The 72,089-nt window shown below is 36.7% G+C and overlaps 2 protein-coding genes across 2 annotated transcripts; one reads left to right on the top strand and one right to left on the bottom strand.

Annotated features, from left to right (window-relative positions):
- The first annotated feature begins 26,506 nt into the window (after positions 1 to 26,506).
- LOC132791931 (uncharacterized) lies at positions 26,507 to 27,341 on the top strand. Its single transcript, XM_060801063.1, has one exon. The coding sequence runs from the start codon at positions 26,535 to 26,537 to the stop codon at positions 27,324 to 27,326; it is 792 nt and encodes a 263-aa protein (XP_060657046.1). The 5' UTR covers positions 26,507 to 26,534; the 3' UTR covers positions 27,327 to 27,341.
- A 3,086-nt stretch (positions 27,342 to 30,427) lies between these two features.
- LOC132791932 (uncharacterized) lies at positions 30,428 to 67,838 on the bottom strand. The gene is made up of 3 exons (XM_060801064.1): positions 67,788 to 67,838; positions 30,804 to 31,611; positions 30,428 to 30,744 (listed from the first exon to the last, which is right to left on the bottom strand). Exons 2-3 carry the CDS (start codon positions 31,239 to 31,241, stop codon positions 30,442 to 30,444), a joined length of 741 nt encoding a protein of 246 aa, XP_060657047.1. The 5' UTR covers positions 31,242 to 31,611; positions 67,788 to 67,838; the 3' UTR covers positions 30,428 to 30,441.
- Between the last annotated feature and the right edge of the window lie 4,251 nt (positions 67,839 to 72,089).

Genomic DNA, 72,089 nt, shown 5'->3' with positions numbered 1-72,089 from the left:
TTAGTAAATGCTGAAGATCATCTAGTAATAAAAGGAGCTTCTTTTTGAATTGAATAGTGAATAACATTTGGAAAGATTATGAATGAAGTAGAGATAAGGCTTTAGACGATCTGGCTCATTTCATTACAATAATAATGTGTATTCGTTATTTCAATGAAATAATATTATATAAATAAAACACAAACCCATCTTTTACGTTATTTATTCTTAATATAATTGTTTTTAGTTTTTCCTTACTTTGAGTATATCTTTGGAGATGTATTTATTCCTCTTTTTAGTGACATGGTTTGTGCATTCATTGAGGATTTCCTAACTGGCAGCACAATGAACTGGCTCTTATATTCGAAGACGATATTAGGTACACTTCAGTGGCGCCACAGTTGAAGTTTCACTGTACTTTAAACGAAGTTTGAAGCTGCCAAAGTCAGTTGTAAATATTTTCACACTCAATTGCATAATGAGCTGACAATTTGACGACTTGGTACACATAAAAAAAAAAAAATGCAGCTTCGGCTGCAACTTAAACTCCAGCTTGACTTCCATCTTCAGTTGGTGTCCTCTAGTTTTGTGTGTGTGTATTGATTGTTTGATGGGGCAAGGGTGGGCAAGGGAAAGCGAGAGACTGCAATGGGTCGCATAAAATAAGTGAAAGTCAAATTGTATTGACGCATTGAGCACATGAACAAATTAACTGCGCAATGAGCAATCTCATGAGCCAAACGGATAGACAGACAAACTGACACGCACATGTATCTGTAGCAATAGCTGTAGCCATAGCTATAGCTGTTGCCGTAGCTGTATCTGTATCTATATCTGCGCCTTTGTATCTTTGTTTGGCATCTGGGCAAAGCAAAGCAAAGTGGCAACGGCAATGGCTACAATTTTCGTGGGTCTCTCTCTTGCTATTTGGTTTTTTGTTAAGCGAATTAATTTTCGAAAAAATTATTAAATCAAGCTCAACAAAATGGGCAACAAACGGTAAACAAGTTTTCGTTTATTGCAACATTATGCAATGCATTTGACTGCAAGCATTCGAGCAGAATATTCAACTGAAATGCGAATGCTGAGTCACAGAATGAATCTTATCAGCTGTTGCTGCTGCTCACGATAAGCACTTGAATATGTATTTCAATTGAATTTTCGATGAGTAACAAGCAGCCAGATTCGACTTTGGGGATGTAAAGAAATTTAAATTGACATTCAAACATCACACGAGCTGTGATAATGGAAGCGTGAGACGAAACCAATTAGTTTATCAACGTGACAAAATTGTGTTCGCAGCTTGTTTTGAATTTCAAATGTGTGAGAGGCAACAACGTGCAGGTGTCAGACACTAACTTGTAGGAGTTGACGACAGTTAACAAGCAAATATCGCGTAGAACGAATAACAAGAGATTTGCTGAAATAATTTAATTTTTTATTTAGATAAGATGCAGTGCAGATTCTTGCGATTCTTTTACTCCTCGGTTTCGTAAAACCATCATGTTCTAGAACATATCCACCAAGACTTCCAATGACCCGTCCAGGACCTCGCTAAATACGAACATTGAATTTTGTAAGGTGTAATTGAAAGCGTCAATAATAAATAAATGGAAATCAATCTAGGAACATTTAAAAAATCTACAGTGAAACAAAAAGATAGTTCCTCAAAATTAAAGTAATTTTCTAATATTTTCTAATATGCATGTATTTACTGACATGTATTTGCCTTGAACTCTTGAGTAATTTTTATTACAACAAAATAGAATAATTTGACTTATGTATATATACATTTTTATTACAACACTAGACGAAAAATGTGCAATCTAAAGGAGTTTTAATATTTTTTTATCGTATATTATGCAATTATTTGTAGATCAATTGCAAAATCTGTTGTCTCATATCACTACAGAAGGTGGTTATAAGTAAATTGTTTACAATAATAGTTGGTATGTCTAATTATGTCAGCTTATGACATAAGCTTATGTAACATAGTTATGCTCCATGAAAGTAATTAATTCTAAGTCGCTAAAGAAACGTCAACCTCGATTTTCTTTAAAAGAAAAAGATCTAAAATCAAGACTTGATACTTCAAATTTTGTTCTAAAAAAGTACGTCAAGAACATGAAAATCCTAATGTTAGAAAACATCCTTATTTCAAGATTATTTAATATTTAATTATTAATAGGAAAAACAAATAGTCTACTTCTTTTTTTGCTTACGAAATTTTTATCACAGATTAGCGCAGCACTTGAACCTAAGGACGTCCTCTCATAGACTGCAATTAAGAATGGTTCGCGACTGCTCGTCAAACTGAGCTATGAAAAAAAAATATTTAAATCTAGATAAAAAGGAATTTCCATGGATTACAGAATAAATCTAGAATTTTTAGTCGTATTTAAAAAATTTGGTATTTTTAAAACAAGTTTATTGATCTTAAAGTGGTCTCATTTCAAGACCACAATTGATAAGACAAATGTTCTTGATTTTAGAACTTGGTCTTTTTTATTTCCTTTCCTACAAAGAGACATTCTAATGCAAGAGTAGCGGGAGATAGGAATAGTTCATAATAAGTAAATCTGAACATCATTGATTTCGTATTTTAACACACACAAATCGAAAAAAAGAATAATAAGCGATATTCTAAATGATTTCTGATAACTTATTTCCGATCAGCTAAAAGTTTCGATCTTTTGTAACGTAGTTACTTGCAGCTTTTGAAATATGGACTGTTCAAGAGGGTCGAGTGTAAAAACTGCTCTGTAAATAATTAAATATCTGAATAGAAAAAAATTGACATATCTAATTCTGAAATTCAATTATTCCGTCAACTAGAGCTTATGTAATTCCACTGACTATAAAGCCGACCTGCACTGAGGTCCAAGTTTTATTCAGAGAAAATGCAGTTCACCGCCTTGACTCTTCTGGGGGCTTTGAGCCTTCTTCTCTTTTTCTTACAACCTGCAGAATGTCAATCGAAACGGACAGCATCTCCACTATCTCCACATTTACCGCCGAAACGGCCAAGATTAGGCGAGCTTCCTCCTGGAGGTGCCTAAACGTAAGGTGGTCAACAATTCTCAGCGAAGTTGCCGCCACAACATATCTAGATAAATTCAATTTGTTCAACCAATAAGAGTTTTACATACTGAATCTTTTGTTATATTTTGACATTTGTATTAAAAACTAATTTCAAAAATGAATGCACTCAATGTTAGACTTTTAATTTTATTCCAATGAAATTGTGAGGAGTTAGGATAATGGCCTATCGTTGACCATCAGTTATCGACGTTCTTATCGATTGACTATCCATATTAGCTTTGAATATAAATATGTACATTCATGTATAACACTAAAAGAAACGTCAAGGTCTTTGGTTCTTAAAGAGAACGTTTAGAACGTTCGAAAAATATTGAGCGCTTTTTATTATATTACAGGAAAGGAACAACGTTTCATTTTACAACATTTTCTTTGGCTAGATGTTTAATTCTGAATCATATAATTTTTTTATGTTTGTTTTCATAGGTTGCAAAGTAATTATTTTCATTTAAGACTAATGAATGAATCGTACTAACTATTATCGTTCTACACTAAAACTTTTAATAATATAATATTCACTGAAGACGTAGTTCATAGCCCCGACTCTTCTTAAGGTTTTGTGTCGTCTTCTCTTTTTTTCACAACCAGTATAATGTCATCGAAATCGTTCGACAAGAAGACCTTCTTAGCTCCCGACAACTTGGGTAAAATATGATTGTAGAACCAACAACCTGAATTAATAATCAAAGTAAATTAATCTTTGAGCACTTGTAATGTTGGGCTTTAAATTTTATTTCAATGACATCGGTAAAGGACATTAAATTTATATCATTAATTGTTGCTGTAAGATCAAATCAAAAGTCTCAGCTTTTCATTCAGGGGTCAAAGATACTTCCTTCTGCATGTAGAAAAATTGGAAAATTGTCATAGTAGCTAAGTCACAAATTAAATCTTCCTCATGTATATATATTTTATATCACTTAAAAATTCCAATTTTGGGTGACAAAGATAGAAAGTTGGCCGTCGCATCTGAAATATCGACTGTTGTAGAGGGTAGAGTGTAAAATGTACTCTGTAAATAAGCAAATCAGCAAATAGAAAATTGGCATATCAAATTCAAAATTTTAATTTTTCGGTAAATTATATCTTATGTAATTCCACTTACTATAAAATCGACTTGCACTGAGACCCATTATCAAAATTTTTGTTTAGTCAAAATGCAGTTTACCGCCTTGACTCTTCTTGGGGCTTTGAGCCTTCTTCTCTTTTTCTTACAACCTGCAGAATGTCAACCTCCACTACCTCCTCCATCCCGAATTAAACCACCAAGAGATGTACCACTACCGCCTCCACGTAGGATTGGTTAACATCCACAATATAACCAGATGAATTCATTTTGTGCAACCAGCAAGAATTGTAAATAATGAAATTGTTGTAATCTTTGGACACTTGTACAAAAGAATATAAAAATGCTGTTAGGCTTTTGAATTTGATCTAATAAAATTTGGAGAAGTTAGGATAATGGCCTATCGCTTACCATCTGTTATGCCAATGTCTTTCCTTTTAAAGAGACTGAATGTTTTCGATTCAAGTACAACAATTTTAAGAAAGTTTACATAAATTGGATTGCTCTTTATTGCATTATACACTGAAAAAAAAGCCAGTTCTAAAATTAAGAAACATTCCACTTAGAAACGGTATCTTTGAAATAACACTCCATTAAGAAAATTTTCTTAAAACTAACAAAATTAGTCGAAAAAGAGCTAAACTTTCAAAAAAGGACCAAAAATTCTAGATTTGTGTTACAAAATTCCATCAAAATTCCTATAAAGTTTTTATCAATGATTTCGTAAGCAAACAAATTTGTAAAATATTTCCTTCTTACGTATTAATTCTTAATTAGAAATTTGAGTGTTATATTAAAAGTTCTTGACATTGTTTTTTCTGCACTTTTTAGACCAAAATTCTTAGTAGCAAAATCTTGATTTTATAAAAGAAAGAAATTTCAGCATTTGTTTCGCCTAGATTTTTAATTCTGCCAAATTGACCGACTATAATTTTTTCATTACTTTTTTTTTTTATAGATTATAAAGTAATTTAAATTATTTATAAATAAATTATAGTTATTTCATGTCATTTACGTCTATCTTGGTTTAAGATTCGTTCTGAGAACCAGAACATTTACGAATTAGCTGATTTAGAAAAAGTCTAGACTGAGACGGAATTGATTTTGGAATTTTAATTTGTGGAACGCATTTTTCTGTGTTTTTTCAAGACGATTTATATATATGGTTGGCTAGTATAAAAGCAAGTTACACTTAGTCAAAAGAACTACTTCGATTCAGAGATGTATTTGAAAAGCTGTTTTTATTGGATTGCGCTTATTGCTGTTCTTTGCTATTGCCTGGAGCCTGCAGCAGCAGTAAGAACAAGAAACCCAAGCTCAACGAAAAGGCCAAGAAAAACAAAACCAAGAACAACAATTCGCACCCGCACTGGAATACGGGTATAATGAATGCACATCCACTTGTTTATTGTTAAGTCGAAAAACTAATGTTTGCAATATTACTTTCATCAATATTTTATTGAGTCTAAAATGTATTCTAACATATTTAGCTTTTTATAATTTTGAATTTTTAATTTAAAAATTAATTGCTTTAATTTCTTGAACGAAACAGAATTGATTTAAAAATACTATTTTATAAAACAAATCGTGCTGTTTTTCTGATTGTGGTTATACAATATGATCTTAAGTTAAATGGTTCGTTATTTAACTTGGGACATTTTATAATATTATACATTCTATATTGGTAAAGTCACGATAAAAAAAATTCAGAGCAAAAGGCAATATAAATTAGTATCGAAATGTACAAATAGATCAAATCGAATTATTTAAAATAGTGTCAATTGTATCAAATGTAACTCTGTAAATAATCAAAGCTCCAAATTGGAAAAATTGGCATATCTAATTAATCTGTAAATCACATCCTAAGTAATACTGATTAATCTATACTAAAATCCTTATTACAATATTATACAATAATGAGCGAAAATGCAGTTCACTACCGTAAATGTTTTTTTTTTTTTTGGCTTTAGGTATCCTCTTCTTTTTGCACAACCAGAAGAAATTCAACATAATCGTTCGACAAAAAGGCCATCTTATCTCCCGATAACTTGGGCAAAGTAGTGGAACCAACATCACCAATGCAAAAATTACAAGTATTCTCAAAAAAACCTAGATCTAGGAGTTCATACAGACGGACAGACAGAACGATGGAGAGACGGAAGCTTTTGTTGTTGCCTGTTATATATGTATTTCATGCATGCAGAAAGTTATAATATCCTATGGGTTGTGGGTATAAAAATTGGCATATCTAATTCAAAATTTCACTTATTCCGTAAATTATATCTTATATAACCCCACTTACTATAAAATCAACATGTACGTACAATAAAGTTTTTTTAGTGAACATGCAGTTGACCGCCTTGACTCTTCTTGGGGCTTTGAGCCTTCTTCTCTTTTTCTTACAACCTACAGAATGTCAACCTCCAATACCTCCTCCATCCCGAATAAAACCACCAAGAAATCCTCCGGCACCTCCTCGAGCGCCTGGACGACCTCCCAAACGTCAGAATGGTTAACAGGACTCAACGAAATTTCCGCCACAACATAACCAGATTAATTCAATTTGTGCAACCAGCAACAATTGTAATTATTGAAATTGTAGAAATCTCGCATTAAAAAAAATAAGAAAAAATTAATGCATATAACGTTCTGTTCCAATAAAATTGGGAGGAGTTAGGATAATGCACTTATAATCACTTACTATTTGAATCATTGCTGTGATTATGAAGTAATATAGATGAACAGACGTTCGGATTTCGACTGAGCTATTGATACTGATGAAGTTTCTTTCCTTAAGAAACTGAAAACTCTTGATTCAATTAAGAAATTTTTAAACGCGTTTTAGAACTGTTTTAACAACGAGTTGGTACTAAGAGAAGACAATTATGAATTAATTACTTGTGTGCTTAAATTATGCATAAAAATGAATTCTGAAATGATCTTTATTAAATATTTTTTTTATATCAAAGTTTGCTATTTTAAAATTTTACACATCACATGTAGCTTTTAGTAATATGGGTTTTTAATTTTACATTCCATACTTATCAGGAATTCTGCCGCTTGCATAATAAATTTGATTCAAATAGCAAAGGAATTACAACATTTGTTTTACCTTAATTTTAAATGGGTTTAAGAGATTTGATCTCATATAAAAATGTAAAACGTTATTATTTTGAAGAACAATTCGACCTAAGAGTACGAATATTTAGGATTAAACTGCTTTTTGACCGGAGCAGAATTGATTTCATTTTCTAAAATTTTATTTTGTAGATCGAATTATACTGTCTCTTCCTGGTGTAGTTATGTAACATGATTTTATGTCAAATGGTCAGCTATAAAAGCAGCATACGTTCAGTCAAAAGAATAACTTCGATTCAGAGATGTATTTGAAAAATTGTTTTTATTGGATTGCGTTTATAGCTGTTCTTTGCTATTGCCTGGAGCCGGCAGCAGCAATAAAAACACTAACACCGTATAAATATCGCACCCGCACTGGAATACGGGTAAAATGAACGTACATCAACTTATTTCTTGTACACAACGGAAACTAATAAAAATTTTGCAATACTACTTTCATCAATATTTTATTGGGTTTAAAAAATTTTGTAATAAGCTCGAATGTTTCGATTTTGAAATTATACATTTAAAAATGAATCGCTTTAATTTCTAAAAAGAAACAGAATTGATTTAAAAATAATATTTTATAGAATGAATTGTGCGATATGATCTTAAATCAAATGGTTGGCTACAAAAGCAAACTACGTTCACTTCGATTCAGAGATGTATTTGAAAAACTGTTTTTATTTAATTGCAGTCATTTTTATTTTTGGCTATTGCTAGCATCCTTCAGAATATGAAAAGATAATACAAAAAAATGTGGTTACAAACAATAATATGTGTAATAGAAAATGCATTTCAACTTACCTCTTGTACCCAACAAAAACTTATAATTATTTGCAAAATTATTTTTTTTGCTGGGTGGAAGTCTGATTTCAAAGGTCTAACATTTTTGACTCTTTCTTCCCAAGAATTGTCAACAATTCCGCATGTTTTTATATCCCTATCGCTCGCTGTCGAGCCTCTTAACCAATCCGGAACAAATGTAGCATAGATTATTTCATTCAATGCTAAATAAAGTAAATTAACATTCTCTAAATAGAATTAGCAATTAGTTAGAGTAGCGTTTAAGTGATATAACAAAGCATCAATAAACAATTTACAAAAATTTGTTTAAAATAATCCACCAAACAATTTTAGGAAATAAAAGAACTTAAGAAATGTTGTACGTATGCAAATTTAGCGCCAATGAAGTATATTTTCAATCTTACAATTTTATGTAATTCCAAGTAGGTGAAATTATTGAAATTATACTGTACTATGAATATATAACATAACAATATAATGTGTAGCTAATTAATTAAATAATTTGATACGCTAATACAAACTTACATAGTTTACAATTTTGTTAGTGCTATAAAAGCCAAGATCTTAGCCCTCTATCATCCATTCAGAAAAAATGCAGTTGAAAGTCTATTTCTATTTTGTAACTACATTCATTCTCGTAATGTCAAGACAACGAACGAGAATATTCAACCCGGATGATTATTATTGGAAATAAAATGAAATAATTATATAATTGCGTTTTATTATTTATTTAAAAAAACAGAACAGAAAACAATTCTCAGAGAAATGTTAAATATCAGTATTGCTGGAAGAAATCACAAAATTGAGGATTACAACCTTATTACGTATATCCTACTATTTCAATTTGCACCAGTTTGATGAATAATTGAAAGTATTGATTGTAAATTCGAGTAAAATTTTCAATAATCTCTTCTTCTCTGTTGTTCTCTTTCCAATGCCACATAAAGTGAGAAATTTCACTTGTATTCACACATTGTAAGAAATATGCAAAAAACAATTTGGCAACGGAAATTAAAGAATTCAAGTATTATCAAACTTGGTTTAAGAAAATCCGGGATTGTCGAATGAAGATTTCTTTATGTTTCTGTGTATATCATATATAGAAAACTCAGTGATTGAATTATTTAATATATAAGGAAAAAAGATTTCAAATTTACCATTTTCAAAATACTTTTTATTAAGTTGTCAAAGCAAAACTAAAGATAGTTCAATTGAAATCGAACTTCGTTATTTGGTCATTGGCTTTAGTTAGACAAAAATCGCTCCGCATTGAGAAAGAACTCGACTAATTCTGGATTGCTTGTTTTCTGTTCTGTTCTCTTGTTGTTGATGTGTTGTCGGCGTGCGCTGGCAATTTGTAAATTGGTTCATAATTCGGTTTCATCAGCTCTACACGCTCCATTCTTTCGGCGTCACTCTTAATTGTGCTCCCTCCCCTTCGCTTCTCTTCTCTTCATCGAATCGACTCGACTCGACTCGAGTTGAACGGAGATCCAAATATTCTAGCTTAAGTAATTTTATGTGTATTTCTTTTTTGGAGACAGCGTCAATGCGTTCGTTGGCTTCTTTTGTCTTCTTGTTCGTTTTGGGGGAAAACAATCCAAAAAAGCTCACAATGAAATGAAATGGGTACAATCAACTAACTGTAAATAGTCTTTATTTCTGCTCCTCCATCTCCATCTCCTCCTTCTTCTACTTCTTCTTTAGCTTGTTCTTTAACTTCTGGTGAGTATTTGTTGCTTTGGACTTCATTGTTGTGCCAGTTTCAACGCCAGCGATGGCGATATAATTTTCTATTTTCTACAACTTATGATTGTCCATCTCACTCTCAATCTCTCTTTCTATCTCTCTCTCTCTCTTTCTCTATTAGCTCCACTTCGCTCCCTCGCTAGGCGTGTGCAAAATTGTTAATCGAATACCAAATCCCAATCGACACATATTAAATTTGCATATTTGGTCACTTGTTAATTAATAAGCAACTACAAAACGACCGCAAAAAAACATGGCTAAATAAAAACAAGTAGTCGACACTTTGTTCGTTGAACGACTACGAAATACCCTCTAAACAGTTTCAGCTTTATTTCAATTACAATTTCGCTTTAAGATACGCATTGTATCTTTAGCGCTTTTCTCTATGTTTTTAAATATTTCGGCAACAGTCTTTCATTGAATTTCATTAAAATAGAAAAATATAACTTATGAACTTATGGTTCATACAACTTTACTTAATAGAAATTTTTGCTGGATATTCAAAAGTATCTTAAGAGCTTTTCGCTGTGTTCGTGGAATATTCTTTAGTTGAATTTCGTTTAAGAGACAACTTTAACTATCAATTCATGCAACCTTTCTCAATCTGCATTTATGCTGGGTATACAAATGTATCTTTTGAATTGCTCAAATATATCTTTAGTATTGACATTATCGAATCTGTTGAGTTAAGCGCAGTTTTTATTGCATGTTTGGACAGTTTATTGAGTTTTGAAAATGCTAAAAGTCACATCGAAACGGGTGTTAGCCCAAAAACATAATCCGTGGAATATTTTAGCAGGTTGAATGCTATAAATTTCAATAATTACCTCTCTAATGTATCGTATTTATTATGTGTTTTATCGTATTTTTGAGATATGTATATTATAAACAATATTCAAATCAGAGAGTGCTGCTTGTAATTGTTGTGTAGTAATTGAAGTTGACATTTCGTGTGACAGTTAACAGACCTAAATGATATCTTTGTAAGCCACATTGCATCGTACCATATATGGAATGTAGAATGCTGCAAAACAAATTCGCATCGTTGCAGATTGCAGTAACAGCTACTTATTATACATAGTAGGGTGATAGGGGATCGAGAGGTGGATGGGGAAGTGGAAGAGTAGTTGTGGCTCGGCTGAGCAAGGGGGTCAGTGCATGAAGGTTAGCGGCAATTTGTGTCGACAACATCGTCATCCAAAAGCAAAGCAACAACTTGAACCGTTGTTGGTGCACCGACAGATCGATGAAATGGCAATAAGAACAACATCAGCAACAATTGCACTGATAATAATAAATAGAAGAGAAACTGCAGCAAAGAAGAACACATCAAATGCACCACACTCTTTGTTCCCCTCCCCACCCCTCCGGATAAAGTCAGGTCTCCACACACACACGTCCAGTGATCGGCAACAAGCTAAGCAAAACGCTTCCTCATCGCCGCCGTTTGGCCTAGCGGATTTGCAATGGAAAAGTGGTGAAGAGTGAGGGAGGCAGTGGGGTAATAGACAGGGATAACCAGTTAGGCGCTCGAATTGGGCGCGCAAATGTTGTGCGAGAAAGAGACGGCGAGAGAGAGAGAGTGAGAGAGTTCAGTATCAGTTGACGGTCGATGCGTGGCGGAATGCTTAAAGCCAGCCAGCTAGCTTGCTGTTTGGGGTCCAGAAATTGGCAAACAATAAAAGCCGTCAAAAAGTGCAGTCAACAACAGTAACAAATAGAAAAGCTAAAGAGCGAGAAAAAGCGAGAGAGCGAGAGAGAGCGAGAGAGAGAACGATAGAAGAAAAGCGAAGAAAACAAAACGAAGCGCAACAACAAAAAAACAACAGTTTGAAAAGTTGATTGTTTAGTTGAAGCATAAAAAATGTTGGCTTTCAAAAGTGGAGCGAGTCAGAGCGTCAGAGTTAGAGACAGAGACAGAGCCAGAGAAAATGCTTTGGCTGTGTGGCAGGAATTGAGTTGCAGTTGCAAGTTGCAAGTTGCACAAAGTTTTTTTGCTTGCATATTCTGAATGATGTTTGGGCTTTGAACGCAAGTTGCATTTGCAGTCGGAGTTCACATTCATAATAAACTAGAGAGAGAGAGACACCGAGCGAAAGAGAGTGATTGACAGAGAGTTAAAGCGAGAGAAAGAGAGAGGGAGACAGCGAGACTGATCGTCGACTGGTGAAAGATACATTTCAACTCTTGTCAAAAACGAAAATCAACTTCAAACTTGTGTGTGGCAAATAGACAAATGTGTTGGAAGAAAGTGCACAGGCAAAAATGGGTGGAGACGGGGGGTAGGGGGGTGTCAGCAACCAGGGTTGACTGCGACTGCGCAGCTGTTGACTGACATTTTACGGCGCAGCTAAAGGCGCCCCAAGTGTAGCCTGACAAATGCATAAAACTTGACGATGACGCGGCGACTGCAGCAACATCAACTGCAACTGCAACTGCAACTGAGGCAGCAACAGCAACAGCAACAACAAATGCGAATGATGACGACAACAACGACGACGACGACGACGTTGACTTGTAGCAATTGAATTTTTGCACGTCGCCCATGAAGTTGTTTGTTTGCTTGGCATCGTTCCCCATTACCCCGGCTGCCTCCACACTTCCCCCCCCACTCACCATCTCCACCTCCTGCTCATCGCCCTCGCTACATTGAGAGCTCATTGTTGTTGCTGCTGCTGTTGCACTTGGTGGAAAAATAGTGGAAACGGTTAACGAAAAAGAGGAAAATGTTTGTCTGCCTGATTGTTTGTTGCTGTTGCTATTGTTGTTGCTGTTGCGCGCATATTTATGTTTGCTTTGACTTACCGTTAGACGGTTATATGCCGGATTACATTTGGCACTGCTGGCAAATTATCTATCTGTGCCGAGTATCTTTTTCAGGCTCGAAATGAAGCAAAGTGTTTGCCATTGTTGTTGCTGCTGTTGTTGTTGTTGTTGTTGTCGCTATAGTTGCCAAAGTTTCTACTGCTGTCGCTGTTGGTATTACTGTTCTTCTTGTTGTTGTCAGTTGGCCAGTTAGAAGCCGCGAGGTTCTCCCAGGTTCTCAGGCATTTGTTCGAACTCCAAAGCAATAGAAATGTGTCTTAGAATTTGCTCGAATTTAATCGAAGAAAGAATGCAGATATTAAAGAGTAACCAACAAATGCCCTTTAGCTATTTTTGCAAATGGAGAGAAAAATGTACTTACTCAGTTAATAAAATAAGTATATAAATGTTAATAGTTAAGTATAATTGACTATAATAGTCGCAGAATACAATACTTAGCTCAGTCATACAGTTTTATTTGCAATATCCACTTTAAATTAATTGATCAATTAAACTAAATAATAAAAATGAGTATAATAATTTAAAATATTCTATAGTAGTCAAAACCAGGACTTATGCTTAACATAAATTTGAATTTAAAGTGACTGGAGAAAAGTTTTAGTAACGAAAAATTGTAGGTCAACTAATAAGTAATGTTTAATGCTTCATGTTATGGCAAATAACTAACTAATTCTTGGATTCATAAATTTTAATTTAAATTTATAATATGACATACTTATTTTAATGTTATATTCTTAAGAAATGGATTCTTCAAGTGTTTAATATTACCCGATTTTAAATTTTCTTGAATGCTAACACTTAATAGTCCTCTTTAATAAATAAGTAAAGCGAGTAAGAAACCTAAAGTCGACTGTCAGATTTCTAATTTAAAATTAAACCAAAATAGGGCGGTATTATTTATAAAATAAACCAAATTAATATACCGCTAACATGCTAAAATATATTTATAGCTATATTTGGTATATTGGCATACTACATATAGATACAAATAAGAAAATTTAATTATAATAAGTAATTAACTTTATTTCCGCATTTCTTTGGATCTATATATTGAATATTTCACTAAGTACTGAGTAGAATTACTGTTAAAGCTGAACGAACCGTTCAACGAATATCTAAGTTGACAAAAAACCATATCGAAGTTAATTAGCTTTGTTCGGAAATATAGAAAATAATCTACATATGTAGGATATTTTGAAAAATTTGAATTCAGCATATTTTTGTAAGTATGCCCAAAGTTTAAAAAAAGATTAAGGATATTTTACTTTACTTTGTTGTATGGTCACACTTGATTTGAATATTTTTTTTGTCAGACAATTCGGTTTGGTTAAATAAATTTAAAACTAAATTCATGTTGTGTATTTCATATGAAAACGAGTATTGATAATCATTAATATTTGCTGAAATTGTTGAGATTTAACTGTTGAGGCAATTACAAACAAGTTAGAAAGCTACAATCGAGTGTGCTCGACTGTGAGATACCCGTTACCCATTTTGAAAAAACGCATACCACTAAATACCACTAAATGCTAAAAATATACCATATTGTATATTTGGTATATCGACATAGTACCGCATTCAAAATATACCATAGACGGCACAATATACCAGATTGTCAGCTAAAGTAACTAAGACCCCTAGTAAGTAGGCTTTTTTGCCCATACAAAAGTATTTTTTTAATAACTTCCACAATTTTTATCTGATCGCAGCCAAATTTTCAGGAATCATAACTACTTTAGTTATTGTATATACCATTCGCAACTCTAACTTTAAAATTACGCTTGTTTTTGGTTTTTTTTAATTTGCGGGGGCGGAAGTGAGCGTGGGAAAAATTTTAAACAAACTTGATCTGCGTGCAAACATAACAAATGCTATCGAAAATTATAAGCGCTAAAATTAAAGCGCTATCTTTTATAGTCTCTGAGATACGGACAGACGGACATGGCTAGATCGTCTCGGCTGTTGACGCTGATGAAGAATATATATACTTTATGGGGTCGGAGATGGCTCCTTCTACCTGTTACATACATTTCCCGCCAGCACAAAGTTATAATTCCCTTCTACCCTATGGGTAGCGGGTATGAAAATAACGAATTCGGTAATACTCAAATAATAAATAAATATCAAATTGATAAACTGCTGACATTTGCAGCGCTTATGGCATATCAGTTTTATGTTCTCAGGGTCCTCCTATTTTCATATTATGAGTAGTAGAAGTAGTAGAGGCATTTATGGTATGCTTAAAACCATGCAGAAATAATACAATTAGTCCATAGAATATACAGATTTGCACAGAATATAGAAATTTGTCTCGCATCAACTTGTTTATATAATTGTGCTGCTATAAAAGCAAAACAGCCAATCGCACAATCAACTACGATTCAGAAAAGATGCGGCTTCATATCCTATTTTCACTTGCAATTATTGCCTTACTCGCATTTGGCTTACAACCATCAGCATGTCAGGGTGAGTTTGGGATTGATTATGAACTCGCAGCGCCGTCCAATACCAAGGCGTAGTACTAGGCCGCCTAGACGCTATGAGCCCAGTTTCAAAATTTAATTAAAGAAGAACAATCAATCTCTGAATCAAAAGTCTTCTATATTAGCATATGACTGCTAAAAGACAAACTATCAATTTACTTTCAATGTTCAAATAAATAAAGAAAGATTCAAGATTATTTTCAACATTTTCAACAAGTTCTTGAAAAACGATTACGCCTGCTTATAAAGAAATAACTCAATAGGTCAGTGAATAAAATATTTGAACTAATTTTTTGCTTCGTCCTGCGGATTGTATGTTTCCCAATCAACTATTTTCTTTTGAAATGCTAACGAAATACTAACGAAAATGAGTTCAATAAATATGAAAATTTCTGGATGAAATTATTAAAAAAAAAAAAACAAAACGCGTTCGTGCTTGGGGATATTGAAAATTCTTGATTCAAGTAAGAACGTTCGAATAATTTGAAGTCCGTTTTAGAATTGTTTCAAGAACATCTTGGCTGCTGACCCTGATCATTAATATATATGATTTATAAGGTCGGAGATGCCTCCCTATGTCTTTTAGATAAATTGCCTGTAGACACAAAGTTGTAATACAATTCCACCCTATGGGTAGGGGGTATAACAATTGTCCAAGTCTCAGAGGCAAGCTCAATACCTACTTGCTTTATTTGTATACCCGCTACCCATAGGGTAGAAGGAGGCATCTCCGACCCCATATAGTATATATTCTTGATCAGCGTCAACAGCCGAGACGATCTAGCCATGTTCGTCTGCCCGTCTGTCTGTCTGTCTGTCCGTCTGTCCGTATGAACACCTAGATCTCATAGACTATAAGAGATGGAGCCATAATTTTTTTCGACAGCATTTGTTATGTTGCCACGCAGATCAAGTTTGTTTCAAATTTTTGTCACATCCACTTCCGTTGCTTAAGCTCAACAGCTCTTTATTTAAGAACATATTGTTCTTAAAACAATTCTAAAACTGACTTCAAATTATTCGAACGTTCTTACTTGAATCAAGAATTTTCAATTTTCCCAAGCACGAACGCGTTTTGTTTTTTTTTTTTTTATATAATTTCATCCTAAAATGTTCCCATTTATTGAATTCATTTACCAAACATAAGCACGGAAATTTTTCGTTAGCATTTCAAATTAAACGCGGGGGAAGCGAAAAATAAATATTTTAAATATTTTATTCACTGACCTATTGAGTTATTTCTTTATAAGCAGGCGTAATCGTTTTCCAAGAACTTGTTTAAAATGTTGAAAATAATCTTGAATCTTTCTTTATTTATTTGAACATTGAAATTAAATTGATAGTTTGTTATATGTTAATATAGAAGACTTTCAATTCAGATATTGATTGCTCTTTTTTAATTAAATTCTGTAATGGAGCCATCGAGTCCAATAGCGTCTAGGCGTCCTAGTACTACGCCTTGGTATTGACGGCGGTGCGAAGATCAATGTCATATTCAGCCTGACATGCTGATGGTTGTAAGCCAAATGCGAGTAAGGCAATAATTGCAAGTGAAAATAGGATATGCAGCCGCATCTTTTCTGAATCGTAGTTGTTTGTGCGAGTGGCTGTTTTGCTTTTATAGCAGCACAATTATATAAACAAGTTGATGCAAGACAAATTTCTATATTCTGTGCAAATCTGTATATTCTATGGACTAATTGTATTATTTCTGCATGGTTTTAAGCATACCATATATGCCTCTACTACTTCTACTACTCATAATATGAAAATAGGAGGACCCTGAGAACATAAAGCTGATATGCCATAAGCGCTGCAAATGTCAGGAGTTTATCAATTTGATATTTATTTATTACTTGAGTATTACCGAATTCGTTATTTTCATACCCGCTACCCATAGGGTAGAAGGGAATTATAACTTTGTGCTGGCGGGAAATGTATGTAACAGGTAGAAGGAGGCATCTCCGACCCTATAAAGTATATATATTCTTGATCAGCATCAACAGCCGAGACGATCTGTCCGTATGAACATCTATGTACATCTCATAGACTATAAGAGATAGAGCTATAATTTCGACAGCATTTGTTATGTTTGCACGCAGATCAAGTTATTTTCAAATTTTTGTCACGTCCACTTCCGTTGCTTAAGTTCAACAGCTCTTTATTTAGGAACATTTTGTTATTGAAACAATTCTTAAACGGACTTCTAATTATTCGAACGTTCTTACTTGAATCATGAATTTTCAATTTCCCCAAGCACGAAACCGATTTGATTTTTTTTTTTCACATTTATTGAACTCATTTACCAAACATAAGCACGGAACTTTTTCGTTAGCATTTCAAAAGAAACACGGGGGAAGCGAAAAATAAATATTTAAATATTTTATTCACCGACCTATTGAGTTATTTCTTTATAAGCAGGCGTAACCGTTTTTCAAGAACTTGTTTTAAATGTTGAAAATAATCTTGAATCTTTCTTTATTTATTTGAACATTGAAAGTACATTTTTTTGATTCAGATATTGATTGCTCTTCTTTAATTAAATTCTTTAATGGGGCCCTCGGGGCCATTGAATTCTAGGCGGCGGTTTGAAGTAGTCACCCTGACATGCTGATGGTTGTAAGCCAAATGCGAGTAAGGCAATTATTGCAAGTGAAAACAGGATATGCAGCTGCATCTTTTCTGAATCGTAGTTTATTGTGCGAGTGGCTGTTATGCTTTTATACCAGCACAATTATATAAACAAGTTGATGCGAGACAAATTTCTATATTCTGTGTAAATTGGTATATTCTATGGACTAATTGTATTATTTCGGCATGGTTTTAAGCATACCATATATGCCTCTACTACTTCTACTACTCATAATATGAAAATAGGAGGACCCTTAGAACTTAAAACTGATATGCCATAAATGCTGCAAATGTCAGCAGTTTATCAATTTGATATTTATTTATTATTTGAGTATTACGCAATTAGTAATTTTTCTATTCGCAAATGTTTTAAGGTCTATTGATGAGCTGAGTAAGAGTTTAATTTAAATATTTATATACTCTCTACCAAACATTGAATGCTTTATCATGAAAAGTATACGCAGATCAGTTTTGTTTTATATTTTATATACGAGTATTTGATAAGAAGAAAAGAAGAGTAATGTTAAAGCTAAAGTCGCACCTTTTTTCGTTTTAAAAATAGCAAGCATTCATGTCTGTAAATTTTTTATTTGCTTTTTCTTCTTTTCACAAATATTTATTAGAAAACGGAGACTACAATGTAGAAAGTCGCAAAGAAATAAGTTTTTTATGTGAATTTTAAAATTTTAGACAACTTAGAATCAACAAGAAAATTACTTGTAGATCTTCTGTTGATTACCAAGTATCTATTAGCAATAATTTGCATTATTCGAAGCAAAAACGAAATCACAATTGCAAACATTTTAAGTAACTGCAAAGTAAAAATAGCAGTTATATCGTACATGAAGTTTATTTATTGTTTTATGTCACCTATGGGTAACTGGTATAAAAATCTAAGCTTAGGATAAAGCATGTAGCTCAGTCATACACCTTTGTTTACAGTTACACTTTAAATCAATTGAACAAACTCAACCCAATCAACGTTGATTAAAAAGAGGATAATCGCAACAATAGCGTGGCAGCAAGATGGCAGAGATGGCTTTTACTTGTTTTGCCTGCTGTTGGCACTTGCTCAGTTGTGTTTTTCCCATGTTCTACGACCACAACAAGTGTGTGTGTGTGTGGTGAATGCCATTCACTTCTGGAGCCAACTAATTGTTGATGTGTGGCTGAGACCTCCTAGGGATATACGAGCATTACTAATGATGATATGCGATTGCCTTTAAGCGATTTGCTGTGTGAAAAACTGCGATTTGTGTTTGGCCGTTTGCTCAATTTACAGTTCAACTTTCAACTTGCCGGACTTTCGCAGCAAGTGACACACAAGCTTAGAGTAGAAATATAAAATTAAAAAAATAAATCCAACAACAACAGCTACAAAAAAAAGGAAAGGCCTCTTCGAATTCAGCTGCAGTTGGTTCCCAACTCCGTTCTCCCTCCTTCTCCTCCTCCTCCTCCCCTTTTGAGAAACCCTCGGCAAATGTTTCGCACAACTTTCAAATGAAACGACGATCACTGGGCTTTAAAAATTCGAGTATTGAGTATTTGAGTGAGACTTGTGAGTATATTTGAGTAGTTTTTTTTGGCTAGCTATTCGCATTTGGCATAATTGTTGTTGTTGCTGCTGTTGATGTTGTTGTTGTTAGTAATTGTTGCCGCTTTGAGTTTGCTTTGCTTGACGGGGCGGCATCAGAAAAGAAGGTCGCACAAGGTGGTCCAAGTTGAGCTATTGCTTTAACTGTTATTTTATAATACTCTATCAAAGCTAAGAGTCTGCTCGAATAACAAGTAGGCCTTAAAAAAATCATCATTCAACTTTAACTTGGTTACTTCAATTGTATGTTTTGTACTTTGCAATCAAACTAGAAATTTTAAATCTGAAATATTTTCCAGGTAACAAAATGAAATTATTTACTGATGTGGTATTTGGCTTGATTTTGATATTCTTATATGTGTACCACAAATGGTCGAAGGCACGCAACAAGCGTTTGGTCGAAGAAAATAAAAATATAAAAGAAATGGTGGAAGAGGTAGAAGAATCAATACCGATCTTGAAAAAGGACGCGTCAACGCAAACGGAACGGGAACCTAAAGAAATGAAGGAAATGAGTATACAGACAGATGATGATGATGATGAGCGAATTGGACTGAGGCAATTCAGACTAATAAAAGCATCGCTAACTGCGATACAAGCTGGATTATTAATGGCCGAGAGCTCTGCTTACAGGAATCTTAAGCCCAAAGAACTGGATGGATTCAATATAAAACGTACCTTGGTAGAAATTTGCCAATTAGAACATCGTAATCGAAAATTTAATGATAAAATGGTGCAATGAAAATAATTATAAAAAAAAACTCGGTCCTGTTAAAATAAAAATGTAAATTTGTTGGTTAAGGTATACAGCAGTTGAATGGTAACTATTTGCGATTTTCCATTGTATTATTTTCGTTTCATTTGTCTTTGGAATTAATGTGCCAGATTTGAAAACCTGTAGCTGAAGATCGCCTCAAGAAAGAGCTGAGGAATCGCAATCAAAGTGGCGCTCTCTTTCTCTCTCTCTCTCTCTCTCTCTGTCTCCTCTTTCTATTAGCTTCTCTATGTGATTTTGCTATTGATTTTCACTTGCAAGTTTTGGAGCAATTTAATTTGCCATGCAATGTTTTGTTTTTAATACTCGCTACTCTGGGTAGAAGGGTATTATAAATTTGTGACCTCGAAAAATTTATTTAAAAGGCCATTAGGTAATTAATTTTTGTGACAAATTCTGTCTGACATGGTACTTTGGTATTTTTTGAATGTTGTAGTATATCGATATATAAATTATAGCTTCTAGCATATTTCAGTATTTTTTGGTGTAATAATTTGGTATGCTTTAAAGTTAGTTCGGAAAATGGCATTCTGGTATTTTTTTATTCTAAGGTATATTTTAAAAGTAGAAGTATATCGAGATACCAAATACAAATGACACATATTAGTATTTTTTCGGTATTTTTTCAATATAATTTCTATTTTATAATGATAATATTGCACATGGTATTCTGGTATATTTTGGCGTAGTATATCGATATACCAAATATAACTTTTGGTATATTTTAATATTTTTTGGTATATTTTTTAAATTTTGCATTTATTGAAAATTGAGAGCGAGTATCTCATAGTCATGCAAACTCGTCTGAAGCTTTCTTACTTATTTTTTTTGGCAATCTACACTTCACACAAGCTTTCAGTTAGATCTCTTGTATGTACAATATAAGTATAATAGCCATGCCCCGTTTTACTACCTGCAGTTGCTCATTGTTATTGTTGTTGATGTTGCTGCTGTTGCACGTCGCTCACTTTGCCAATTTTCGTTTAGTTTTTGGCGCTTTTTGCTATGGCATTGACGTATTGCCGCAAAGGGGGCGTCACACTCTGATATTTGTCGCTGCTTTATTGCTAAGCAATTTTTGGCAATAGTTTTCAGTTTTCGGTTGTCGATGTCGATGCCGATTTTGGTCTCGCGTAGGTGCCCAACAACAACAAAAAGTTTCTCTCTCTCTCTCTCAGCATAATTGAATTTGTTGTCGAGGTTGATTTGCATTCAACTCTTAATAAAGTGAACTTTAAAATTGCGCCATTGGCCACAGAAGTTGGTCAGATTGAGAAGCAGATTGAGCCACAGTCGCCGTCTCAATGCGATTCAGGTTCAGAGAGTTAGATCGGCGCAGTTGTCAATCAAAAAGTCAAATTCCAACTGTCAAAGCGCCGCAATTTGTCTTTTGCCTTTGCACAATTGAGACGAAAAGCGAATGTGACATGGGGCCATAGAATGCAATGTTGTTTTGTTTGGCCACCAACAAATACAATATGCATTTGTCTATGCTCATATAAGAGATTGCGCATACGCCGCGTGTGTCAGCGGCCACTCAATAGCATTTAATAAGCCCGCAACTTACGAGTTACGAGCGTCGCGCACGCGATACGATAAATAAAAAACCGAAGCAAAACTCAATCGACTATCGACAGTTCGACTTAGGAATGCAGCTAACATGTGACACTCGCCAATTACGAATGCACTTAAAACAGTTTTAGCAAAGTCTTCTAGAGAAAGCAGCTACAGCTTTAGCTTGTCATCAATATAAATAATTCGTTTTAATTAATCGTTTTCCCAGCCTAGAACCACATCAATTGCATCGCATCGCATGGGTTAATCGCCGCACACAAAGCCAAACAAATGCTTAACAATAAGCAAATAATTTTTGCGCACATGACATGCAAATCGTTGGCCACACATCGAAAGGGGGTGTAAAGAGGCAAGCTTGAGGCAGCTGGTTTAGTCATATGTACGTGCAACATGTTGCCGTTTGCCTGAACGCATTTTGGCGATCGGTAAATCGGCAATGCAAGTTGCCATTTACCATTTGCCAGTTGCTTGTGTTGCACATGTTGTACAACAACAATAAAATCAACAAGCACAAGAAACAAACAAACACGAGAGTCAACAATATCGGTATAAAGTTATTCGATTTCTATGCTAATCGAATGACAACTGCGTAATGAGTTTGCCTCTTGACTTACATATGTTTGCCGCTGTAGTTACTTAAGATACCCTGTACAAATGTTTTGAATAAAGAGTAGCTTATGCTTGTTAGAGACTTTTAAGAATCTGTTAAAAACTCAAATTTGTAAATTTTGCTATTTCGAAATTTTGTTTTTACAGCTTTCAAATTAAAGCTTTAAAATAAGTAAATTTTCTATATGAAAATATAACGATAACATACATGAAGTATAGACAAAATATAAAACGTTACTTCATGATCATTCTTATATAATGGAATAATGGATCATTCCTATATAAACGAATAATTCGGCTTATGAAAATCTTCAAAAAGAAAAGAAATCGAAGTCTTGTTTCAGAAATTTTTCAATCTGGAATTCTTGTTTAAATAAAAATTTTGTTAAGATAGAAAAGTAATTAAACTCAATGTTTTGCTTTCTTGTTCTTAAAACTTAAATTTGTTGCTCTGTGTACACTTTTCTCACTCAGAAACTGTTAGGATTAAGCACGTGAAAAGTTGACTCAATATAAAGAATTACTTAAGTATCGTTCATACAATAAATCGGATCTTTCCAGTTAGGATTTTTATGGAAAAAATATATTTTAAAAATTAACTTTATTAAATTTATCCCATCTGCTTCAGTTTTCTCACATACTTGCAGGGTATCTTTAGCATTAATTTCCTGCACTAATAGGTCAACACTCTAGTGCCTCAAATATCAAGACCCATTGCAATCCACAGTTCAGATCGTTGGCATGACATATGTAAGAGCGAGTTTTGGCCATGTTTAGGGCCAAGTAATCGCGGCAAGTGAATCGTTAGCTGCAAATTGTTGCAACAGCTACGTGTCACGATCCCAGCGCCCAAAAATCGCACAGACAGATGGATGGAGAGACAGTCAAATGAAACATTTTGAAAAGCTGCCTCACATGTGTGGCAAAGGTGCTGAGTTATGGCTACGGTTATGTGAACGCTGATAGTGTATACTTAAATGTATAAGTTGATGATGGACTACAAAATATCCTCTACTTGCAGGTTACAAAATGCACTTTTAAGTTACTTTTAAATCAGCCATCACAACTGATATTTTTCGAGGGTATTTTCAATAACAAAATGTAACCACAAAGCAGCCGAACTATCGCTTGGAAATCTCCGCAAATGAGCAGCGCGAAAAGCAGCGACGACTGTCGAAATTGTTTGGTTATAAAAATAAAAAATAAAAATAAAATAAAGCCCAACATGAGAATGGAGTGGCAGAGAGACTTGGAGACTTTTGGAGACTGGCTCATAGGCTGTCATATAAGCCTTCATTCATATGGAAGCTGCGAGTTGAAAGCTGGTTAGCTGTTTAGTTGTTGTCGGCTGGCACAGGTTGAGAGTACTGAGTACTGAATTTGCCGCCGAGCACAGCAACATTTTGCGGCAATTGCAACTTTATTTAACTCGAAAAATATTTGAACGTCGTCAAAATGTCAGCGTGGCAAAATTTAATAAACAGCAACAAAACAGACAGCGGCAACTTTTTCGCCTCGCCTCAACTCGCCTTGCCACGCGTGTTTGCAACATGTTGCATAAAGCAGCAACAGCAGCAGCGGCAGCAACAAAAAATCAAACAAAACACATACAATATTTGAAAAGCAAACACACAGAGAGACCAACAAATAAAAAAGGCTGACAACAAAAATATGTTGCACGCGTCGCTGCTCCGATTTTTGTTGAATTTTTGCAGCACATTCCCAATTTGTGAGCCGCGTTGCCTCCCAGAAAAAAAGAGGGAGGGGGAGGGAGTGGGACTGGGGTTGGGGTTGAGGCTGGCATATTTGTCGTGCCTGGCAAACACCAAAAGCGTACAAATTCCCACGTTTAGTTTTTATATAGTATCTCGGTTATTATGCGTGTCTTTCGAAATTTTATTTAATTGAATTTATTTGGTTGAGTGAAAATGCAAAAAAAAAAGCAAAGCAAAGCCAACCAGCGAATCAAATAAACACTAAAGCAAGCCAACAACAAGGCAAAAAAACGATTTATCGTGCAGCCAAGAGTTTGTTGTTTGTTACCGTATTTAGTCATATTTATTGGCACAACAAATTGATTAATTGATTGGCTCGACTTGCTGATTTTAATGAGCCAAACGCACAGTATTGAGAATATTCCCAGCACTGCATGATCGATGATACAATTCCGCTGCTCACGCTGCGTATGCGCAATGTGCAAGGACAGCGATGAGCCGAACCAAAAGCTGACTGCTGCGTAACTCGAGACGGTAGCTGCGTTGGCAGCACAAACGATGTCAGGGCCAGGTTGAAAGAGTTGAGCTTCCTCTCTACTTATCTCTCTATCTTTTTTGTCTGCCCTATCTCTCTCTCTTTCTCTAAGTAAACATTCATTAATCATCTGCCCCAATCGAGACAAAGTGAACGAGTTTCCCCCGCCAATGATCGACTGGAAACGAAGTCAGCGCCAACTTCATTCAAGTGCTGTCCATGCGCCGAAAGTGATTGTTTTCGTATTACATAATCGTCACCGCACACACAACACACAACACACGTAAGAAAGTCAAGAGTAATCCACAACAATTACGCTCCGAATTCGTTTGTACTCTGCAAAGTTCAACAGCGAATTATAAAGTTTAAGATGTGATAGATTGCTGAATTCATTTGAATTGCTTTGTATGCATAATTAATGTTAATTTTTTACTCTCATTAAATATTATATTATCAATTATACGAGGCAAGCAAATTATCGGAAAAGATACTATAATTGAATTCAATTAAAAAGAAACAAATCTTATATTTTTATTATGCTTAATTTAAATTTTCAGTATATAAAATATAAGTGCTGTTTAAAGCAAACATATTTTTTTATAATTTAGGAGCTCTACATCGAAAATATATGAAAAGTTAAAAAAGCGTCAGTTAGTTATAATTTGTTTTCAGTAAAAATCATATTCAGAATTTCATTTAAAGAAAAAATAAAATAAAATAAATATTATAAAAAATATCAAATAAAAAATCTAAAGTCAATCATTCTCGACTGTGACATATCCATTACCAATTGTGAACAAAACCAAAACAATGCGGTATTAATTTGTAAATATAAGTAATTAATATTCCGCAAAAACATATTGAGTTAGTATTACATTCAAAATGTACTAAAGAGTGAAAAAATACCAGATTGTCTGTTAAAGCAACTAAGCAACTAACATACAATAGTATTTTTTAATAACTTCAACAATTTTCATGTATTATCATATATCCAGGCAAAATAAAAAATATAGTTTTTATTGTATGTACCAAAAATTGATATACCAAATATAGCTTTTGGTACTTTTTAGTAATTTTGCAATACATCACTCATTATTTTTGTATTCAATGTCAAATTTTGGGATATATTATATAATAGATTTCCTAAGAAACCAATATTTTTTGCAAAACTCACTAATTATTTTTGTTTGCATATAGAAAACTTTTTGACAATATAATAGCTTTCCAGAAACAAGCACAATAAGCGACTAGTCCTTGGTGCCATATTAAAGCAACAAGTGTAATCAATTAACATTGATGCTGCAGAGACAACTGTGTTGCCATCAGCTGTGAATATCGTTTGAACAGAGTTTGCAATAATAACATCAGAGTTTTTGTTTACTTGTTTTCTGGCCAAACACTCCAGAAGGGGACTTCCCCGTTGGCGTTATTTGGTGCAGGCGAGTTATGAATATGTGGAGTGAATATGTTGAGTGTGTGTGTAAGTGTGTGTAAGTCTGATCTGCAAGTGGGAATGACATAATCGGCAAAGCACCGAAGCACTACAATGGCTGAACAAGCGTAACATTTCGTGCAAATGGTAGCCAACAATTGGTCGCCATTTAGAGGTCGCCAAGAGCTAAGAGTTGGGTGTTACGAATGCGTCTATAGCATCATCATCATCATCCATCCAACCAACAGCATCTCTCCGAGGGCGACGCTTTCGCTTCGCCTCAATGCTTGGTGGCCACTTGACTTGTGTTTGTTGCGGTTGCACTTGGCGCTTTTGTTTCCGGCGACAACAATTGTTGTTGTAGCAATACCGAAAAAACTGTTGCTGTTGGGGGTTGGTTAGTGACTGTCGACTGTCGACTGGAGGTGTTCCGCCAAGGCCAGAGGAACGCATCGCTCTCTATTAGTATAAAAGCTGTCGATTCGACTGGCAATGGCATCAGTTCAACATTTGGGTTCATCACAAACAGATCAACGATCAATATGAAAATCTTTCTCTGCTTGCTTGCCGTCTCAGCAGTGGCTAATGCTGGCTTCATTGGCGGTGGTGGTGGCGGTGGCCATGGCTCCGGCGGTGGACACGATCATCATGGCGACTCCAGTGGCCCGGCTCCCGAAGTCAAAGTCATCAAAGTGATACACGAATCAGGCTCAGCTGGTGGAGGCGGCGGCGGTGGCGGTGGCTGGCAACCAGCTGGCGGTTGGTCTGCAGGAGGCGGCGGCGGTGGCTATGGAGGTGGTGCTGGTGGTGGCTATGGCGGTGGTGCAAGTGGAGGATATGGCGGTGGTTATGGCGGCGGCTCTGGAGCTGGCCAGGAAGTCAAAATCATCAAGATCATCTCACAACCTCAAGCAGCTGGCGGTTATGGCGGTGGCTCCAGCGGTGGTTGGTCTGCTGGCGGTGCTGGTGGCTCTTCGGGATGGTCATCTGGTGCCAGCGATGCCACAGCTGCTGTCAAGATCATCAAGATCATCTCGGAGAGCGCTGGCGATAGCGGTGATGCCTCCGGCTGGTCTTCGGGTGGCGCCTCCCAAGGTGGTTGGTCCGCTGGTGGTGCATCAAGTGGAGGCTGGTCTGCAGGAGGTGGCTCCAGCGGTGGTTGGTCCTCGGGCGGTCCTTCAAGCGGTGGTTGGTCATCAGCCGGACCCTCAAGCGATGGCTGGTCCTCTCAAGGATCCGCTTCCTATGGCGGTGCCAGTTCTGGCTCCTTTGGCGGTGGCTGGTCTCAAGGTGGCAGCGGTGGACACGGCAGCGGCGGCGGCAGCAGCTGGTAAAAGCAAAAAACAAGAAAGTTTGTTTGTTAAGTTTCAGTCTCATTTTGCGCTCATCTCATGTACTCATATCTCATCTATGTTTTTTGTGCCTTTCGCCTTATTTGTTGAATTAAATTCTTTATAATTTCCACAATCAATATTTGTGCTTCCTTTTCGCGAGCACAAAAAAAATCGTCTGAAACTTTTCCATTTAAGGCAGAAATTACCACACCACAGAGCAAACTGCATTTGAAAGTCGACAGCAAAAAAAAAGAGGGAAAGAGAAGAAAAAAAAGTGGAAGGACGAACTGGCTTGGCTTGGCTTGGCCATCTTCATTTCACTCCCTCAGCTTGGTATATAAGCATATTGCTGTCTCACTCGCTCCCACGCTGTCTGTCTCCCCCTCTCTCTCTCTCTCAAGCTCTTGGCTAAAAAACACACTTAAGCGTAAAGTAATAAAATTCAAGCAACCAAAAAATGTCGAAGAAAAAAAGGCAAAGAAAAAAGCAAAACGAAAAGGAATATATATAAGAAAAAATAAAAGAAAATCATAAAAAACCAAGACGTTGGGAAAGAGAGCAATAGCAACAGCAACACACACACACAGAGCAGAAGAAAAAAAAAATGTAAAATATCACTTTGGAGCGGCGAAGCGTCGCCAACACAGGCGAGCAAAAGGCAGCCAAGGATACCAAGGATACTCATATACTTGCCACCAACAAAAAGGGCAAAAGTGCAAGAAAAAGCTTTTCCACTGCCGCACAGCGGGGGGCGGGCAGCAACTTGTATAAAAATATTTTCCATATAAATCTAACAAAGAACGTGTTCGGGTTACTTGATTAGGCGACCAACGTGTGCAAATTGGCGGGTGTGGGAGAGGGCAGACGACAATGACGACGACGAAGCTAACAAAAGTTACAGTGGCAATAACAACAGCAACAGCAACAACAACAACATCAACTGCGGCAACAACTACAATAAAAGTCGAGGCTGGGTGGAAACGACTTTTCGGTTTCCTTAACGTTTTCACAATAAATACTTACATAGAAATAAAAGAGAATAAAAACGAAGGCGCAACAAATCCAATTTGTTGCTGCCACATTGTGCGGCGGAAAGGGGAAGAGGGAATGAGGGAATGAGGGGAAAAGTGTGGTGCTTACTGTATTGATTTACTTTTTGATGGCCAAAGGAAGTGAGCAGCGAGTGAATATTATTTTGGGACTATTGCGCAAAATTTTGATTTGCTTTTTCGAGAATTATAAAAACAATCATTAAACTGCCGATCAATGCGAGCCCCAACGCCCCCCGCCTCTCCTCGACTCCCACCACATTCATCAACTTGTTGCGCTATATAAACAAACAAAAGCATTCTACAAGTTCTCACTCAGCTTGCTCTCTTCGTAGCTTTCTCCACCCACATTACTTAATATTCGCTTTTATATTTTTGGCTGATCGAAACAAATGAAAAAAAAAGAAAATCAATTCTCAAATTATTTTGATGAGTTAATGGAAAATTTTCCATTGAATGCAAGCACAACTTTTTGCCCCCAAATATTAGATGTATGTATGTGTGGGGGCGAGATTATTTGCGCGGTGCTTCTAACAAAATTTGTTATTATTATTTTAATTTCAATTTTGTTGATTGATAGCAATGTTTTGCCTCGCTCTCTTCCCGTTGCACGTGCAACGTGCCACAAAAGTAGAAAATTGTCTGTTTGCTAAACAACACAATAACATCAACAACAGAGCCAACAAAGTTAAGTCTCATTTGTGGACTTCCTTCCTTTTTTCGCGGGCGCCTTATTGACACTGTCTCGCTCTCTTTCCCTTCTCTCCCTCTCAATCTCTCTCTCTCTCTCTCTTTCGCTCTCTTGCAATGTGTGCGTGTTTGCCAAAGTCTGTTGACTGTGGGCGCGTGTGCAACAACAACAACAACAGCAACTAAAGCTGCAAACAAAACTCAATCAATGAGCCAAATGCAAACAGTTTATGCGACCCTCGTTGCAAGTGCGCATTTTACCCGCTTCATCTGTCGGGCAACCCCCAAAAGATCGTTGCGACAATTTAAAACCCTTATTATTATTGTGTGATTAAGTTTCATCTGAAAGAGTTGACAGACAAATAAATATATTACTTCGCCTGAGATGTGTGTTGAAACTGCACCAAGTATAAAATGTGTTTACCCAAGTGCTTCACAGATATGATTGACTTGGAGCGTACTAATAGTATTTAAATTGAATTTAAATGCCCATATAAACTTTAAATTAGGTCTAAACCTTAAATAAATTATTGAAATTGAATACAATTTTTTTTTGTCAGCAGGTTGTTTACCATTTAGATGTGGTTTTCTCATAAACCATGACAAAATTTCAAATTTTCACCAATTATTAAAAAATAATTTAAAATTATAAGCTTTGTTTGTATTAGATAAGATTTCTGCCACTGCAACCTCCAGCTACTTACTAAAAAAAAATGTGTATAGCAATACAATACAATAAAAAAACGTTTGAAACATATTTTGTGCCTTAGAAGTATTAAATAATACAATTTAAGCAAATAAGAAAGCTACAGTCTAGTGGGTTCTACTCTAATACATATAACTGTGAAAATCACTTAGTCCATATTCTACAAATATTCGAAAAATATAATGGGAAATACTAAAATCTACCGAAGGCTACATTTGGTATACCGTTATACTGCTACTACTGTTTTAAATATACCATAGAACAACAAATATATCAGGTTGTTAGATAAAGCAACTAAGACCCATTATCACCGCATTGAAATTACGCTTGTTCGTAGTTTATTGTCAAGGGGTGGAATTAAAAGGGTTTTAAATATGAAACAAACTTGATTTGCGTGCAAAACTTGTTACAAAAATGTAGGTCTACCTATTAAAGTCTCTGGGATTCATACGGACAGACGGACATGGCGATATCGTCCCAGCTGTTGATGCTAATCAAGAATATATATACTTTATGGAGTCAAAGATGACTCCTTCTACCTGTTGCATACATTTCCTGCAGGCACAAAATTATAAGACCTTTTTAAAATATGTGTAGTGGGTATAAAAAGTAAAATTAACTGTATAATGATTTATTTTCAAAATATTATTGTTTTTATTAAAATTATTTATTATGGCATTTTTACAGAGTTGAACTGCAACTTGTTGAGCTGTCCCAGCACCAAGATCTCCTCGATTGCCTTCTTGGCCAGCAGCCTATTGTGTGCATCCAACTTGCGATAGGAAACTGCCCAGCCCTCGGCAAAGATGTTGGCCTCATCGCGTACCTGATGATCTACAACTTTCGGCTGCTCCGCTCGAAGTGCTATGGCAGCTACGGGTGCTATGGGTGCTACGGGTGCTGTGGGTGCTACGGGCTCTGGACAAGCAGTATTGATTGCTATCGGGTTGCTGTCTAGTGATATGGGTTCAATCTGCAAAATTAGCCAAGTAAAAGAATGTGTGCGGTTAATCACAATAAAATATAACTTACTTCAATCACATCTTTCTGGTCAAAATCATCCATCGGCTCCTCTTCGTCAGTGTCCTCCTTCTCCCAAACCACGTCGCTTGTGTCCTCCGCGATTTCGAATGGCAAGTGCGCGATATCATTGCGTAGGAAGCTCAACTCTTTGAAATACCACAAGTGTGGTTTATAGACGTCATCTTTATTCCTGGCAGATAATTCACTGCGCTCCACTTTACGCAGCTCGCGACGAAAACAAGCTCGTATGCCATTCATTTTGCGTCGCATATTCTCCACATTCGCACCGGGGTGGATCTTCTGGTAGCTCTTTAGGAGTTTCTTATAGCCTTCTATCTTTGCGCGTTTGCTTTTGTAGCCCTCATCGGTGACCTTCCAGAGAGCAGGTAGTCGACCGTAAACACTAAAGAACTCCATCCATTCGTCCGTCTTCGGTACAGCACTCATTTTGCTCACAACAAATAAACAAGCGTACAGTCGAACGGCTCGCAGCGAACTAAACGAAAGAGAACTGTTGCTCTCTTGTGTTGCCAGCACGTGGTTCGAACATGTTCGCGCACATTGAAACTACTCAATGGATAGTAACGAACATTCACGCACACATACATATGTTGGCTGCAATGCGACCAAACATGTTCGATCGCAACGCAGCAGATGTTTGCAGGCAACGGCAAACTACCACGCTTGCATTTTTCCAAGAAGCTGTTGTTGCGTGGCTGTACTATGTTTGCTTAATCTTATAATTCAGAAATTCAGTGGATCACAGCTTATTTCAACCATCAGCAATCGACTACTTTGAATCTGTATACTGGCAAAACTAAAAGAGGTATTGAATGGAATTATTAAAACGCAGGATTTCAGTTTAATGATTTAATATAAAAGATATTCTTTCATTTATTCTCTAACTTTTTGTTTGCTCTATAAATTTATAGAAAAAAAAAAAAAACCAAAAAAAGTACAACGAGCAACTTTGCAGCTGTGCGAAGATCAGTTTCATGAAAAAATAACGGATATTTATTGATACATTGTGCTTCTCGCGAACTCAAAAGATAGCTGCTCACAAACATTTAGTTCGCCGAGCGCCTCCAACACGAGACGAACCGAGCCGTCGAGCTTGGGTGCTTATCGCAAAACAAATACACACACATGTTACATATTTGTTTGTATTAGTTACTCGTAAAGTGCACGAGACTAGAAAGAGCGAAAAAAAGCACAAAACGAAATATTATTACTAATTCATTTTGTTCTTTTCGTTCACTCTGTGCACGCTGTCCCTTTTGTCTCGCTCGCTCCCCCGCTGCGATGACGCGTCACGTCACGTCGCCCGTTCGCTCTCTATTTGGCATGCACTTTTTTTTGTTTTGCATTACACAGACCACCCAGTCACCCCACTTGCCCTCTCGATCCCTCTTACTGTCTTTGACGCTTCCATTGCCAAAGTGAGAGCATTTGTTGTTGCTGCTTATCGTTAAATGCTTTCAGGTGGTGTTCGCTTTGCTTCTGCTTCAAAAGCGTCTCTGGGCAAGTCATAAGTAATTTATCATCAGACAAAATTGAAGTGCGTCGACGACGACGACGACGGCGACAGCGACGCCGTTGTCGATGTCTGTCAATGCCAATCAGTTGTAAATGATATGACTGACCGATTCTTGAGTCTTTCAATTCGTTGCTGTTGTTGTTGTTGTTGTTGTCAGGTGGTCAATTCTCTGTGCCAATTGCGAGACACCAAATTGGCTGCACAGCGATTATGTTGCTTACGGATGCGGGAAGAAGGGTGCTTGGATGTTGAGAGGGGAAAGTTGATTGTTTAAGGAAATGTTTTGTAAATAAATCAAAGAAACACGAATAGTGCGAAAGCGAAATGAAAGCGTTGGACACCCTAAGGTCTCAAATGGCTGAGTTTAATGGTTTTGCAAATCAGTTTGTCAACAACAGCAGTATAAATGGCAGTGAAGCGGTTTAACGGTTCCTAAGGGAAACTATTCTCGCATAGCTTTGCTCACTTGCATGCGTTTTTAATAGAGCTTGCTATGGTTGTTGCTTCTGCTTTGGATTTGATCGTTTGTCCTTCCTGCCGTCTGTCTGTCCGAGTCGTTAAAGACCTCTAATTCGAAAACTATAAGAGCTAGAGACTTCAAATTTGGCATTTAAAGTTAATTTTCTTTGACGTAATTGAGCTTTGCTTAAAATATTAAAGAAACGCCTCCCTTTACAAGACGCATAAGAATTCAGATAGAAATTTAAATATTTGTATTAAGTAATATGGAAATATTTTATTTCAATTTTAAAGTATTACTAAAACTTATTATATGTATATGTAATATACCGCAAAGGTATTTAAGTTAATAAAGGTTGTAATTGGTATATTCATGTAGTACCACATTCAAAATATACAAAAAGATACCAGATTGTCAGCAAAAGCAACTAAGACTCATAGAAAATAGGCTTTTCCCCATAAAAAAAAAATGCATAAATATATTCTATATTTTAGAACTGATCACAAACAAATTTTCGAAAATCATAAAGACTATTGTATGTTCTAGCAGGTAAAAAAATTGTATAATTCGCATTTGCAGCAAATTAAGCTTACATACACACCACCTGTTCTATCATTTCGATCAGAAACTATTGAAATAATATATAAAATGTGCGTTTGCAATTTGTTGTATTCCATTTACCACACTTTACAAATTTGCGTAATTCCTTTAATTGCGCTGTTCAAATTTGTTCAAAGATTCATAAAATGCCACAAACACACACACACAAACGCACACACACAGGCATTTAATCAGACTGGCACACACACTCAATTACTATGCAAACTACCAACAACTCAACAATAAAATGCGATTTCCTACCGAAATTCACACAAACACACATACACACACGCATGTATAATGTAGGCTGGCGCACATGGCGTATACATTTTTTGGGTCTGCCTTGTGCTTTGTTTTGTATGTGGGTCATGTCCTTATGAAATATTCAAATGTCCTGAATTAAGCATTTATGCCATTTCCACTCTTTCATTGTGCCTCCTCCTTCCGAATTTCCCCCCTCCCTCCAGCTTGTCCAGTAATTCCCCTGCTGACCAAACACATGTCACCCCCTTCGGCTAGCAAACAAATTGTAAATGCGTATGCTTGATTATGTGTGTGTGTATGTGAGTGTTCGTATGTGTTTGTGAGTGCGTCTGTTTCAATTTCTTTATTGAAAATTGACCAAATTTGCGCTGCGATGAGGAAGGTGAACGCAATACGCATGCAAAGTGTGTGGGGGCAGAAGAGCAAAAAAAGAGAGACAATAAAACACAAACACATAAAAGCAAATAAATTGGTTACATTTGCTGTACACACACACACATTCGAACACACACACACATGTTCACGTTGCGTAAATCCGCAACGGAAGTTGTGCTTTTAAATCGATTTTGATTGATTTTTCTCACTGCGAGGAAAAATGCCTTTTGGCCAGCACTCACAATAACCCAACACACACACACAAACACACACACATTCACTTTGATGCGGGTGTGCGTTTGTATAAATAAAATCAAATTGTAAATAATCGAGTCGGAATCGTCGCCTGTTTGTATTTTGCCAGCCCTTTGGCGTGCTTCGCTTGAAATCCGTTCGAACAACATCAACAACAACAACAACAGCAGAAAATGGCAAAAATACTGAAAATAAAAAATTAAATCAAATAAAATGCAAAGAATAACAGCACAACAGAACGCAACAGCACAACAACACAACAACATAAATAAAGTAAAATATTTTCACTAAAATTATTTTCAATATAAACTTCACGTTCGTTTGTTGTTGTTGTTGGGTGTGTTTAACTTTGCCGCTCGCAGCTCGTTATTTATTTATATTTATTGAATGCGTCTGTGCTTGTTTGAGTGCGAGTGTGCGTGTGTGTGTGTGTAAGCATCGCTTTATTTCAATATCATAAAACAAGAAAGAATGCGATGCGTAGAGAATGTGATAAACTTTAAGATACTCCGGAATATAATCGCATTTCATTTCAATATTAGTTATAAACTCTACTTCAACTGCAACTTTTTCCACTTAAGAACTCTTCAATTTCTTACAACACTCTTTAGTTTTGTTCAACATACCCCATCAGCTGTTACTGCTTACAGGGTATACGAAATTGACACTGCTCGAAGAAAATAAACTAAAAGCCTGCACTTACATTTTTAATACAAAATCAATAAATATAAAAATATATATATGTATATTAAAATATGTTGTGCCACACACACACACACGAACACACACATATGTACGAGTTTTTTCGTGTTTTTTTTGTAAGGCACTTTTTATGGCTGCGGGCTCATAAAAAGCGCATAAAGTGGCTTTAACATAGCATAAAAAATGCACCCAAGAGTGCCAATCGCTAGCCCAGCTAGAGCATAAGAGAGAGAGCGAGGGGGATAAGTATGCAGGAAGAGGGGGGAGGGGAAAGGAGGAGAGCCAGTGAATGACCCATCTCTGTGGAGATTCTTTGGGTGGTCAGGGCGATGGTGATAAGCGCTACGATGTTGGACACTAAAAGAAATACCGAAGAGCATATGTGACAAAAGAACTTATGTTAGTTGGGTGTGAAGAAAGGAGTAGCTAAGCGAAAGAAATAACTAGACAGAGAGAGAGACATAGAGAAAGGGAGAAACGGAGTTTGAGTAAACGACCTTTCTTGTACATAAAGGATTTATCTCAGACTTGTGAGAACTGACAGCCCGAAGGTCTTGTACATATGTAACATAGTCCATAAAATATTGGCTAAAACATTTCAGCATCAAAGTTGGCTTCAAGAATATTTTTTTTTTGTTTCAATAACACTTTTGTATTTTAAACAAAACTTCTACCGTTTTATTATTAAGGCATTTGACAGCAAATATAAAAATGAATTAAATATACATCTATTAATCATTCAATTTATCTTTTGATATTGCCTTTATTTGTATCAACATTTTTTGATCATTCTTTTATTTTCAATACTAATTCTAATGTTTTGATAATAACAGTATTTGACAGTAATTATATTTTAGTTTACTTATTTATAGTTATTTTATAGATTATAACTTTACCATCTTATCCTCCAATTTATAAATTAAGCAATATTATCTCTCAATAGAAAACATCTCCACTAAAAGTGATTTCTTTTATCTTTTTCACTGATTAAAAAACAAATCTAATAAGTATTCTAAATTTATAATAAAATTATAAACAATAAACATAAGGAGCTAATTGTTTGATAGATACACAAAAATCTATATAAAAAAGTTGATTGCAAATCTTGATTTAGGATTTTTCGATCTTAAAGAAAAATAATCTTGAAATAAGATTTTTAGGTTGAAAAAATCTTAAATCAAGATTTCGATGTTATATTTGTATTTTAAGGTTAAAAACATCTAATTTTAATATTATAATTTTGCTTTAAGAATGTTTTACTCCTAATTTAAGCCCGTTTTTTCATTCTGTGTAAACATCAAATATTTAAAATCCATTTTATTAAATTTTAATAGACAGGAAATAACAATAATAGCTTTGTTTCTTATCTGTTTAACTGATTTAAAAACTAAACTAATAAATATTGTGAATTTCTCATGAAACGATAAGCAAGAAACATAAGAAAATAATTATTTAATAGTTACTTTTTGGTTAAATTTGATATGATGAAATATGATTCAAAGTTTACTAACATATTCAAAGTTGAACAGTTCGTCACAATTAACAGTTGTCGTCATGTGATATGTCAATAAAAAGTGCGTTATAAATCTATCAAACTGCATAGATAATAACATTTTATTCAACATGTGTAAACTCATGTGACAATTAAGTTGAGATAAGTAACTTTGAGAAATTTATGAGTGAATAAGTTTAGGAATTGTCAACTTTGAAAGCAATTTACAAAACTTAGTAACTACAAGTTATATTATTGTTTACCAAATCTGCAATTCATTAAATTATAAATTCAACTTTAAGTTTTATTTGTTCAAATAAATACGTGCATTTCTTGTGTCGTAAAGTTTTGAAAACACAAAGGGGTTCTAATCAAACTTAAGCTTTTCCTGTGCGACTCGCACCTTCTTCATCCTTTGGCAGTTTCCTTTTGTCAGACATAAGTCAAGCATCAAAGAGCACTCAATAAACACCCAAACTCATACATCGCACATTTACATATCTACATCAGGTTGTAATTAAAATATCACGCCCATGCAAACAAATTCCAGACATAAATTCCCCGCGACTCAACTCTCTCTCGACTCTCGAGTCGAACATAAATACATATATATGATAAGGGGTGTTGTTTGTGTTCGGGTTTCTTTTGGCTTCGCTTTGCCGAGGCCAACAAATAATCTTTAAACCCGCTTTTTGGTTTTAATAAAAAGGTCTTTACAAATATGCTAAGCCGCTCATCATTGCCTTATGTGCCAGCGCGATTCCTTTTTGCCATCGACAAGCTCTTTCCCCTTGACTCCTTTCCCTTTCCCTTTCTCTTTGCTAGAGTTCCTTTGACGGTGACGGCGACTGTGAATGCTTTGGGATCCATAGTTGAATTCGTTTCACCGCCAGCCACGTCTGCAAATCAAAGAAGCGTATCGCGCACGTGTCTGAAATATGCATTAACACACCGCTTTGCCAGCCAGCGAGCCACCCGAAAAGCAACACCCTCCCACCCACTCATCCCCAACCATTATCACTTCCATTTCCAGTTCCAGCTGCACAGACAGTCAGTCGAGACACGGAGTCAGTTGTGGGTTCGGATCACACCCTGGTCATAAGCGAGAGCATCCACCGAAGAAATGATTTTATTTTTAATATTAATTGCAGCAATCGAGTGACCATGACAACAACAACCCTCGGGATCACCGATGCGACCCTGCTGCCTCGCACGAGCCACTCCAAATGCAGGCAGACGAGCACGATAAGGACGAGGAACAGGAGCAGGGGTGTCAGAACCAACATAACTACCCGTCCACTGTGTTCCCTTCAAGCGGACGTGGCAATTGAATTTGTAAGCTCTTTGTGAAATGACTACGACTTGTATTATTTATGTTCCGCCTCCCAATTCAAAATCGAGCATTTGTCAAACTGACTTGACTTGACTTGTAACTAATATAAAGTAATCTCCATGCTTCATTTGTTGATCCCGCTTGAAGGCGTCGTAATTGCTTCAACGATCCTTGCAACTTCATCATGTCCTTGAAACTTGTAACTCTATTAATGACAGATCACTTGGCAACATAAAGGGCGGAATTTTTAAGTTATTCATTCATTACTACTTATTACACTTCATATTAAGGGTAGTATTATTGCCATAAATTACATATTTCAAATATTCAAATTTACTTTTCAACTTATGCTGTAATTATGTTTTGTAATTTGAGATGTTATGATGTCCCACTTAATATCGTTTTATTTTATTTAAGGAAATACACTACCTTGTAGTATTTTATAATAGTCGTAAGTTTGAAATTCTATATTGTTTGATTAATGAAAATTACAACTCTGATATAACTTTATGAATCAAAAGCAACTAAAGCTAATGTTATAATCATTAGAATTTGAAACCTAATACATTTTAGATTTTGTAGGTTTATTTCCTAGCAGTTATCAATAAATTCCTAAAACATGTCTTTCTGAATTCCAATGAAATTTTTGGAACTTTGAATTCAACTCTTTTAATACATTTTTTATTTTATTACTAGTTTTCAAAATATGCAGGGAGCGTGATGAGAATAATATATAACTTAATAAAGCCAATACAACTAACACTAATGTTACGATCAAATGAATGTTAACATGATACAATATAGATTTTTTAAGTTTACCTACGATTTTTTAGGCACTCAACTCTTTTCATGTACATCAAATATCAAATTATAAGTTTTAAAATAATGCTGGGAATGTGATGGAAATTATAATACTTTCTACAGTGCAAAAGATTTAAGATTTAAAATATTTAAAATTTGTTTCCTATAAGTTTTCAAGGAATTCCCTGAACAAATCGTTATGGATTCTTATAAAATTTTCAGAAATTAAAATATAAATCGTTAGAAGCCATCAAGTAGTAATTGAATAGCTTAAATGAAAGTTCAATTTACTATTCGAAATATTTGCGTGCCTATTCGTATAGCCTGAGTTAAGTTCTTCATTCATTAAAATTTTATATACACAGGGGAAACAGTCTTATATCTATGATTGTTCTACTCAAATATTTCGTCGTAATATGTTATGCGTCAAGTGTTGTATCAAGTTGAGCAAGTGTTGGCAACTCGTTGATACTAATCGAGTAACCCACTGGCCACACTTGTATCATTCTGACACAATTCTGACTTCTCACATAACCCGTCGCTTGGCCTCCATGCCCCCAACCACACTAGCGAACACACACGTACACACACACACACACGCGTGTGCCCCTTTTTGTCATGCGGGCATTCTGGCACTTGCCCCAGTCATTCGCCCCTCATAGTCATAGTCAACTCTTCTCTCCGCACTCGAAAAGCGACACGAAACCAAATCCCAGACCCATGTCCGGAACGCAAATAAACGATAAAAGCGCAGTCGTTGCGAATAACACTAACAATAAGTAGCGAGAATGAAAGAGCGAGAGAGATAGAGATGGAGAGAGAAATGTTTGACAGTCAGACTCGCTCGCTGACTCGTCGGTTTAGCCGGCTCGTCCGTTCGTCTGCTCGTTGGTTGGTTTGACAAACGCGGGAGTTGCCTGGGCGCCCAGCAAAGGCAGCAAGCAAAACGCAGCTCAAATTTCACAATGTGAAAATTGTGTGTGCGCAAAATAAAATGCGGCAAGGGATGGCTCAAAGAGAGAGCGAAACCTTAAGGAAAGAGCGCAGCAAAGAGAGCGAACAAAGTTGAAAGTTAAATTGATTTGAGCTGGGTGGCATTGGGCGAAGGGTTGGACCCTTTGCTCTCTTTAATGCTGAGAGGGGGTGGTTCGTTCGGTTCGTTTTGGGTTTCGGTTCGGTTCGGTTCGGTTCGGTTCGGTTCGGTTTGACGTACTCGTTGACGTTGGCTTTGGGTTTGGCTGCTCAACCAAATGACTTTCAGCATGTGGAAGCCGCTGCTTAGCATGTTTCCTGCCATTAGACTAGAAGACCATGCCACGTGCGCAGTTCTCTTTCTCTTTCTTTCATTCTATCTGTATCTCGCTCTCGCTTTAGCGTTCGCTTTGTATCTGCTCTGTGTAAACTGAAAATGAGGCGCAAATTTTGTGGCAACCGAAAAAAGGTTCAACAAATGGTTTGGCTCAATAGCAAGCCCAGCCAAAAGTGCCACCCACTATTTAGTAATGACACAAAGTTGTAATGGGGACGGAGAGGGGAAAGTGAGCGAGAGAGGAGAGGGGGTGCGGGGGAGTGTAACAGCGCGAAGTGGAGGCTTGGCTAGGTTCCGTTTGTGTGTGTAAAAACGTGTGGCATCATTTTTCAGGCTCGACTTTTTACACTGCAAGTAAGTGTGAGAGGCGGTGTGCGGGGGTGTGTGTGGGTGGGGGTGTATATGTGTATGTGTATGTGTATGTGTATGTCTGTGTGTGTTTGTGCTGCTTAGGTGGACTGCGGGCTACGGGTGTTTTCTGGTTTTGGGCGCTCAGCAATTGACACAGCGCAACGACACGACGACGACGCTGCCAACTCGGCCCATTATAATGTCCACTTGCTCCCCGTCTCCCTCCCCAACTAGCTCTCTTTCGCTCTCTCTCACTTGCTCTCTCTCGTTTATACTCTTGCTATCTCTATTGCGCACACAGACGCTTGAAAATTATGTCAACGAGCTCTGTTGATTTTCCATTTTGCCTGCTTTCATTTTAGCCCTCTTCCTGCTGCTGATTATTGTCCTTGTTGTTGTGCAGTTTGTTTTTGTTGTTAATGCTGATGTTATTTGCCATTTGCTGTTACTGTTGTTCTTGTTGTTGTTGTTGTTGTTACCGCCACCGTCGTCGCCGTCGCCTGACGCTGGTTAATTACATTTTACAAAATTTGCTGTCAAGTAGTTAAGTTGGGTTAAGTCGAGCGCGTCGCTGCCGACTGCGACTGCGACGGCGACTGCGACGCCGACTGCGTGTTGTTGGTAATTTAATATTCGATTTTATAATTTTTATGCGCTGACCTTTTTGCATTTGTGGCATTTTCTTTTTAATTATTTATGTGCGGTTGTGTCAAAGGACGAGCATCAGATACCGCGACTATTGGAAAAGCTGTTAGACAGCGATGAGGTGGGTGGTTAGGAAAAGCGTGTTAGAGGTTAAGGGTTGAGTTGAGGGATGGGAATGAACAGAAATTAGAAGCGGGGAGGCGTGTTGCTCAATGTTGTTTGGTTGTCTTGCAGATTAAATGGAAATCGGCATATTTAATTATGTGGACAGGTGCCTGTAATTGAGAATTGTAATGTGAATGTCTAGAGGTGACCTAAAGAGAGAGAGATAGAGAGTGAGAGAAAGAAAGGGAGGGAAAGATATGAAGAGTCTCGATTAAAGCATTATTTTTTATACTTTATCACTTACTTACAACTTTAAATCAACAACATGACATTTCATTTAGCGACTTAAAACATTTTGTTGCATACTTATACATCAGTCTGTGCACGTGCACATACTTCTAGCTGCACTGTAAACTTTTATTCTACATAAATATTTTTAAAAGCTCAACTCAGCTACACAGACATTTTGCTGCTGCTCCTGCATAAAAAATATATACGTATATGTATTTAAAATTGTGAAAAGGATGCATTTAGCTGGAGAAAAAGAGATGTAGAAATGTGCAAAAAGCACAATGGCAAAAACTTAACAGAAAAGTTGAGAAAATTATACAAGCAAAAAATGCATGAAATATATAATATGCTAAACATTTTTGGTACACTTTAACGACTTTCTAATGCGCTGAACGACGAAGAACTCTGCAGTCAGGGCTATAGAAATAAATTAGTGTTCACTTTAATTATGTCTAGCTATTATAAATAAATAATCTAATGCGCTGTGTTTTAGGAATTACAAATTAAGGCAATGCTTTATTAAATAGAACTGCTTCAAATTGGTTTAAAACTTGTCGTTAATAACATAGTTATTGAAAATGTTAGGGACTGGTTAAAACGGAAAACGCTTCTTATGTTGGGAGAAAAAAGGAGAAACAAGAAAAAGAAAGGAGGAACTAAAACTTTAAATGAGCTTAGAGTCACTTTTGCTTAATTCCTTTTAATCATTCTATGAAGACCAAGGTACATAAAGTTATTACTAACATTGGTAGTACTCATTACTGAAGTTATTTTATTTATTTCTAATGCAACATATATTACCAACCATCATGTATCACCAACCAAAAGTTTAAATTTAAAAAAAAACATGCTTTTCTTATAAAAAATTAAAAAGTCTAACCAAGCCTGACCAAGAAAAATTCACCTTATTTTAGCTGTAAGAAAATGTTTGAATAACACAATTTTGTTAAATTTGAATATTATGTTTAAATTATCATTAAATACCAAATGTTTTTGCATTACAACTTAATTTCAATTCTCATGAAAACAATAAATAATAAACGATTTTTATGCAAGTAACCTAAGACCAGCAGTGTATATTTGAATAGTGTGTGATTGATTGCAATAAATGAAATAGTAAATGAAATAATTTTTAATTTATATTTCTACTTAATATAGTTTTGAAAATATCTTCTTAGGTTTCGTATCTTATATATATCTTATATCTTTTATTCTACAAGTATACATTATTTCATTTTTAAGTAAATATATGTTTTTTATAATTTTCACTAAGCTGTAGCGGATTAGAAAGTCGTCGCTGTCTGACGATCCCATTGCAGGACACATTTTGCGTTAAAGCATAGAAACTCGGGGAGCAAAAGACAAGCAAGGAGACAAGCAAAAACAAAAATGAAAAGCAGGCAAAAAAAATTATAAAAAAAATAGGAAAACCATAGCGCAAAATGTTTCGCTTGCAATGGAGTCGGAGAAAAGTGATAGAGGGATGCACGAAAAGCTGCAAGGGAAGAGAACGGTGAGGGGGGTAAAGGAGATAGGAGACAGGAGACATTGCTGCTGTTGCTGCTGCTGTTGGGTATTTGGGGAATTGGTTGGGTGTTCTGTATGTGTGTGTGTTGGTTGTTGGTGTCTGCCAGTTTGAGAGCATGTGGCTCTTCCAATGACAGCGGCAACCAGGCGAAGTCTTGTTCTCCTAGTTGTTGTTGTAGAGGTTGTTGTAGATGTTGCTGTTGCTGTTGTCGTAGTTGCTGTTGTTGTTGTTGTTAATGCTGCTGCAGCAACAGCCGGCGATGGAGGACAAAAGATGAGAAGCAGTTGGAGCAGCAACACAGCAAACTGCGAGCCAGAGAAGAGAAGTGAAGCAGCAGTGCGATGAAGGCATTAAGCTGCTACACACAAACACATACACACACACACCCACGCAGCTGGCAGACATTATGGCCAACACGGGCAAAGGATGCGTTTGCCATGAAATACGCACAGCCAACGAAACAGATAGAAAAACACACAAACACACATACACACACACGCTTGCCGGCGACACACTTTCACACTCACACACACACACACGTACACAAAGAAGTTGGCAAGAAACTTGCGCGGCTTTTGGACCAAAGCGAGGCATGAGAAGAAGGAGAAGGCGAATGAGAATGAGAATGGTTTGGCATCCATATCCATGCCAAAGCGATAGAAGAAAAAGCCAGAGTCGACACACACACACACACACACACATACAGAAGAGAGATGCCAGGACAAAATGGCAACATAACTGTAGTGAAAATGTCAAGAGAGAGAAAAGATATTAAAACGTATTTGACTTCTGCGAGTTTGCGGATCTGGAGTCTGGAGGACATGAGGCAGGATGTGCGCTCCACTGTGGCACAATGAAAAATATATAAAGAAGCCGCACACACACACACACACTCTCATATATGGACACACTCAGACACATGCAGCTTATGACAAAAATAATAAAAATGGCTCAAGAAACGAAGCACAAAAAAAAGAGATAAAAAAAAAACAGCAAGCGAAAAACAGCACAAAAATATAAAGCACTGTGGAAATAAAAGTGAGGAGCAACGAGAGCACTGAGAAAAAAAGGCAAAATACAAGTATAAAAATGAATTTTAGATGACAGTCAAAGTGCGCTCGCTGGCGAGGGAGGAGAAGGTGGCGAAGACGGAGGCGGTGGTGGAGTGCGGCGGTCCGAAGGTTTGTCTTTGCAGTTAAGCAGACGAGTAAATGTTGTCCTTATTGTTGTTGCTGCTGCTCTGGCTGACGAGGTTGTCGTGTGGCTGCTATTTTATGCCAAAGACGTCGACGGCAACAGCACAGCACAAAAGTGGGCGGTGGGCGTGACAGCATTGCACAGCAGCAGCAACGACAGCAACAAAAACTGAAAGAGAAGCGACAAAAAGTGGAAAGTTTTATGGGCAACAGCAGCAAAAAATTGCAATATACCGTGGCGAGGACTCAACGAGGACGATGAGAACGAGGACGAGGACGAGGATGAGGATGAGGAACCTCCGCACTTTGAGGAGCATTGGCCATGAGGGCATTGCAAGGCTTGTGGCGGGTGTCGAGCGAGAGACGAGTGAATTGGGTCTGCCACCAAGGAGGAGGAAGTGATGAGGTTGCTCATGTTGATGGCGTTGCTGGCGAAGCGAAGGCACCGACAACCAACCAACAGCAACAGCAGCAGCACTAACAACAGCAGCAACAGCAATTGGCATATCACGTCAGGATAGCCACAGAGGCGTAGTAGAAAGAAGGGGTGATTATAATAAATCATATCATAAACACAAAATTCTACTTTCTATTGATAGTAATTACCAAATGTGTTTTGAAGAAAATATAAGTTTTTAATAATTTAAATTGTTTGAGGGAAATGTTTCTCGAATCGTTATGAATGTTACGTGTGATCAGTACCTACGGGAAAGACTAGAAAAATAGCGATATTTAAAACATTATTTAATTGTGAAACTGCTAAAGTTAAAGCGTTCAAAATATTACGTATACGCACTTATAAATAGAGACAGTGGAGAAATAATTGTATTTAATATAGAAATAAAAGTATTTGCTTAAAAATATGAAGTATTCGCATTAGTTATAATCGTCTGATATATTCGAAATTTGTAGTTGATCAACTCAATTCAAAAGGAAGAAAAACAAGATTTACTATAGACAAAATTGCTTTTATTAAGTTTAATCATATAGAGAAAATGCTACTTAATGCCTTAAGAATATTGCGTATACGCACTATTTGCTCAATATTGAAGTTGCGTTGAAAGTGTATATCTGACAGGATATTATGTAAGTATTTTTATTTATTATGTCTTTTCTCTTGTTTTAATTCCTTCATCCTCTATAGCTCTGTAGCTTTATACATTTTCTGACCTACTAATAATAGCCTTTTAAATTGTAAAATTGCTGTTGATATGTTTTTTTTATTGTTTTTAAAATGTATTCTAGAGTTTTGTAATGTTTACTCGCATTTCTCGTGAAGTGTTCAAACTTTATCACCGAAGCTCTAAGTGAAATTTAGTGAAATTAGCTACTAAATGAAAATTGTTATTAAGCGAGTTTCCGGTGTTCATACAATATTATTAAAGAATACTAAAACAAGAAAAGGCCCAAACGTTTAAAAGTGGATATTTTGCTTTTTTTATAAAAAAAATAATTTAAAATATAAATATGATAACTTGTTAGTTGAATATTTGTATATAGTAGAAAGTAATAAAGATTTTTGAAAGAGATAAATTAAGGCGATTAACAAATTTTTACGTATTTTACATCACCTTGATGTAAGAGGTGACATACATGTATTTAAATGTGCTCGTCACTCTAAATACCTAAACACAATACGTACACTTAACGTATTTTTGATGATTAAATTTGTTATTTTTAATTTCTTAGAGATCAAAAAGAAAATATGATTTGCCTCTGACTTTTCATTTATTGGGGTACTTATAATATTAACTCCAACCTCTTTTCATTTAACTTCCTCTTTCTCTCTCACCAAGCTGTACATTCTTTTCCACATTAGTGGCCAATTCCATGACAAATCGTATTCCCCTTCAAAGCCAGATTAGCCTGCGCTTCTGAGCAGAGCTGAGCTGGCATGACAGTAAGTGTGTGTGTGTGTGTGTGCACATCGATGGCAACACCGACGAGCGACACATAAGCTAAGGAATTCACTGTGGGAAACACATCACACACTCCACTCTTTCCCTTTCTACATCCTTCCCTGTGCTGACAACACCCGCAAAACATGGCAGAGAGAAAATGATTTCGTTTCTTGGCACGAGTTTCAGGAGTAGAGGGGGGGAAGCGCAAAACTTCGACAATGCTGATGGGAAACGTTAGCAGAAACAACTTACAAATTAAGGCTTAAATAAGAAGACGCTGCAACGTCACAAACTGAGGCCAGATAACTCTCCAGGGAGTGTGTGGCCAGCAAAGGCAACGGCAACATATGTTTGTCAGCCAAGTGAATTGCACAAGGGAGCAAACAGAAAACACAAAAAAACTGAATGGAAATAGAATACAACATAAAAATAAATCATACGCCTCATCAGCCCCAGAAACGAGCCAATACCGTAACCATTACCCGGCCACAGCCGCAATTCACAGCCACCCATCTACCACATACATCACTCGTTCTCTCTCTCTTTCTTTCGCTCTCCCTCTTCCTGCCCCACCTCTCTCGCCCATGGCGCTAATAAATGCTTATCGAAGACGCATAAAGCGAGTAAATTCGCAGCCATTAAACGAGCATAAAACTCAATGCCTGCCCGGGCCAGCAAAAGAAAATGAGGGGCCGACAAATCAAAGTACAAGCAAAACACACACCCCACCTGCCATCCTCTCCCTCTTTCCCTTCCCCTCATCCTCCTCCTCGCACTCCCTAAGGCCGCAAAAGCTGTGAAATAAAACCAGGCAAAGAACCGACAACGGTTACAATGAAACCCAAAGCGGCTCCCAGGCGATTTTAATGCGGGTTTGGCGGCCCAAGGAAGCAGCACGAAAAACACAGCCAGTTATGCCAACCACCCTCTGCCCCCCCAGCACCCTCAACCACCCAACGTTGACAGCATACAAAGTAACTTAAATCGAAACAATAAAGCGGCAACTTTGTTCGGGCAAAAATGCAAAAGGGAGAAAATCATAAAAAAAAGGAGGACGAACATGCTGAGGGAAAGGAGAAGCGCATAAAAGTTGCCAAAGATGGCAAAAGAAAGAGACACACAAAAAAAAGCAAAAAGAAAGAAACTGAGTGGAGAAAAACAACGAAAAGAAAAGCAAAGTAGAGGAAAAACGAAAACATGGAAAATGCGCAAATAAATGAATGAATAAAAGCACACTACGCTCTGCGTTTCGAACTGAAAAGCACACGAGCGTGAGTAAGAAGATCCTGCAAAGAAATTACAAAATGCGAGAGGGACACAAAGCCAATGGAGAGCTACAGAGTAGCAGCAACGGGAGCAGCTACAGCATCGTTGGAAAAAATATTAATAAATCCAAGCTATGAGTAAGTACTATGTGCCACAGGACACTAGACTCACTCCAGAGTGCTCTGGGGCGCCGCAAAGTGCCGAAACACACACAGACGAAGCGTACCACGTAGCGTATGCGTAATATGCAAGAGCGACAAAAAGAACAAAACTTCTGATTCTTATCAAATAATTATTTTTTAAAGCACCATCAAAATGTTATTACTTACTGAAAGCTGAAAACTGTCAAGTTGCTTTTCGTATCTCTGATCTTTAAGTGGGTTCCTATAAAGGTTATAGCTGATTATAGAAGATAAAGATCTCTTCTTCCTATAAAGGTTAGAGCTTATTATAACTCTCATTTGAATAAGTCATTATTACTATTTGTTTAATTCAACAATTTTTGTATAGAGTAAACATTTGTAATTTTAAGTATACAAAGGTTATAACTGATTATAAGGATAATGTTCTCTCATTTGAATAAGTTATTGAGTTCTGATTTATAACATTCAAAGTAAATATAAAAATGTAATAACTTTAAATCTATAAGGGCTAATTGTAAGATAAAGTTTTCTTCTTCATAATTGAAAAGTCAATTTTATTTTCTTTTTAATTTGAGAACTTTTGTAGAGAGTTTTTAATCTTGCATACAATTTATAAAGATTATAGTTGATATTATTAGATTAAGTTCTCGTATTTCAATATATTTTTAATTTACTGTATATAAAATTTGAGTAACAACACACAATTTGCTTTCCATAAAGATTATAGTCGATGGTTAAATTTAATTTTCTATTTTATATATATTTTTAAGTTAATTATGTTTCCAAATAATTGTCTACATTATCAGATAATATTCAGATTTACTTTAAATATGCTCACATTAATCTTTATCTACCGACTTCTAGTTATTAAGTCAGTAAAGAATTTTATTTATCTTTGACATACGAACAATTTATTTTTATTACAAAGTCAAAAGATATTTTAAGAACTAATCAAGAACTCAACAAATTTGTTCAAGCTATAATTAAAATAATGAAAAAACCTTCAACCCTACACTATTTGTAAAATGAATAGCTGTTCGAATAGTTCCACAATTTGTCACCAAATCGAACAATAAGTACTTATTATTCCCCATATCAATACTTATTGTGTTCGATAGATACTGAATAACTATTGATTAGGCTCATTAGTAAACTGAACACTAGCCACACTTCTAGCTCTTAACTTCCTTAGATCTCGGACACCCCTCGATAACTGTTTAATATGCTCATCAGCTAATTTTGCTCACATCCTCAAAGAGCTTAGAGAGTTCCACACATCATCAGAGGAAAACTTTGGAGCACAAGCATGTGTAAGCATATGATTAACATATATTTAAGAAATGCAATCTCATTATCCGTGTATGGATAAGTTGTACAACGCTTAACTGTTGAGTCAAATACGTGTAGTCCTCATATGTCGTCGTATTAGTTGAAGTGTCATAAATAATTGATCGGAATTCGATGTGTAATTGAAGTCCATCGACAAATACTCGGGACACTTGAGCCCTCAATTGAATTTGCGGGCTGTGCAATGGCTCGTTGCCCATTTGCAATCGACCACTAATCATAAGGATAACACCTAATCAACCGCAGCCACATCATATATCCTCCGAGTACCGAATACCGAATACCGAAATGTGGAATGCGGATTGCCGGTGCCGCCCACAAAATCGAAAACCCCGAGGTTTTTCTGGTTAAATTAAATGAAACCGTTGATAAGGCGCAAAAGGGCGCACTAAACGATTAAATCGAATGAGCGAGCAAATGAGTAAGTGAGTGGCCACTGAGTGAATCGCCTTCGCATTCATTCATTCATACCCAGTTCCGCCACCCTTAACACTCCGCCCCCCGCCTCCGCCACCACCCCAGTAACGGTTGCGCCCGACTGACTTTCGGCACAAGTGCGCAGCGATGGCGAAAAGTGAATTTTCCGCCGTGCGGTTGTCAGGCACGCAGCGAAAATGACACGAGTAGTAAGAGGCAAAGATACAAACAGAAACAGAACGAAAGAGAAAGAGCGAGAGAGAGACAGGCAAACACGTAAGAAATTGCTAGCTGAATAATTTCTGCTATCAAGCAGAAGCAGCCGGCACTCAGAGTCTGAGAGAGTGTGAGTGCAAAATGCGAGCTTGCAAAGTCAGCTTAAAGCGCGACAGAGAAAGAGAGCGCCTCCCAAAGGGGGGAGAGTTGGAGAGAGTGTTAGATTGTTCGGCATTTGTTCGTTTTTGTGTGCGACGCGAGGCGAAACGACGTTCGGTCGGTCGGTCATTCGGTCGTTTGGTCGGTTTGTCACTTCGTCATTCGTTCGGTCAGGCAGACAATGTTTTTCACGTGCCATTGCATGTGCACACACAAACAAGCATATTGTGCGTTAGTATTCGTGTGTGTGTGTGCGAGAGTAAACTTTGCAGTGAGTGGAGACTATTGCGATTGCTGCTTTGACTGCTGCTGTTGCGTTCTGTGCGCCTGCTCTGCAGGCAGCGTATTGCGTTCGTGTGTGACGTTCTGTGTGACCAAATTGATTGACGTTGACTGCGACGCCTCTGTTTTGGCATTTGTTGTGTTGCTCTTCTCATACTAATAATGAGTGAGTGATTGTATGTGTGTGTGTGTTTGTGTGTGAAACAGTAATTCTAGTAGTTGTTATCCTGGTGTGCGCTATCTCTCTCTCTCTTTGTGTTTCTCTCTGTTTGTCTAACTGGACTTGATTAGGTTTTCGAGGTTAGATACATTACGAATTATTCAGCGCTCAGTGGGAAGGCGAAACTTTCTCCCTCCCTCCGCGCTCCTTTAACAATCCTGCGAGGGCGGTTTATCGAATTTCTGACCAGAAATTCTTTGATTGTGTTGTAATTGTGTTATCCATTCTTGTTCTGCCTTCTGCTGCCGTCTGCTGCTGTGGCACGTAGCACATAATTGTTACTGTTAATATTTCATTGGGTGGTTGCCTCGAGACATTTATGGACTGTTTTCCCTTGCCCACATCGCTCACTCTCTCTCACTCTCTTTCTCCATCTGTGTGTGTGTGTGTGTGTGTTTAATTAATCGACTTGCCGGCTCCGAGTGCCAAATGTTCTTATTGTTTTTGCTCGCTAGTCAAAATATTTGACTTGTAGATGTGCCTCTAATTGAGTGCCCCCCTTCACTTCATACTTGCCACACACTCCACACTTTGGGGGGCGCGCTGTTGCAGCGAATGAGAGTAAAAGTTTTCCAACTGTTGTTGCCACATCTTCTGCTCTGCGCTGTTCTGTTCAGTCTCATTCGCCACGTTCGCCCATCTGGCGTTAACTTCACGAAAATGATGTAAACCTAATTAAATTTCCAATAGCAAATGAAGCTCTCTCGTTCTCCTGCCCAAGGATTAGCCAAAGAAACTTTGACGACGGCGCAGATAATTGCTAGATTGCGTCATGCAAGCGACTTTTCCATTTACCCCAAGACACAGGACTTCCCCTTTCCATTTCTCTCCCAATTCATACTCCATCCATTGCAATCTGGCGACTTTTCCGGAATGACGGAATCAAAGGTGGATGCTCGACTTTATTGAAGTACTGATAAAAGTGGAAGTCAAAGCAGGAGTCAAAAGCTAGCATTTAATTTCTGATTTAAGCAAATTAATTGCTTGGCCTTTTCACGAATAATAATTGTAATCAAGTTAATTTACTTGATTATTAGTTTATAATTCGACGAAAAGCGGCAGCCTTTTATCTTCTTACAATTGAGTAAATTGTTAAATAATTATATTCTTTGATTATGCAATTTTGATTAACTATTATTTATAGTGAAAAAAATTTAACTCCTAAATACCATATATTTATTTAAGAAATTGTAAAATATAATAAAGATATTTTTATAAAGCTCCCCGAATACCAAATATTTAATTAAAAAATTATTAAAATATAATAATAATAATATCGGAAGCCTTAAACTTAAAAGTTGCATAATGTGCTGATTTAAATAATGAGATATTAGATATAAGAGATATTCTAATATCAATAATTGTAATAAACTGCATGTTAATATTATAATAAAGTAAAGTTTAGTACAAAACATGTTATTGTTATTAATACCAAAGGACTAATCTTAAAATATTCATATCTTTTTAATCATGAAACCATACAAATTAAGTTAAAAATTATAACAAACAAACTTTGAGTCATTTTCAAAGTAACTATGTATATTGTAAATTTCTATAGTTAAGCTTTAGTATTATTATTAGTTATATATTTTGTTCTTTGTAAGAAATTTTAAAGTCTTTGAGAGGTATTAGAAGCATTTAAGTTTTGGTATCAGAAATAATAAAAAATGTTTCTGCAATAGCCCAAAACATATAATCTAGAAATTATCCCAATGTCTCATGGGTTAGATAAACTTATTCGATATTAACTAACATTTTTAATTAATTTTAGTTCCAAGAATTGAATGTTCTTAATATGTTTTAATCTTCTAATCCATCCAAATTAAATTAATTAATAATTAATAATTAAATTAATAATTTAATTTCCCACTGTTGCATATAAAGAAACGTATTTCATCAAATACCTTGATGATGAACAAATTGATAGTGAGGATCAATTTCCACAGCTGTTGACAAAAAAGTGTCGCATTTAAGAAAATCAGTGACTAAACTGGTCGAACGATAATTATCGGAACGACAAACGATGTCGACAGCTTCCACTTCTGACAGAAAACATATATAAAGAGTATATATAAAAGGAGAGAAGGGGAGGGAGAGAGAAGCGAAGGTTGGCAGAACAAAGATGCTGGGTCATCGTCGAGTGTCGACGGTCGACGGTCGTTGTCGCTGTCGTTATCCTCATTGTCAATATCGAGCAAAATGTTACACCCACACACACACACACACACAAGCGCAAATTGAATTATCCCCAGCAAATATATCTGCAAGTGGCGACTGAGAAAGTGCGTTGGTGTGCGTTGGTGTGTGTGTGTGAGGTTGTTGTTAATGTCAATTGGGTGTCTGTGTGTTGGCATGTTTATGCTTTGTGTTGTCTTGGATTGTCTTCAGCTGTGTGTGTGCGAGTGTTTGCTGTGTGTATCTGCGAAACGTCAAAGTATCTTAATTAAATTTCATCCCTTAGCCAAAACGTAAAAATGTACAGCAATTTCACGTTGCTCGCCTGACTAATAGACAATTTACGCCCACACACAGCGACACACACAAATACACACTTGGAGCAAGAAAGTAGAAGTCAAGACACAACACAACACAACACAACACCAAACGAAACGAAACGAAACGTTGAATGAACTGTGCGACACGGACACTCCCCACAAATGTCGGGGACTCTTTTCCCTTCCTCGCTCGCTCGCTTGCCTCTTAACCCATTGCTGCCCTGAGACATGAGTGCACGAAATACAATTTCACAAGCAGCTACAACAAATCCAAACACACACACACACACACATACATACTTATACCGTTTAGCAACACTGGCGCTGTAGTGTGGGGAAATGCCAGCCAACTGGCAGTCAACTGTTATGCCATTAAATAAAGTTGGCAACACTTAATGCACAGCGACAACAAAACCAACAAAACAACTCTTTCCCATCCACCCATTCAAAGGGTGTCAGAGGCGTGGAGAGAACACACAAGGGGGAGGAGGGGATGGGGTTGTTGCTGCTGCTACTTGTTCTAGTATTCCTTCTACTACTCATTTCACTACTCCTTCTACTACTCCTTCTATCACTCCTTCTATTCTTCCTTCTACTACTCCTTCTACTACTCATTTCACTACTCCTTCTACTACTCCTTCTATTCTTCCTTCTATTCTTCCTTCTACTACTCCTTCTACTACTCATTTCACTACTTCTTCCACAACTCTTTCTACTACTCCCTCCACTACTCCTTCTACTACTCTTTTCACTACTCCTCTTTGGAAGGGTCTAAAACGTTTACCGATTTGTTGCTAATATTTAGCAGGCAACCAAACGTAGCCTTCACTTTGAGTTCTGGCCATGCAACTCCAACAAAAACCTATAAAATATGCACTCCTGCAACAACAACAACAACAACAACAACAACAACAACAACAACAACAACAACAATAAGAAGCAACTGCAAACAACAAAAGCAACTCGATCTACATTGTTGTAAACGTTGAATACATGCCAAGTTTATACGATACTCTTCAAAGTAATAATGAAATATGATAAGCCATGAAATAATAGAAAACTTTGTATATTAACTATGAGAAGCTAAAAAAGTTTTAATGATATTTTTCATAGTCCGGATTCATTTATTATATATTTCACCTAATAACTAATTCACAACATTTGTAAATTTAAATAGTAATGTATATTTTCAAATCTATGTTATATGAACATTATTTTCTTAAATAACTAAATAATTTCGAATTTGGTATAAGTAAAATTAAATATGTAGATAACTGTGAATATCGATTAATGAAATAAATAAAACGTTTAAACTTTTAAAGATTATAAAATTTTAGAAATTAAAATATTTTAAAGTAAGTTTAAAAATAAATTTAAAAGTAAAACGAATTTAAAACTATTCTAAAATAAAAAAAAAATATTCGTATAATCGAGAGCTGAATATTTAAAAGATGCAATTGTAATAAATTTTTCTTGTACAATATTTATTAAAAGTTTATAAAATTACTAAATATATTTTTGGCTATAGAAAAAGGGACAATCTTAAAATCGTTTTATGTAAGATTACTTATAATTAATAATTTAATAACTTCTTTAAATTACATTCAAATAAATTCTATTACCATATATCTGTTTTTCTACACTGATCTGTTAAACAGAAAACTAAATAGATAGCAAAATAATTAATATTAATTTAAACACTTTTAACAACATTTTCGAAAATAGTTAAAAATACCTTAAGCCAATAAAACAAATTCGAATGTATATTAATTTTTTTTCTTATAAGATGTGCTAAAAAAATTAAAGTTCATAAACAGCATAGTATTAAAAATTATATTTAATGGTTTAAAAAAGTGTTTTTTTATGATTAGTTTATTTGTTGAGAGTGTTTTAAGACATTGGAAAAAAAATTAAAAAGAAATACATTTTATTTTTAATTTTCAAATAATATAAATAATTGCTTATCAAAAAGAATTTCAATTCAACTAAAGTGCTGTTTAGAACAGAGTGCAAGCAAATAAGGAAAAGAGTTATTTACGGTACGATCAAACTGCGGTAGAGTTGCCACCTTGCACAAAGTAGTGCATAAAGCAAGAACAAAATGATTCTCAAGAGTAAAGTGAACTGCTAAAGAACATTGCACTAGAAGTAATATTGCAATAAGTGTCGTATAAACTGAATGCCAATGTGTGAGTGAATGTTACCACTAAGTGAGGGAGTCTAAGGATGTGTTTGTTATTGTATGTGTGTGTATTGCTGAGTATGTGTGTGTGTGTGTGTAAGAGAGTGTGTGCGTTTGTTAGCCATTTGTTTTTGTCGCTCGCCTCTGGCGCTCGTATAAACATGCCACGTTAGGCGACGTGCCAAGTTTCATGTGCAACTTGTGCTTCCTTCTAAACAAGCAGCAGTCATACACCTCCCCCCTGACAGTCACTTCCCTCCCTTCCCTCTACAGCCCTTGCACTCCACTCTATGGCAAATGCAGCAGTTCAATCCAACAATCTACTACATATGCAGCGACAACAAAGCGCATGAATTTGTTGCCAGTCTGTGCCACCCGCAGCTGCTGGTCTGCCTCCCTTCCCTTCCCTTCCCTTCCCTTCCCTTCCCTTCCCTTCCCTTCCCCCTCCTCACTCTCTCCGCTGTGCATATCGCCGACTGTCCATGCACCGCAATTTGCGCGCAACAACAACAACAACAACAACTGAACAGAACAGTGAACACAGCAGAGCAACTGTTGGGCGACGCGTGATATCCTTTTACACACAGATACAAGTTACTGCCAATGCTCCCCCCACTCCCTGTCCCCCTCTCTACCCGGCATTGAGTGCGCCTTATCCATAGGAAGCCGGCACTCACAGCTACCGTTCCGAATTGAATTAAACTCAAACTTTTACCAATTTACAAAAGCAACAGCAGGCAAAGGCAAAGGCAAAGCAAAGTTGATAGAGCCAGAAAGGGGTGCGGAAGGAAGAGGGGTAAGTAAGGAGGGTCGCCCCGCCAAGGAGCATAAATGACGGCCAAAAGAAAAGCTGGCAAAGTTTTTACCCAAAAGCCAAGTTGAAGCTTATTTTCTTCTCGCTGCGCCTTTTGCCATTTTGTTCAAGACTTTTCCTCAGCCACGCCCACTTGCCTCCTATACTATTTTTGTATGCTACGGTTTTCGTTGGATTTTTGTATTTTTTTTGTTTTTTTTTTTTTTTTGCCAGTTGTGTGCTTGTATTTTGTTTGCATTTGTTTTTGGGCCCTTGGTGAAACACAATCTGCCCCGTAAAAGAGCTTAAACCCTGTCAAGCCACCCATTAAGAGCCAGGCGCACATTTTGCGTGATGGCATACCAACAGAGTGAAGGGGGGGGAGAGAGAATGAGGGGGGACTGCTGGCAAAAAACAACTATGAGCGAGCTTTTGGCCGGATGGCCGTTTGGGACGCACAGACATGGCTAAGTTGTTTGTAGTTGTTGCTGCTGCTGCTGTTCGGATTGTTGCTTTTTTCGGTTACTTTTGTTGGTTTAGTGTAGTTGTTGTTGTTGTTGCTGCTGCTCGAAATTATAGCATGTCCTTTGCACTGGCATTGCTATGGACTGAGGACTGAGAACCAGGTGGCCAACTCAGAGTCAGAGTAGGTGGCAGAGAGTAGATTGTTTGGCTCGCTTGTGCTTTGACTTGTGCTTGGTCCATGGCCTGGACCCCTGACTAAAATGGCTATGAAACTCCTTGTGGCTGTATCTCTCAATGCCTCTTCCTCTCTCTCTCTGACTCTGTCTCTGTCTCTTTCTCACTGGCAATCTGACTGCCGCACTCTGTTTGTCATCTACTGAAATATAATCGAGTCGAGCAGCCAAAAAGCGTACAATTTGCGCAAATTTAGTAGCAAACAAGGAGACGAAGACGAAGGCGAACAGAGAGTGAGATATTGAAAATGAAAATGACTGTGGAAAACCACGAAAATGGGCAGAATTTTCATGCCAAACATCGAGCCTGGCATGGCCGAAATACCAAACAGAGATGGACACAAGATACACAGCATGTTAAACATAAGATGATACATGCGATGCGATGCGATGCGAATATGCTGCCAAATCATTGGATTTGCCAACGATTTTTTCACTAAATGGGTTTGAAAAATGTGTGACAGAAGTACACACAGCCAACAGATGTTATATGAAATGAAATATTAGATGATATCACGTAAAATATGAGACAAGCAAAGAACACACTCGAGATAAGACAAATATTAAGTATACGCATAGATTATATAAAGTTATATATAGCAGTATTTATTATTAAGTATAAGCATAGAGTATAATATATTGTATAATTGAAGTAGTTTTTTAAAATTATTTTTATAAAAATAAATGTACCTAGAAATCACTACGAAAAAAAATTACATTATATTACAATTTTTTAAAATTAATTGAATTAAATTAATATTTAATGATGGTATTCCCTTATATTTAATAGGTCTACTATAAACTATCATAATTACGATATAAAATAAATAAAATTAAAATGAATTACAAGGTTATTAACACATTCACTATAATTATTAATGCCATTGGACTAAACAATGAAAAATATATTATAATTTAAATATTTATAAGTCACACTATGAAGAAAAATAATTATAAATATAAATCAAACTTGATAAGTTATTAAAATTTAATTTAAATGAAGTAAACCATATCATATAAGGGATATATAATAATAGTAAAAACATAATTTTCAAAGTTATGTAATATTTAATAATATTGTTTGTTAAAAGAATACTAAAATATATACAATCTTTGTAAATTATTGAGAAAACATTTATTGAGTAACAATAATAAATAAAAATTTATATTAATCGAATTAGAAAACTTAAATTATATATCAAAATTTATATTAATCGAATTAGAAAACTTAAGTGAATATTTAAGAATTTTATTAATTTCCATTTATTCACCAAAACTTTAAGTAACTTAAATACACAAAATAGTATAACGATAGCGTTAGGAAAATAATAATTTTTGTAAACGATTTAAATGTAATTTTAAATATATTGGTAGTAGAATAGAATACGTCAAAAATATTAATGGACATTTATAGATTCTTTTCTGTCTTTATAAGTATTTATAAATATAATCTCCTTCGTTCAAAAACTTTCGTATAATCGTAAAATAAATAATTCCGTATTTAGAGCAAATCAAGCGTATGACATTTTGGATTGGAATTTTATCAACACCCCCGTCAGAAATAGAAATCATATAGAGCAACATTACAATCAGCATTATATTGACTGCTTAAAATGAAAATATACAAATGCTCAAGCGCTCAGCTCAAGCAGCCCTTGACTATCATCTACAATGTTGCCCTGACTGTCTCCTTCCCCCGACTGTCTCCTTCCATCCTGCGCTCTTTCGAATAATTTTCCAGCCATTTTGCCCACACCAAGAGCAACAGTGCAACAGCAAAATAGAGAAAAATAAAAAGGAAAGTAGAAAACCCAACTTGGGTGGTCATCATTCTGGCGACCAGGTCAGAGTCAGACTGTCAGAGAGACGGACAGACAGACAGACAGACAGACGGACAGACAGGCAGACAGAGATAGATAGAGAAAAGGAGAGAGAGCAGGATAAAGAAAAAGTAGCTAAAACGAAAAGTTAATAGAGAAAGCAGAAGCGACAGCAACAGAATGTGGGGCCAAGGCAATGCCGGCAAATGGTTGATGACAAAAGGGGGCAAAAGCGACCAGAGGGGTGAATGAGACTTTTGGCATCAACCAAATGGACAGACGGGCAGACAGTCAAGGCGAAAATTCACAAAAAGGTCGCACACATACAGACAGACAGACAGAGAGACAGAGACACTTTTGCAGTGAGTAATACAGAGATAGAGCGAAGGACAAACGGACATGTTGTGGATGTTGGACGACGGTCAGCCCCAAAGTTGAAAATGTACAAACAAATCGAGCAGACATCGAGCGAAGCTATGCTGGTGTGGTCAAGGGGAGAATGCTTGTCAGAGGTGGAGGGAAATGGAGAGGGAGAGGGAGCAAAATAGACGACGACAGACATCGAGAGCAACAAACAAACAAATAGACAAACAGACGTTGACCCAAAAGTTGAAGTGCAGATCTAAAAGCAACCAAAGCAGCCCCCACTTCATTCCCTCCCCTCACTCCCCCACTCCATGTGAAATCCCAAAAGTTTGATTTAAGCTGTGGAACTTTTTGGGTGCGCTACTCGAGTATATCACGCATACGCACTGTGGCCATGATAGCTGTGAGTAGCTCTCGCTTCTCTCACTCCTTGTGTGTGTGTGTGTGTTTGTGTGTTTGTAACTGCGTATTTTGTTGAATTTAAACATTTTCGCAAAACTTTGGGCTGCTGCATAGCAAAAGCCAAAAGTTTTCCAAGCAGCAGAAGCAGCAGCAGCAACAAAACTTGGCCCCGAAAAATAAAAAGAGTTTATTGCTGTCGGACCCAAAAAGCCTGTGACGCCAGGGGAGGAGTGGAGGGAACTGTGGGTATGCCATTGCCTCTGGCAGCATAATATTTTCTGCTAACGCAGTCACTTTTCATAAACTTTCACAAGCAACAACAGCAACAACAACAACAACAACATCGACAACAACAACAATGACGACGACAACTACAACAATGAAAACTCAAACAACAGCAACAACTTGTAGAAATGTTTGAAAAAGGCAGCCAGTAAAAAGGATTATAGAAAATTGCCAGCAATATGAGCACAAAGTGTGGGCACAGCGGGTGGGGGAGGGCGAAGGAGAAGGAGGAGGAGAAGGAGGTTAAAGCAGTGGCTGCTGAAGGGGCTGTTTGGCTGTCGGTTGTCGGTTGTCGGCTGTTGGTTGTTGGCTGTGGCGCGACAGGCGACGCGACGTTCGAGGGATTTGCAATGTGTGGGTGGGCGGGCAACAGACGGAGGCAGGCAGCTTTAAGAGAGTGAGGATGAGGGAGGTGGATGGTGGGTGGTGGGAGGAGGACGCTCGTCTGCCTGCGCATATTGTCAACTGTTGGCGTCGACAACGACAACGACGAGCAGCAGAACGAAAACGACAACGCATCAACGTCGTCGTCATTGTTATTACAGCCCTATGGCACACCCAACACACACACATACAATCTGATCCATTCCACCCGCACACTCACTCATACTCTGGCACACACACACACACACACATACCCACGCACATGCCTAAAAGCCGTCAACACAATGTTTGGCTTGTAGCTGAGAAGCGTTACCAACAATGCTGCACAGTGATACACAAATTGCTGAATAGAATAGAAATCTTTAAAAACTAATTGTTTGACAAAGCATAAGGTAAGAACTGTGAAGTTAAACTGAATTCCATTTGTATAGAAGCGAGGAAGGAATATAAGAAAAGAGTGTTAATTAAAAATGTTGATAAACTGTTAAATAAATGCTCAAAAATATACTGAATACTTAGTATATTAAATATACATATGTATACTGAATAATAAGAAAACTCAATACTATATACTGAATTCTCAGTATATTTAATATAACTACTATATTTTTATATATATTTTAAGTGGATAGAATACTCAGTATATGTAATATATGTACAATATACTGAATCCTTACTAATATTTACTATAGTATATACTGATTATATATACTGAAAGTTTAGAATACTCAATATAGTCGGTATATTAAATGTACTGGATATTAAGTATAAATATTCAGTATACAGTATATATTTATTGAGAATTCTGAGAATTCAGTATATTCTAATATATATGTAGTATATTCAATATATATATAATATATATTTATATATAATATAATTCCTTGTACAGAGTGAACATTACTTTAAAAACAAAAAAAAATTAAATATTTCGTAATATATATTCTTAATATATTTCTGCTTTAAGCATACTAAATAGAGCACTAAAATGTCAATGTTGTTATGATTTAATACATTTAATAAAGTAGCTATATAAACCATAAAATTTTATTATGTGAACATTTTGTAACAAAAATATTTTAAAGCAAAAAATATGAACTTTAAAGTAAACATATTTCTATTTAACAAGTCTGTATTAAAAATACAGAAAATTTGAAAAGCTTAGTGAAGAGTATGAAATTATAATTTTAAAAAATCTATTTACTTTTTACTTCAATAGAAAAATGTAATGTGTGTCAATGTGTTTGTAAAATCTAATGATCCTTGTTTTATTATTGAACATCAGTAATAAAATCAAAACAATGCAAACTCATCAAATAATTCAATTATTATATTTTCTATTCTCATATAATTTCCGCTTTATTTTGTAAATCACATTATTTTTTCCTTTGTCGAATGAAATATTTTATTATTTCTATTACTAACTAAACGTAAATACTATTCAGAATAAATGCCTTTGAAAGGTGTGCAATTGTTTTTTGCACATATCATGAACCACTGTGCGTTGACAGCGAAGGTCGTTTAGCGTTGATGACTTGACGGCATCTGACACAGACGAAGAGCGAGAGATTGTTCTCGACTTGCGAGTGTGTTGGTGTGTGTGTGTTGGTGTGTGTGTGGGTGAGAGAAGGAGAGGGAAACGAGACGTAAGGAGATTATGCCTTAAGGGCCATGATGGGGCCAGTGTGCCGAAGGGGGGACAATGAAGAGAAGGGAGAAGGGGGGCAAGCAGAGGTCTGCTTGGCGTCGGAAATTTTCAGGTTTTGATTGTGTAGTCATGTCAAAATAATAGTCAACTTACATGCCACACAGTCGAGGTGGCCATCCCCCAAAAAAAGCAAAGCAAAGCAGAGCCGAGCCGAGCTCGAATTACATGGCCAGAGAAGAGCGAGATAGAAACGCCAAAGAAATGCCAGAGGGGAGAAGAGGGGAAGGCCAAAGGATGACGAAGCTGCTGCTAAGTGGCTGGAACTTGTGAGTTCCTGTGGTTTCCTTTTTACCAACACAAACACACACACAAAGTGATGTATGTAAATGTAAAAGTATATAGCTATATCTTTTTTTTCATTTTAATTTTTTTTTTTTGTATTTGATTCGCCGCATCCGCGCCTCATTTGCCACATTTGCATTGCTTGATGCGGCGGAGTGAGTGAGAGAAAATGAATTTGCGCATATTTGGCATATTATTTTACAGGCAAGCTCTTGACAAGCTGCTGCGATTTTTGACGGGTAGTTCATGCCGTAGATATCTAGAGTTCTGAGTTGAGAACTCAAACCCAGGGCAATGTCATTGTCATCGGGTGAGTCTCGAGTCGAGTTGAGTCGAGGCGAGTTTCGCTCGTCATTGCAACAACCCCTAGACACATATAGACTACGTAGCTGTAGATGATTTACCCCTCACACTCTTCACTTTGCTGCCTCCCGCTGACAGTTCGTAGCACACCCAAACACCCAAACACACACACACACACATGCACATCCCTTAGTCGAGCCCAATCGCTTGTATTATACTTTTTTTTTTTTTTTGTTTTTGCTTTCTTCTTCGTTTTTCTTTTGTCATTGTGCTTTTTTTCATATGATTTTCCTTTTGTATTTGTATAATTTTTTCTGTCGCCTTTGCAACCCCCACTGCAAATACGTTATGCACCCCCACCCGCAGTCCCTCTCGCTCTCCATTCCCCCTCTTCTACTCTCCATCTCATTCTTCTCTCTCGCATAGTGAGCTGCTATTGTTTGCTTCGCTTTTCGCTCGGTTTTATTCAGTTCAGCTCAGAGCACGGCACGTCTTTTATTTCGCCTTTTCTCCTTTTGCCTTCTGTCTTCTTCGTTTCATTTCATTTCTGCTCATTCCTTCGATTTGTTGCTGTAACTTTTCGCCATCGCCGTCGTCATCATCGTCATCATCTTCAGCGATGCTGAGCCTTTTGCCTCGACTGCCATTTTTATTGTTCTTTGCACACACAACTTCATTTTTAGCCCACTTTTGGGTGGTTTATTTTTATGGCTCCATCCCCACTCAAGCTGCTCCCCATTCCTGCTTCCCATTGCTAACCTTCCTCTCTCCCTCGTGCTGTTGGACAGCGTTTTGGTGTCTCTCACGAGTCGTTGAATTCTTGTGCTATTTGCAGTCTCACACCCACCACAAACAGCAGCACAGCTGCCCCACCTGACCCACCTTCTGCCACCACTTGCTCCCTTCCCTTCCTTTTCTTCCATCTCTTCCCTTTCCGTCCCTTCCTTCTCCCTTCCTTCATTTCGTACCCCTCCCACATACATTCTTCTTCAATGTGTTTTTGGACTCGTGTCTTGTGTTTCACTGTTTTATTTTTTTTCTTTCGCTTTTTTTGCGCTTCTTTGGTTTTGACTTTGATGAGATTTTTTGAGGTTAATCCCTTGTAGTGCCAGGACCAAACGCGTCAAGTCCAAGTCCTTGCCGTGGCTTTTGTCTGCACGTATTTTCTCTGCGTGTGTTTGTTTGTGTGTGTGTGTGTGTGTGTGATTGTTCTTGGTGCAGAGTGGAAAATTAGTCCATGCGATTGTTCTTCTTGACTGTCAAGGAGCCGCTTGCCGCTTGCTGCTTTGCTCGACTGGTCAGAGATACTTCGAGACAGTGTCGGCAGCGGGGGGCGTGGCACGTGCGCCTTTTTTAACGTTTGCTTTTGCTCTTTGTTGTGAGGAGATTGTACGAAAATTAATTTCGTTACCTACCAACTGCTGCTACTGGCATTGCTTCTTCTGCTGTTGACGGCAAGTCCTCAAATTGTGCGGAGAGTCGGGAAGGGGAAAAGAATGTTAATGGTCGCTGCATTGGAGATGTTTCAAATGCTGGGCAAATGACACCTTCACACAAATATATTTTGAGCGTTGATTTTTGCCAAAACGAAGAACAGACAACAGAAAGATGCAAACGAAGTGAAATTGTTGAATGTTCGCTGTTTAATAATTTATTATAATTTGCGTTGAATTCTCGTCGAGCCCTTGGCGTAACATCACACAAAAGTAATCAGCAATAAAAAGTAGCGACCCACATTCCAAGCAAAAATATAAAATACAACAAAAAAAAGAAATGAGAAGCTTCGCTTTTTTTTGAAGAGTTCTTGGTTGCAAAGCATTTGGGGTTGCAAAAAGGGAATGCTTTAATCCACAGATTATAAAATAAAATTTGTTACGCGCAAGAGGGGGAGCTGATGGATGGCTAGAGAGAGGGGAGAGCGGAGAGGGGGATAAAGTGCAGCTGCATTGATGCAAAAGACCAGCAGAAACTATTTGCAGTGCAGTGCTCCACTTGAGAGCAGCAGCAGTAAAGTCGAACCCTTGAGTTGACTCGTGTAACGCTGCGTATACTTAATATGCGAGTACACACACTCAACGTTATATTTATGACGATAAGCGAGCACACACACACACAGATACACACCCCAACACTCACACACATAAATGGCAGATATCCTTTTAACACTTAAAGCGGTGAAAATATTAAAAACAAAAACCACAAAGCCAACAACAACAACAGCAACGCACAACATTTTTATTGATAAATGCGCAGACATACAAACAACAACACGCACACACGCCATCCAGCAGAGTTGCCAACTTCTATGTATATGTGTGTGTGTGTGTGCTTGTGGGTGTGTCGAGAGAGGGGAAGGGGGAACATAGGGGGAGTTATGTTTGCTGGTCGTGTCCATGCCGAACCGCAGCGCAGCTCAACGCAAGTGTATAAAATTATGAAACAGCTCGCACCGTTCGCGTTGTGTCCCTACACAGCTCCTCCTCCTCCCCCCCTTCTGCCATCCTGCCAAGTCCTCAACAACCTCATCTAGCCCCAAATGCCTTTGGCCCGTCCACCTGCCCCAGCGCTAGACAGCATACATATCAGCAGGGGCTAACTCGAGCACAGTGGAGCAAAATTCTATTGGTTTTATTATTTATTGGCTACGGGGTAAAATTTATAAATAATAATAGAAATTGTTATGAATAATAAAATAACTATAGTTTGTAAAAATTAAGTTTTTAATCTAACCAAACCTTATTGCAGTAATTCTGTTCACATTCCTGATAAACAAAGCATTGTTTATTTCTTAATTAATTTGAATTTGTGAAGTTATTAAGCGTAATTTCATAATATTAATCAGAATACATTCAAAATATATGTATATGATATTAATCAGAATACATAAAAAATATATTTGCAAAGTTAAGTTTAATTTCATAATATTAATCAGAATACATTCAAAATATATTTAAAAAGTTATTAAGCATAATTTCATAATATTAATCAGAATACATACAACATATATATACTACGTTTTTTTTTAGTCTATTTATTTTTATTTATTTTCATTTTCAAATTAAGTTTCAACCTAATTCTTAAACGACTGAAGGCACATATAGCCATATATTATGTTTACCATTCATACAAAAACCAAGTTAGACCAGAACGTATATATACATATTATACTGGTATATAATAGATACAAACATTTTTCAAGTACGAAGGTAAAAGTATTGCTAAAATGAGCTGCATTGCTTTGCTTTAAAATCATTTTAAAATTCCAGATACATACATATAATTAGCCAAAGAAAGTGGCCAAAATGAAGTATTTTAAATATGGTTTAATACTGAAGAAATTATCATAGATATTTATGAATCTTCTCCCTTTATTTTTATTTACATATTTTATAAATTAATGGACCTTACATACAATAATAATGATATTAATACAGCTAATTTGTTAACTGAATGAACTGTTTAAAAAGTCACAATTATAAGATATATATATTCTAGAATCTTGCTTACTTTACTTTATATCAACATTCTAACTTTACTTAAGAACAAATTAAAGTAACTGTCTTTACTATGAAGTATGTTTCTGTCACATTTTCTAAACTCTTCAACTAAATGTTTAGCTATGCTCACTGTGCGCAATCGTGTTCGGCCTTGCACTGGGACCATACCAACACCACAACCTGCACACACACACACACACACAAGTACAGACACATTCGCAAATACATAGAAATACGCTTGTGCTGGTATTTGGTGCCTTCTGACATGGTTCCGGCTTGTTTGTTTGGTTTATTTTATGACCATAACCGAAGCACCCAACTCAACCCAATTCAATCCAACACAGTCCACAATCCTCAGCCATCGAGCCTCGAGCCACCCAACGAGCTAACCATCGAGCCACCAACGGCCTAACGCCCCAACCGAAAAGCAGTCTGAGCGAGTCCCAACTATAATACACACACAGTCCCAGAAGCAACAACAGCAACAGCAACAACAGCAACCGCGCTCAACCCAGAGTTGTGCCACACGGCACCGCACTGTGCCTACTATGCAACAAGGAGGCGCGTTTGCTGCAGGCGAGCACCATCTATATGTATGTATGAGTGTGTGCTGCTATGTATATGTATGAGTTTGTGTGAGTAACTCTGTATGTGTGTGTGTGAGTGAGTGAGTGTGTAAGTTTAGTAGCTTTTGCCGCCTGTTTGACTCGGTTGAAGTTCGCTTTGTTCCAGCGCTCATCTGTGTGATGTTGTTGCTGTTGTGTTCATGTTTGCCACGCATATAAATTGCGTTGCTGTTACGCTCGATGTGTGTGTGTATGTGTGTGGAAGTGTGTGTGTAGTGACTGCGCTTAGCTCGTTGCTGTGGCGTTTTGAAAGCCAAAACCGGCTTAAATGCCATTTGTATGCATTGAATGTTGCATGTGCCAGGAGCTACCAACTAGGACGACGACGACGACGACGATGGCGATGAGAAGGAGTAGAGTTGCCACAACGGCAATGGCAGAGTGGCCATGATGAGTTCAACTGTGGCATCTACACACCCGCACAGTCTCCCTCTTCCCTTCCCTTCCTCTCTTTATCTCTGCATCAACTTTTGCTGCTCCTCTGACTGCCACAAAGTCTGGCTGTCTCTATGTCTGCGTCTCCCTCTCCCTCTCTAACCCATTCTCTACTTTTTCTCTCTTTCCCTGGCAATGTTGCCACATTTGATTTTTTGGTCAGCACAACAGCTGGCAACGCTGTGGCGCAATCATATTTTCCTTCTATTCCTTTTCCAGTTTTCCTACATTTTCTTCTAACCGTTTTTTTTTTTTTTTTTGTTTTGAGGCCAACAGCAGCAACTAAAATATGCTGCATATTATTTTCCATTTTCCATTTGCATTGCCCTTTTGTTTCAATTCATTTGAAATATTTACATACCTCGTGGCTAAAGGGTAGAATCAGCTTATTAACTTATATTTTCAACCGAAAAAATATGTTAAATCATATTCAATACGTTATGTATCTGCATTGATAGCCAAAGCAATAAAAGCGGTTTCTCTTATCTGTCTGTCCGCATGTATAAACATCTATAACTCATAGAATATTGAAAATATATCTATAAGATTTTAGGATAATATTTCTTAGAGATAATTACAAATAAATGAATTACTATAGTTGATAGCAAAAACGATAAAAACATTTTCTGCTATCTGTCTGTCCGCATGTATAAACATACAGAACTCTTTGAATATTAGAGATATTTCTATTAGATTTTACAATAAAATTTTTAAGAGGTAATTTCAAAAAAGTAAATTACTATAATTGATTGCAAAAACGATAAAGACATTTCATGCTTTCTGTCTGTCCTTACATATAAACACCTGCAACTCAGCAAATATGAGAGATAAGTCTTTAAGAACTTGGTAAAATATTTTGTAAAGGAAATTACTAAAATTGTTTAAATTATAATATCATTAAAAATACGTAGCGAGTATTTCACAGTCGTTCACACTCCGCCTCGTAACTCTCTCTTGTTTTTTACCTCCTCTGCCACCTTTTGCCTCTCACCCTTTCATTTGCAGTTGTTGGACTCTTTTTTTATATATATTTTTTCTGTTTACTCGCTTCAACTTTGTTTTTCATTTCCACTCCCCCAACTCAGTGTGTGTTAGTATGTGTGTGTGTGCAGTTCATAGTTCATATGGCTGCAGCGACAAAATGACCCAACGACTGACCCTGTCCCCTCTTTCCACACCGCCGCCTCCCCCCTCATGACACTGTTCAGTCCTTCGGTTGAGTCTATATGTTGCCAAGTTGACATTTAAATACACACGAAACACTCACACAGTGGACTGCGACACTCACATGTTGGACTGTGAGTGTTTTGAGTGAATGTATTTACTTTAATGCATATTTACTTGCGGTTAAGCGTAATTCAAATGGCATTTTCTGCACCTTTCGACTGTCAATCAAAAGTGTGATAAGTACAAATTAATTATTTATTGCAATGCATTAAAATTTGATATTATTATTATTTGGCATTTAAACGCAGTTATTTTACAGTATTGTTAAGAATTTAAAATATGAAAATGTACTTACATATGTTATTTAATAAACATTCTTTAAAGATTCTATTCAAGTAAAGTTGAAGATCTCAATATTTAGTCTTTGAAGTTTGAAAATAAACTGCTTAAAACATTTCCTTAAAACTGTTTTACTGATTTATAATAAGCCTAACTAATTCAATTTAACAAACAAACAAACAATCAATTTGATATGCCAATTTCATTTAGTATACCTATTAGAAAATAAGCAATAAAATGTTTGTTTAATAAGTATCATAAACTTTCAGCTATAGTCAATTTTTTTTCTTAGTTAAATTGAAAGATAAAGTGATCCCCAAAAATGAAAATATTTGCTCCATTTCTACTAAATATTATATTACTATTTAAAATCGACATGATAAGCAGTAATGGTAAATATATAAAATTGTATTTACTTTCGAAAATTTAAAAACTTCAACTTTTATTTTCAGCTGTTTGCTTCGACAAGCCGTTTAAACAAGGCATCGAAACTCCAGCTGGCTACGTAATATGTGAATCTCAAAAGCAGAGAACTTGGAGCTATGTGGCAGAGGCAAAGGTATGCAAAGCTTGGAATTATGGCGGCTGTGGCGGCAATTTGAATCGCTTTGGCAGCAAAAGAGAATGTTTGAAAAAATGTCGTGGCCATGTTCGAGCATTCTATAGAGCAGCTTTTTATTAATCAACAGAGAAACTAATAAATATAATTACGGCAAAATGTAAAAAAGGATTTGAAAATCAACTTGTTAAAGCAATTTGGGTAAGCAAGGAATATCCGAAAGGGTTTTTATATCCGCTACCCATAGAGTAGAAGGGTATTATAACTTTGTGCCTACAGGAAATGTATGTACATAACATCTCCGATCCTATAAGGAATGTATATCGTAAAGTATATTTATCCGTCTATCACTATGTCTGTCTGAGATAAGAACTTTTCATCTTTTGTTAACATATGTTTGCATGCAGATCAAGTTTGTTTCATACTTTTGCCATGCCCACTTCCGCCCACCCAATTCAATAAAAATCAAATAATATGTGTAATTTTGGAGCTGGAGTCTGGAATTTTGGAACGAAAAATATTAACAATAGTTTTTATGATTCCTGAAAATTTGGTTCGATCGAAATTGTAAAAGTTATATAAAAAATTCTTTTCTATGGGAAGAAACGTCTACTTAGTATGGATCTTAGTTGCTTTAGCTGACAATCTTTTTTATTTCTTACTATATGGTATATTTTAAATATAGTACTATATCAATATACCAAATATGCTCATTGGTATATTTAGAGTATTTTTGGTATATTTTCAAATTTATTAAGAAAGGCGGGTATTCCACAGTCGAGGAGACTCGTCTGTAGCTTATACCAATATACCAAATACAGCCTTTGGTATATTTGACTTAGTTACTTTAGCTGACAATTTGGTATATTTTGTTCTTAATGTATGTTTTGAATGCAGTACTATATCAATATACCAAATACAGTCTTTAGTATATTTTTATTATTTGTGTAGTGTATTTACAGGGTACATTTTAAAATTAATACCACACTGTTTTGCTTTCGTTAAAAATGTGTATCGGGTATCTCACAGTCGAGCACACTCGACTGTAGCTTTCTCACTAGTTCTTTCTATTTTTTGCTAAAGATACCTTTTGCACACTCAGCGTGCTCAATCGACAGTTTGCCCTGCTTGAAAGGGTGAATTATTGTTATGATTAAACTATAGCTTTTTCATGTTTGTAAGTGTGTGTGTGTGTGTGTGTGTGTGTGTGTGTGTGTGTGTGTGTGTGTGTGTGTGTGTGTGTGTGTGTAAGGAACACAACCCCAAATGCGATCCAATCTGTAGCCACACCAAAGCCATGTCCATCTTCGACCCAAGCACAAGCAAAGCAATCTCATACGTCCCATCGAGCATTGTATTTGGTTTGGGTTTGGGTTTGAATTGGGCTTGGGTTAGAGTTGTGTATACCCGTTGGATACCCTGCCCCATCTCTATACCAGTCTGGCCCACTTATTATATATTTTACTTAATGCATTCTCTGCTTATCCTTATTTTTATTAGTGTTTCAATATTCTTTTTCACTTTGCTTGGTTGCGTTTTTCTCTGCCATCCTTTCTGCTGCCGTCTGCCGCTGTCTCTTCTGTTTGCTTACGAGTCCTGCTTAGAGTCCTGCGCTGCTGCTGCTGGGGTTGGCTCGTTTCAGCCATTAAATGGACAAATGAGGGATATAAAACAATTCGCTTTGGCTTCCTTTTTTTCTTTTTTTTCTTTTGGTGTGTGTGTGTTTCGGTCTTCGTCTTTCCGTCTCCGAGTTGCGATTGCGACGTCCTTTTGGCTACTCTGCTTCCTTTTTTTTTCCTCTGCTTTTTGTTGTGCGCCAAAGTATTTTATTATTATATGTATTTCCTTTTTCTTGTAGACCTTTCGGGTTGGTCACTTTATTTGTACCTTCGCCATGACCACACAGGCAGCCAGAGCATGCAAAGTGCTTGTGTATCCTTTTTCGGTGGGGGGGTTCAACGATGTCCTGGCCATGGGTTTGGTCAGGATTTATGCTCAGTCGTTGGGAGTTGCTATTTGCCTTTTGGGTGTGTTTGCTTACACGGCAAATGTGCCGAGGCGACTCGCTCCACATCTCCACATTGTCGTCCTCAGTACGTCCTTTCGTGTGTCCTGTTTATGTAATCGCCCACATTAGTTTCGAACACTGCTACGCTTTGCCATGTGTTGTGTTGTGTTGTTGTTCGAGTTGGCGTTGGCCTAACAACATTTGCACTCACTTTTAGCCGAGATCCTCGCCTTCGAACTGAGCTCTCATTTGTTAGTGGCAGCTAAGTTGCGCTCCTTATTGCGTATCCTTTTCATTTTTATACTTTACCTTAATTTTCATTCCCACTTTCGATGGGTCACTTGCCTTTTACTATTTTTCCTCCTTTGTGTTTTTCTTTTTTTTTCGGTTTGTCCTTCGCTGGCGCATGGAAAATGAAATGAAAATAGAATGATACTCATTAATTTGATAAATCGCGGACAGAAGCCGAAAGCCTCTGCATATAGTACCCTTATATATATATATATATATTGTATGTCTGTGTACTCGACTTAGTCTTAGTCCTTGCTTCTTTTTTTTTTTTGGGGTACAGTCTGCGCCTGCTTGGGACTCGGCTTTGCTTTCGCTTTTGTTGTTTAATAATGCTTGGAGATTTTATAAATGACCACGTTGCAAATGGAAAAAAAAACGAAACCAAGTTGACCTTTAGCGCAAATAGGAAGCCCAAGCCTCTAGGATCCCGCCCACACTCTTCCATCCTTCAGCCTTCTTTAGCGTCTTTGTACGCGTTGATTTTGCTTTCATCATCATCGTCATTCAGCATCCAGTTTCCAGCATCCGTATCCGCAGAATTTCTCTTGAATTTTTAAGTAATTTTTCTTGGTTTGCTCCGCCCACTTAACAAAAATTTTTTGTATAGTCCACCTCCTTCTGTTCCCTCTCTCTCACCTCACCACCCTCATCAAACTTCTGCAGGAAGCGTTCAGTGTCGTCATGCCCATTTATTTGGAGACCCGAGCTTTTATTAGCACACATTTAATAGGGTCACGCGTGTATTTGATACCATCCCACTGACCTATACACCCCCGCTTTCCACATCCCTCCTCCCGCCCTCTCTCGTGCAGTATTTTGAGGTGTTTTTCGTTCGTTTTTCTTCTTGCTGCTTTTTTTATTATTATTAATTTTCCAGCAAGTTACATGCACACAAAACAAAATAAAGGCAGGACAACAATAACAACAACAACAACAGTCAGCGGAAGCGAAACTTAATGGTGGGAAAGGGAGGAGGGGGAGAGGGGGACGACGCCTACAACACGAACAAGAAACAACGCAATGCGAAAGGACACTTAAATATGGAAAAACTGTAGCCAGAGTGTGGGTAACGCGAACAAAACTTCGCTTCCATTTTGCTCAGTCTTTCTTTCTCTTAAATGAGGTCACTTTTTCTCACTACGCCGCACATGACAAACAGCACAGAGCCAGAGGGTAGGGAAGGGGGAGAGGAAGAGGAAGCAAGTAGCGCAATAGATGGAAATATTTGTGGCATTACCTCAACGCACCAAATTAACTGAAAGCTATAGTTAAGAGTATTACCATTTAATTGCTAGTCAATTGAATATTAAATTAGAGAGCTGATCAAACAAATAGTTTTTAGCTAGAAAATGTAATATTAATATGTCATACAGTATTTATGGTTCTAATATAATTTCATTTCATTTTTACTCTTAAAATAAATGAATTTTGAAATTACATAAAATAAATTATAATATTAT

This window comes from Drosophila nasuta, chromosome 3 (genome assembly GCF_023558535.2).
Source record: "Drosophila nasuta strain 15112-1781.00 chromosome 3, ASM2355853v1, whole genome shotgun sequence".
NCBI lineage: Eukaryota > Metazoa > Arthropoda > Insecta > Diptera > Drosophilidae > Drosophila > Drosophila nasuta.
Note: the sequence above shows the minus strand (reverse complement) of the source record. Positions and strands in the feature narration are given on the sequence as shown.

Excerpts from the sequence above, each read along its gene's own strand:
- LOC132791931 (XM_060801063.1), top strand. The coding sequence starts at position 26,535 with ATGAAAATCTTTCTCTGCTTGCTTGCCGTCTCAGCAGTGGCTAATGCT.
- LOC132791932 (XM_060801064.1), bottom strand. The coding sequence starts at position 31,241 with ATGAGTGCTGTACCGAAGACGGACGAATGGATGGAGTTCTTTAGTGTT. Across the intron at positions 30,745-30,803 it reads ACCAGAAAGATGTGATTGAA|ATTGAACCCATATCACTAGA; the intron begins GTAAGTTATATT and ends CTAATTTTGCAG.